Raw genomic sequence first — 67,749 nt, 5'->3', positions numbered from 1 at the left:
GCACACAAACGTAAAATGTAGTAGAAAAGTGACCTGCCTGACATAACTTGACGGAAAAAAAAACAGGTGTTATGCTTATATGCATTCTTCCTGTTTTTACTGGGCATTGATCCTTTGGTATAACAGATTGTCAAAAGTTTGACTAAAGCTAGTAAGATGAAATGTAGAAGACATTTCATTACCACTGTAAATCAGCGTTTTCAAACCCAGAATGGTTTTAGGACTTGAACATGCGTAGATGGAACTTTATGATAAGTTCACCTATGAACTCCAGTGAAAGAAAACAACAACAAAAACACTCTGTTTAAATTATCTATATAAACACAAAGATTTACCTTTCCTAGCTTAAAGCTAAAAGTCAGAAGGTTAGTCTAATTTAGCATCTTGAATATCTGTAAGAATGGAGAGTTTCTCCAAAAGGTGGTTTGTTTCACATAGTTAGACAAATAATCACTTTCTTCCAGCCTGGGAATCATTCCCCTGATGTCATCATAAGACCTCTCTCAATTTTTTTTTTCTATGGTCTTGGGAATCTGAAGAGGTCCCCGTTGACTGGAAGCTGGCAAATATTGTACCAGTTTTCAAGAAAGACAAGAAAGAAGACCCTGGTAATTACAGGTGTGCCAGTCTCCCTTCAGTGCCTGGTAAAGTTATAGAGCAAATTGTTCTGGGAGTTTTTGAAATACACCTGAAGGATAATAAGGTCATTAGTCATAGCCAAAATGGGTTCACAAGGGAAAGGTCCTGTTTAACAAACCAAATTTCTTTTTATGAAAAGGTCACTCATCTAAGTGACAAAGGTAAGCTGATGTAATATTTTTGGATTTTTGTAAAGCTTTACATACTGTTTATCACAGTATCCTTCTGGACAAAATGTCCAGCATACAGCTAGAAAAATACATAATATGATGGAGAACAGTTGGCAGATGGTTTGGGCTCAAAGTGTTCTAGCAAATGGAGTTACATCTGGCTGGTGGCCAGTCACTAGTGGTGTTCCCCAAGGCTCCATTTTAGGGTCAGTTCTGTTCAATGTTTTCATAAATTACTTGGATATATGTCTGAAAGCTGTTTTGAGTAAGTTTGTGGATGACACTAAACTAGGGGGAGCTGCTGACTCCATCAAGGGTAGAGAAGCCTTCCTGAGAGACCTTGACATATTAGAGGGCTGGGCAATCACCAACAATATGAAGTTTAACAAGATCAAGTGCCTGATTCTGCACCTGGGAAGGTGCAACGCTGGGTATATGTACAGACCAAGGGATGAGAGGCTGGAGAGCATCCCCACAGAAAGGGATCTGGGTGTTCTGGTTGACATCAAGTTGAATCTGAGTCAATAGCATGCCCTGGCAGCCAAAAGTGACAACCATATTCTGGGGTGCATCAAGCATGGCACTGTTATCTGATCAAAGGAAATGATTGTCCCACTCCGCTCTGTGCTGGTGCAGTCTCACCTTGAATACTGTGTGCAGTTTTGGGCACCACAGTATAAAAGACATAAAACTATTACAGTGTGTCTAAAGGAGGGCTACAAACATGGTGAAGGGTCTGGAGGGCAAGATGTATGAGGAACAGCTGAGGTCACTTGGTTTGTTCAGCCTAGAGAAGAGGAGACTAGAGGAGTGGAGACCTCATTGTGGCCTACAGCTTCCTCATGATGGGGAACGGAGGGACAGGAATTATCTCTTCTCTCCAGTGATCAATAGGACCTGAGGGAATGGCATGAAGCTGTGACAAGGGAAGTTCAGGTTGGATATCAGGAAAAGATTCTAAACCCACCATTTCAGCCCCCAAATACTCAGTTATCTGCTGTTTCATAAACAGCTTTTTCGGTCAATTTACCCTTATTTTATTTAATCCACGTTGCCTATTTATCTTGTCACTTTTGCTATCCCAATCCATTCCTTGAGAATCAGCCCCTCTTCTCTATCAATAACTACACAATGCTATATTTACAGTTTCTTCCACTATCCATCAGCTTCACATTCTTCTTTATATCAGGAGTTCAGCTGAAGTGTCTTTAGCTTAAAAGTACAGATGCAGAGGTATCTCATCCAGAACATAAAAGGTTCTTTTATGCCCACAAGAGAACCTGTCAGAAATATGGGCACCTGTTGCATTGCTGGCTAGCAAGGACACTAAAAAGGTGCATATATATTTACATAAATATATATATAATATCTAAAATGTATAAAGGCTCAGAAAAATAAATAAAGAAAAAAGCTGTTCATTAATGTTGGCTTGCTTTGAAGAAAATTATTACAGTAACAATTTATTAACACCACCAGGAAAATTCCAAAGTGGTCCAGTTACAGTAGATCGATGAATTACCACAAGTAAATGCCTCTTAGTTTCCTGCCCCTTCTTTTCCAAATATGAAGAAAATTAACATAGTGTAAATAATCCCAAATCCTTATTATAAAAAAGGTAATCATGAGCATGGTTTATATTTAATATGTTTTAATTTACAGCTGGGAGATGATCCTGTTTGTCCCCAGTCAGTTGCCTATGGCTCAGCTGAAAAATAATGATTTGATAAACCATAATCACTCAATGTTATTCTGGTTTGTGATCCTATCTGTAATGTTCAAAACACACAGGCTTAGACAAGAAAATACTATAACATTAGCTTTACATCAATTGGTTTTCAACTAAACCATCAGACTATGACCAGGTCTTCTACCCTTCCTCTGAAACAATCAAGGCTTAGATCTTACTTTTCTGAGGAAAGCTGTGATATATTTATAATGATATTTGTCTTTCAGGAGAAAATATCTGACATTGTGGGAGTCACAATAAAAGCATTACAATTGAGAGCAAATGTATGGTCATTTGAGTCAATAATCAGCTCAGAGTTTTTTCAGTACTAAATGCTTTGATAGAAATTCATGATGGGACCTGACTCACAGGATATGCTGTCTTGCGGTGTACCACTATGATACAGCATCCTCCTAAGCACTAGAAAGTCTTCTTTAAGAACCCAGTTCAAATGTCTTTAACAAAAGTTATTGATACCTATGTCCTTGTCCCTCAATGTTGCCATTCTGGAGGTCAATAAAAATGGTCAGAGTGCACTCTGTGGTGGTCCTGAGGCCAACTTATCAACTGTGATTGCCAACTTGCCTATCCCCAAAGAGCATGGCCATTTCTGAGTTGCTCACAGGAAACAGTTTCTGGGCTCTGTGACTTCTGCAACCATTGTCAGACATGGACATAGTCTAGGACCATTGTATCTGTGCCAGAATTAAGCCTGTTACTGAGTATTACAATCACATACTGGGGCGTGAGCACTCAGAATCGTAGAATCATAGAATGGTTTGGATTGGAAGGGACCTTAAATATCATCTAGTTCCAACCACCTGACATGGACAGGGACACCTACCACTAGACCAGGTTGCTCAAAGCCCCATCCAACCTAGCCTTGAACGCTTCCAGGAGTGGGGTATCCACGACTTCTCTGGGCAGTTAGTTTTTAGTCCTACTAATGAATTAAATATAATGAAAGTAACAGTAAATATCTACTATTGTTTTGCACTACAAGTTTCATTGCAGTGCTGAACATTGTAATACTGCAGAATTTAAGATACAATGCAATTGATCAGACAATACAGTGTTTCTACAAACCTTTATTTCAGTTTCCTTTGTAAACTCAGATATAAGGTATGAGAGCTCAGAACAGAAATGGGAAGACAAAATCCATGCTCAATGGATTTCTACCTTAGTTAACTAAGCAGATGTATTATAGAACTTTCATCATGTCTAGTTATTTTGGAAGTTATACAAAGCCCACTAAAACAAATGAAAAGATTTTCCACTGTTTAAATGTTTTCTAGGTAAGATATTTGGGCCTTGGTTCAAAAAACAATTAAGCAGATACATTCCTTTATGCATTGATGTACTTAAGTTTAATGACACTTTGGCATCAAAGAAAATAAGGTATGTTTTATTATTTTGTGGTGTGCTCTTGAACAACTGAAAGGTTGCCTTTCATATTTACTGCAGAAATGCAAATGACTGCATTGGTTTCAAAATAGTGGAGAAAAATCTTCCTGATGAAAATGATAAGAAAAAAGCTTACTTCATACAGTTAGAAAAATGGCTACAATTTTAGGGGTGGGAAAGGTGGGAAGAATGACATAGTTTAAGTGCCTAGGTACTTATGTTCAGCATCTTGTAGATACTAGAATTCACAAAATAGAACTATCCACAAGCTATCAATAAGCCTCCTATTTCCACCATTTGGTATTTAATTAATTGCCTAAATCCTCATACTCCACAGTAACTTGAAAACATAGATACTTGAAATGAAACACATCTAACTCTGCTTAAGGATCAGAAGAAAATACCTGATCCCACAATAAAGGTGGTAGTATTCCTTCTTTCATTCGTTGACATGCTGATGATAGCACTGAGATGCTGTTTTGGCAGTAGGAATTGAGTAACAGTAGGGGAACCTCCCTGCCTGCAGAACCATGATGCAAGTTCTTGACAGAATGTGTACACTGGCATATTTTTTGACACATCAGAAGCTCTAGGACTTTTTGTGATTGAATAGATGTAAAATGGAGTTTTCTGCTCAGTTTGAAAAGCAACTTCTCACAACTCTGATTATCAATTACGCATTTGCTTCTCATGCATCTATCACTTCAGAAGCTCAATATCAGACAGAGCAAACTTCTTTCTGAGAGTGATCATTGGTGTTTTGTTTTTTTTTTTAAATTAAATTCCATTGTACTCCATAGTTGTCTTAGCCATCAACACACACACACACACACACAAACAAAACAAAACAAAACAAAACAAAACAAAACAAAACAAAACAAAACAAAACACTTGTTCAAGGGTTTCAGACCTTTCAGGTCATTTAGAATCCTTTCTCATTGGCTTGACAGATATTATCTAAATAAAGAATTACCCAGAGTTTGAGGCAGTCTGGCAATAGCATCTATACAAACATTGAAAAGAAAATGTTCTCGACATTTCAGAGACATGCAGACTATCATCTTTTTGCTTGCCTCAAAATTAAATCAGTTATTCTGAGGAAAAAATGTATACAGTTGGTATTTACATTTTGTTCTTTAAATATACTTGTTCCTGAAGTGGGGAGAGAGGTGGGATATTTTATTAATGTTATAGTGAAACTTTAGCATCTCCTGAACAAACTTTTCTAATATGCAAAAGCTTGCCTATGAACTATGATGTCAATTTTGTCCCCTGCAAATAAAGAAAACAATGAAACCTTCTAGGTCACTGTTACATATTGAACAGTCCTTTCACAGAAGTATATTAGAACAAATTATATCTGTACATTTATAACCCACAAAGAAACATAATGTAACAGTCGCTACAGTATTCTGTATGATCTCTGAAGGTTCATTTTATAATGTGTAATGCAGAGACATCTGAGTGATGAGTATGATAGTATGCCTGGTTACAAGTATCATATCCAATGACAGCTAAATCAAATGGGCTGTAACTTCAGTTTATAATCCTTTCCTACAGTTATGTGACAGCCTCAGAAATAAGTTGTGCACTTTCAAATAGAATATTTTTTTCCTTTTTTTTCTCTTTTTTTCTTTTTTTTTCTTCTTGTAGGTGGTTTTGAACCATCATTAGTACTTCTCGTTATCAAATACTAAAACGGCTGTAAATTGTCAATTCCTTTCTTTTCATCTGTTTAATTTTAATAACTGATAGACTACAGCAAGATGAATTATAAGCATGCCGCAAACCTTTTATTCACGTCACCCATAGACAGTGATGGTAGCTGCACTGATGCAAGGAATGCATCAGATTATCAGGTGTTGAAAGCTCCTAAACTTCCATTGATTTAATCAAAGTGATTATATTTTCTGGTTTATGTTAATGATCCAGTAATCTTCTTTCAGTGACACCAAATCTTCTTTTCCCCTAAAAAAAATATTCATAAAATGAATTAAATTTCACCAGAGAAATGTGGTTTCAACAGTTTCTGTATTGCCTTCTCTTGCTGTTGTGGATTTTATATTGGTTCTCTCCACTGCAAACAGGAAGCATATAGTAGGCAGAATCAAAGCTAATACGTCATGTTCTTTTTTTTTTTTTTTTTTTTCTAAAGGAAAGTTTAACATTGTCAGGACTTTAGAGTATAGCTAAATGATACAGAAACCATCACATTTAAAAGGAGTTTCAAAAATAGTTAAGTGCAGGACACATAGAATAGAGCCAGTAGAGTCAGAAAAAAGTATGCTGATATACATCTTCAGTGAGAAATCATAGAATCAGTGTTGCCTGTAGATGATCTACAAGACCTGGGAACCTGAGAAGATTTACAGGATATAACTGTAACAGGAGTTATTAATTTGTCTGTTTTCTTCTGAAATGTTCATGAATTTGTCAGTTTTCTTATAAAATGTCTGTTTTCTTCTGAATTCATGTATTCTAGGAACAGACACCAATGATGCCGTCCGAGTGATGTGTATATTTGATGGGAAGGGAGGAATGCAGCAATTTTGCCCAGCTACCTAGAACAGCTGCTGGGCTGTGCCTGTGATTCAACTGAACAGGCAGATTTCCAAGGGTCTAGCAATGGGCCCCAATTATAAATTTTGTGCTACGATTACTAGAAGATCAACGTAAAGGCCAAAGCTCTCATATATTTTGCTCTGTACTTTCCAACTTCACATATAGCATGTTGCTGCTCTCAAGGGCTTAGTGTTTCTAAGGCTAAAGATTTAGGGATAATGCTTAAGGTCATATCACTGCACACTAGAAAGCAGATCAGGCCAAAGAAAGCTGTGGGATTTTGAAGTCCTCCAGGCAGAAGCTAAGCCCTTTCATCTGATTATTTACTCTTCTGGGATGCACAAGTCCAGTTCCATCTGTGAAGTACATGATGAAAAATGTTACCAATGCAACAGTTTTCCTCACACCAGTAATTTGCATAAATGTAATGCATATGTAAATGACTAAGGATATTCCTTTTTTTTTTTTTTTTTAGAGTTGGGGATGATTGACTGGTAGGAATTTTAAATCAAATCATGTAAACCTACCTTGTACTGTCTTCCAGTGGGCTGTCCCTAGGTTTCCCTTCAATAATCCATTTATTCCAGATTTTTTGGCTGAAGAACTGCTTTTGTGTCCTACATATTTGATTGGATTGAATAAATCATTGCTTCCACGCTGTCTGAGAGTTGGCAAAGACTGTCTAGTACACAGAAAGGATACAGATTTTTATTTATTTATTTATTTATTTGGTATAGCTCATTACAGCAGTCCTGCCACACTCTGAGTGCACAGATTTAACAATATTAAAAATGGCAAGTAATTTAAGAGCTTAAGCCTCTTACACCAACTCACATGATATCCAAATTTGTCTGAATAATGAAAGATTTAAGAGATAAAATGAATAAAAGGTGTTAATTAAATTAATCCACCCCTTTCAAGCAGACCTGTTCGAGTTTTTCTCTTCCTTTTAATTCAAAGAAATTACCACTCTTTGGATATGTTCTAATGTTTCTGGTGTTGCATTATTCTGTGAATTTATGCTTTCTTACTTTCAGTTTTCCATGATCAAGACTCTTTTCTGACAATAAACAGGCTATCACCTAAGATGAGAAGACAGATTTTGATTTGAAAATGTTAGTCTTTTTCTATTTGCAGTGTGTATGGTAAGATCTTAAATTGCGTAAGAAGTGGTCAGGAAAATTTTGTCCTTCTCTGTCTATATTGGGTTTATGTGGCAAGGTTTTGGTAGCAGGGGGCTGCAGGGGGTGGCCTCTCAGAAGAGTCCAGAAGCTGCCCCATGTTAGGTAAGAGGCAGTTGCAGCTGGTTCCAAAAGGGACCTGCCGCTGTCCAGAGCCAAGCCAGTAAGAGATGTCGTTTACACCTCTGTGAAAGCAGATTTAAGAAAGGGAAAAACAAACAAACAAACAACAACAACAACAACAAAAACTGCTTTTCAACAGCAGCTGAGAGAGAGGAGTGAGAACCAGCCCTGCAGACACCAAGGTCAGTGCAGAAGGAGGGCAGGAGGTGCTCCAGGCACAAAGCAGAAGTTCCCCTGCGGCCTGTGGAGAGGCCCCTGGTGGAGCAGGCTGTCCCCCTGCAGTCCATGGGTCCCACATGGAGCAGATCTCCACGCTGCAGCCCGTGGAGGAGCCCCCGGTGGAGCAGGTGGATGTGGCCTGGAGGAGGCTGCGGCCCATGGAGAGCCCCCGCAGGAGCAGGCCCCGGGCCGGAGCTGCAGCCCGTGGAGAGGAGCCCACACAGGAGCAGGGGGTCTGGGGGGGGAAGCTGCCACCCGTGGGGGACCCATGTTGGAGCAGTTTGCTCCTGAGGGATGGACCCCGTGGTACGGAGCCATGTTGAAGCAGTTCTTGAAGAGCTGCTGCCTGTGGGCAGCCCCCACAGGATCAGTTCTGTAAGGACGGCATCCCATGGGAGGGACCCCACGGGGAGCAGGGGCAGAAAGTGAAGGTGCAGAGGAGACAAAGTGTTAGGGACTGATCACAGCCCCCATACTCCATTTGCCTGTACTGCTCGAGGAGAGGATGTAGAAGTGGGTGGATGGGGGGAAAGTGTTTTTAGATTTCTTTTAGTTTCTCATTTCCTTAGTTCGTTAGTAATAGTAAGTAAATCTCATTAATCTTCCTGTACTGACTCTGTTTTACCTCTGACAATAACTGTTGAGTGATGTCCCTGTCCTTATCTCAACCCTTGAGCCCTTTCCATCTTATTTTCTTCCCCTTATCCTTTGAGGAGGGGGAATGAGAGACCATTGTAGTGGCGTTCAGCTGAATAACAGGGTAAAACTACTACATTTTCCATGGTTCTAACCCAGCATTTCCTTAGTTCGTTAGTAATAGTAAGTAAATCTCATTAATCAACCTGTACTGACTCTGTTTTACCTCTGACAATAATTGTTGAGTGATGTCCCTGTCCTTATCTCAACCCTTGAGCCCTTTCCATCTTATTTTCTTCCCCTTATCCTTTGAGGAGGGGGAATGAGAGACCATTGTGGTGGCGTTCAGCTGAATAACAGGGTAAAACCGCTACATTTTCCATGGTTCTAACCCAGCAGTTTACAGTGAAGAGTTTGCAAGGCATATACTTTAGTATACTTTAGTACTCCAAAGTGTTAGAAAGATGCATAGGAAAAAAAAATAATAAAATATATACTCAAAAAGAAACCAAAAAACTGAAATCTACTAGATAAGAGTATGTTATTAAAACTTTTTCCCTCACGGTAGCCATGCTAGAGGAGTTTCGTAGATGCTTCTGAATTTCATTCAACCTGAATGTTGATGATTCATTTTTTTTAACATATAATAATATTCTTAATTTAAGTCATATCCATTGAGCATCATAGTGTTGGAATTTAGTCTTGTGTGAATAAATTCTTGGGATTGGATAAACTCAAGTGATAAATCCAAAGTTTTCAAAAAATAGTAAGTTAATTGTAGGAGGCCAGCCTCCCCCTAGGCTTACCACTGTGAAAACATTAACCAAAAGAGAGTTTCAGCTTTTTTGACAGAGTTTTCACATCTTGTTTGCCTGTTCATATTCAAATTAAACAACTTTCAAGAGGTATTCTTTTAAGAAGAGTATTGGTGCTTGATAGACAAGTAACATATTGTATTATTGCAAAACTGAAAATACCTCTAAACAGATCTTTATATACAGGTAGACATCGAAGTATCAGATCTTTGAATTTTTATAGATTTTTATAAAATTTGTTTTCACAACAAATTGTAAAGAAGTGTTGTGACCTTTCAAAGAGCAGACTTTCACTTTGAAGAAAACATTTGATTGTAGCCTGTTATATCCTGTTATATATATAAAAAAGAACGACGGCAACAAAAAATCACAGATACAAAATCAGGTGCCAGAAGTTTGATTTAATGGATGAGAGTGAACGTCATATGAAGTCATGTGAAGGGATGGAAATGTGTAACAAGGTCATTTCATAATAATCTCGAGAAGTAACATACATACTGGGAATAAAAAAAAAAAAATCAGAGCAACAAAACTCCTACAAGAAACCCAGCAAGAACATTTGAAATAAATGCACATGAACATTTACAAAAAAGAATATGTTTCCAATTTCCCCATTAGTCAATGGACCAGGAAAACCTAGGTATATTTTTTTGGCCTTTTTTGGCTTTAACCTAATCTTGTCAGGTAAACTGATAAATGTATCATTCAAAATTGACATCTATAAGTTGGTAAACATCTGGAAAGCACTTTCAAATACTTTACTGCATTAACAGGAATATTTCTTTCTTCCACTTTTAAGTATTATGGCAGTGCATTAGCTACTCACTTCTCTTTAAAAACAGGAACAATAAAGGAACAAACTCCACTTGGCTCTGTTCTCTTCCCATGGGATACCCTGTCATCATGGGCTTATTTGCAAGTTCCTCTTTCTTTACAGATTTAATAGATTTCCCTGGTTCGATCCCCTTTGAAAAAAAAAAAAAAAAAAAAAAGCAGGAAGGAGCAAATCCATAATTTCTTCTTATGACAGAAAGAGCAAAGTATCAGTACAGGAGCTGCTTAAGCTCAGAAGAGACTCTCAAAAGAAAATAGGAGTTTCAATCTCTCAGCTTTTTGCACATTTCACTAAAGGCTTGTAGCTGGTAGCTCAGGGACTGTGATGTAGAATGAATTACTTTGACAGAAAGGTGTAACCTTGTGAAAAATTTATGTGAATGTTGGTACATGCTCTATATTGTATTCTACTGGTAAGGATATGGATATATTATTTCCACCTTCCTAGAAAGGTGGGAGTTCAAATAGTTAATGTCGAGGCCATCAGTGGCCAATTTGTCATAGGATTTTATGAACTGGATAGGGGTAGAAGAAGTCATCTCTCTACAGCCTAGTTTAATCTGACACCATCTATATTCTTCTAGTAGAGAGTTTTGGTGAGATAGTGATAGGGATGAGACATCTTTTCCATTATTTGGACGATCTGAAGAAATGTACTAGAGAGGATCACAGTGTCAGATAAATTGATTTGTGTATAAGAGATTTTTTGAGTGATATGGTTTGAGGAAGGCAGGCAAGAGAATAATAAAGAAAAGGAGAAGGGAAACATTTTATTTTAAAAGAGGGCTTATTTTGGTTTTCTCAAATTCTCTGAAACTATCAGCAGTTATAAAGTACAGCAAGTTAGATGAGCAGTCTCAGAGGAGTCATTAAATTATCACAATGGTAAAACCTGTAGAAATCTTTAGGTTGAGTAGCTTGATCCATTTCTTTAAAATTGTATTTTCTGCAGTTAGAAGAAATTCTAAGTCTTCAGGGAACTTCCTGATTATATTTGGATCTCAGAAACATTGTCTTGGAGGCAGGTAACTTCTAGTCCATTTTCTTGTTTTACTTAGCATGCCTCTTTTTTCTCTATTTCTAGTGACCTCAAGCACTTTTTTTTTTTTTAAGCACTCTTTTTTTTTTTTTTCTTAATAGCTTACATGTAGTTTCTGGAAACCAGTAACACAGTTTAGAATTGCCTTCTATTCACCACTGTATGCACTACTATCCATTCAGGTGTTTAGAAAGCTATGATAACTTTATGCTGTGAAAAAATCTATAATTTATAATTTATTTAGTATCTTTTTGATTAAAGTAGGTAGTGTCTCAATTTAATGAATTTCATATTTTGAAATTAAAAGAAAATTTCTCTTACTTGTAACAGAGCAGCAAACAATGAATATGAACATTTTAAATTTTGGTAGCTATTCTTGAGAAACTATTGATAGTTTTATTTACTATTTTTAGGGTTATTTTCCCATCCAACCATTGCTTCTTTGCAGTTAAAGAGAAACTTATTTAAATGTTTGTAATTAGGACACATGTAACTCTTTATATGTGATATTACAAAGTGCTTTCCAAAGAGTTATTTACAATTTCCATAACTTTTCCCCTTCATTTTATATACATTTAAAACAAAATTAGACAAAAATTCCAAACACGTTTCTAAAAATAAATCACGGAGGAACAGAGTGGTTGAGGTTGGAAGGGACCTCTGGAGATGATCTGGTCCAACCCTCCTGCTCAAGCACCAGAGCACACTGCACAGAATCACCTGCAGGGGGGTTTTGAGTATCTCCAGAGAAGGAGACTCCACAACTCCTCTGAGCAATGTTTTCCAGAGCTCTGTCACTCTCACAGTAAAAGATTTTTTTCCCCTCATATTCAGATGCAACTTCCTATGTCTCAGTTTGTGCCCATTGACTCTTATCCTGTCACTGTGCACCACTGAAAAGGATCAGTTCCCATCCTCTTTAAGAGGATGACACTGTCCTTAAGATATTTGAATACATTGAAAAGATCCCCTCTCAGCCTTCTTTTCTCCAAGCTAAACAGGCTGATCACTCCCAGCCTTTCCTTATAAGAGAGATGCTCCAGTCCCATAATCATCTTCATAGCCCTCTGCTAAACTCTCTCTAGGAGCTCCATGTCTCCCTTTGACTAGGGAACCCAGAACAGGACACAGTACTTCTGATAAGGCCACACCAGGGCTGAGTAGAGAGGGAGGATATCATCTCTCAACCTGCTGGAATCACTCTTCCAAATGCACCTCAGGTTAACACTGGCCACAAAGACAACATTGCTAGCTCATGGTTAACTTGTTGTCCACCAAGACTCCTAGGCCCTTCTCTGTAGAACTGCTTTCCAGCAGTTTTTTTGGTAGTATTTTGATATGAAAAGATGCAGATAGTTTCTGTTAAGAAACACTTAGACTCATATCCTGCAGTTACCAGTGAGAAATCAGCCAGCTGTGTCTAGATCCTCAAAGAAATTTAAGGATCCGCATAAGCATTGTCTTCTTAGTGACTTTAGAAAACATGTCCAATCATCTACTATATCTTTAGGCACTTAAATACCTGCAAATATCTGCCCCAACCTAGATTTTAAAAGTGGTTTGAAGTATTCAGTATCCTAATCAGATTAAGTTATTTGAATACCTCGCTGATCTTCAGCCTCTGGAATCACTCACATCTTTGAAACTCAGAAACAAACATGGTGTAGGAAATTGTTTCACAGTGAGATTTGATACCAAAAAAAACCAAACACCACAACAACAACAAACAAACAAACAAAAAACAACACAAAATCAGTTGCAAAACGAGAAATAGTTCTTTTTCATTAGGTCTTGAAAATGTCTCAGTTTAAACACGATTTCCTACTCTGTGTTGCACTCAATTTAAAGATGTAGAATAACTGATGATAGTCTGCTGAAGAATAATATGAATGATGAAAAGTCCAGCAAACATGAAAGAAAAAGGATTTTCAGTTTGAGAAGAGAAGGAGAGAAAGGAAAATTGAACATAATGACAATTTTCAAATACATAAATGCTACTACTTTCCATCCTTGTGAAAGACAAGGCAAGTAGTACTGCTTTAAATTGCAACAGGACAGATTTATATTAGATGGTGGGTAAAAACCCTAATGCTATTAATGATAACGAAGTGCTGAAATGTATTGCCTGTACAGCTGTGGGTCTCAAGACATGACAAGAAGCACTTCTCTGAAAAATGACCTAGCTGGAGACACTCCTGCCTTAAGGCACAAGGTGAACTAAGTGATCTTCTGAGGTATGTCCCAGTCCTACAGGTAGGAAACTTGACAACTCCTTTTCCCTGTAAGGGTATACATCTTGCTTATGGTTGAAAATCAGCAGAGAATTAACAAAACAGATTTCATACATCTTGGAGGTGTAACTCAAATTCTTTAGCAATCTCACTAGAAGACCACATATATCCTTATACAAATAAACAACAATTATTTCCTTAAACTGGCCTAAGAGAAAAGTAGAGTCTGCTAGGTCTGAGGCTGACTGTTCCTCCCGGACTCAGGGAAACATCTATGATATGTGTTTGCATCCTGCAGTGTGTGAATGAAGAGCAGATTAAAAACAAATTTCTGTAAGAGGTGCAAATCCCAGCAGAAACAATAGATCTAGCATAGATAAATCTCAACACAAAATAAATGTCATTCAAAAAATACAATTTGCATGAGGAAAAGAGCAATTATAATCCAAGATAAAATGTTTGTTTATGCTCAAGTTGAATAGAGTATCTGTGGTAAATTAAAGCCTAGTACTCTTAACAAAATTGTAATTAGTGAAAACAACAGCATACAGTTCTATCCTGGAGGAATCTTCATTTAATTACTGAAAGTAATGATCCTTCATGCTTGAAAATATATATATATATATTATTTTTTTTTGAGGGGGATGTAACTGCTGAACACATTCCATGTACGTTTGAATATTGCTTTCCTGGCTTTTTAAAATCTCATTGCTCAACTAGCCTGTTTTGATAAGAATCCCAGCAGTGAGAGAGTTTTCTAAAAATATGAATAGCTACCAAGCATGAGACTGGAAAAGTCAGACGATAGGTTCACCACGCAGGCAGTTAATTTCTCTTGGTTTGTTATACAATTGCTTTTCTTTCTTTCTGTCATTTATTCATTCGTTCATTCATTCATTCGTGCTAGCTTTGTTATTAAGACTATCAGAACCATCTGGAAGTTCATTGATTGATGCAGTTAATGTTTGTTACTTGTTCACTTTCTCTTTCAGAGTGGCCAGAATGTCTCCAGAACTTTGCATGAGGTATCTTATTTATCCAGAGTTTTATTTCAGCCTTTTTTAAGAGTATGCACTACAGTCTGCATTAGAGATAGTTAGTTAAAGAAAATAAAGTGATTTGTTAAGGACAAGAAAGTTATAAAACAGTTGTTAATGTTTCTCAATGAATGTAAAAATGAGATCCATGTTTGAGAAAACACCTCGCATAAGTGCCATGTCATCTTACCACTCAAATTAAGAAGCAAGCTATATATATTTTTGCATCATTGCACCAGAAATAATAATGTTTATGGGGTCATAAACCTATTAGTTTGGCCTCAGCACCATGTGAATGAAATCAAATAGCTGCAAGCTGAAGTAAGCAAGCTGAACAGATGCTTCCAGATCATCTACCTCATCACTGATTCTACGTTCCTCAAGGTTTTTTAACTTTGAAGACTGCCTACACAAATAGGTTGCAATTAAAGGTGTAAGCAACTCATTGCTGTTTGCATATCATAGTGAAAACATCTATGTCCTGAAAAGTGAATTTTGTATTTCCAAAAGAAAGTTTGTTTGTAATGAAATTGCAAGTTTATCAGCCACATGCTGAGCTCTGAGGTGTTAGATGATTTTTGGAAAGTATCAGTATATGCTATGGAAGGTAAGAATAGAGATTTTTATCTGGTCTCAACATTCTTCTCGAATGTGAAAAATAGAGAATGGCTTTGTTGTGCTTCTCATAGTTCTTGTTGATGAGACAGGTTGTAGATAAGTTTTCTAGAGGTTGCCAGCTCCATGATTAGTTCTATTGGATTGCTGTAGTTTAGACAGAATATGATGAAAAAATGAGTAACTAATACCAGCTCCCTGACCATCAGGATTTCACAGGCCTGCTAATCACTATAGCTTGCCTGGCACAATCAAAATCATACTGGCTCAATGTAGTTTTGTGAAGATTTTGAACAGTTCTACTCTGCAAGGTAGCCTTTTGGGAATTTAAATAACAGGAAATTGCTGTGCATCTGTTTTGGTAAAGTAAAGAGGAAGAATGACTATAGGAATGGAAGGAATAATTTAAGCAAAGATGATTCCCCACTGTAGTTAGAGACTCATATAATGAAGAATAATAAATTGCAAGTAGTTTAAGTAGAAAATGAAGGTGTTTTTTTTTTTTCTCACCAATTATGATTTCTATAAAATATGCTTCAAAGACAACTTTGTCTGCTCATTATTCTACATTTCTTGGTTCCGATATATTGTCTAAGTCCTTTCTACATTTCTTTGCAGATTGAATAACTCAATGTCTTGTAAACAAGAGCGTTGGAACAAAACTCAGGATAATATTTTTTGCTCAATACTACTCACAAACATTAACATGAAAAAACTTTTTTTTTTGATGTTTGAATCCCACAGCTCTCGGAAAAATAAAAATACAGCATTTCTATTATATTTACATTAACAAAAAAGCAAAAGTTTTCAAGTAGCTAACAGAAAAGTTAGTGAATTCCAGTACAAAAGTAGAATTTTCTCATTAAAATTTTAACAATAACAGAAAAATAAAAGAACATGTTAAGTCATCTGTCAGACAATTTTATATTATGACATTCACTATTTATAGCACGGTGTATTGGATACTATGCATATCCTGCTGTCCACAGTAAAGACAGTTTCTCCAAACAGTCAAACTGTAGATGGTACCAGGACTGAATAATTGTCCCATCTCTAGGAGTGCTTGGAGTTCATCTTACAAACCACTGACGTTAGGCACAATGTCAGAAAACAATTTTCTTGAGGGTAGTGAAAGTGAAGATGTAGGAGAAAATTGTTTGACTCCTGCATGTTTCTGTTGCACCCTCAAACTCTCTACCTTCATACAGAAGAACCAGATAACAGATGATTTTTTTTTTTTTAATTTCCACTGTAATTTTTTAATATAAAAATGTTTCTAAACCAACATTGCATTTTTTCTAGGAGTGAAAGGCACCAAGGCTATCTTTAGTTTAGTGAGTCCAGTATCCCTGGATGTCATGAGGGTAAATAGAGAAAGGATCATTGTAAGAATCACTCTGAATGGTGATTAAGCTTCTGCTCTCAATAACTCCCTGGAAGGCTTAGGTCAAGTGTTACAGGCACCTTTGTAGCATACACACTCCTCAGTCTTATCTAGGAGTCAGAATATTTCAGTGTAGAAAAAAAATTCCCTACATGAGATTTACTACTGGATTTTATTTATGTAGTTTTTTTGTCACAAAGTTAAATAGTAAGTAAAAGTTGGTAATATGAATTTCCAAAAACCCTGTGTGGATTAGAGGAAAGCTAATATGGGGGCTTTTTGAATTGGAGACTATTTCTTTGGGTTTCATTTTTAACACTTTTTTTTGTTGTTTTTTAAATCTTCAAAAAAAGAACTTTTTCTCCCCAACTTTCTGTTGTGGGCTAGTGCTATCTTTGATATGAGAATAAAACATGTCATTTATTTCATATAGAATACAAATTTAAATGGAAACAAGTCAGCAAACAAGTGCTTATAAAGCGTAGGTACCCTCCAAATCACCTAATGTAAGAGCTAAACAATTCATTGAACTACAAAAATACTTCCAAAAGTAATGTGCCAAGAAATCGCAGGTCAGATGCAAATCAGAAATTCAGAACATGGAGCAGAACTGTAGGTATAAAAGGGCACTGAACACTTAGAAATCTAATTTATTATATAATTTTTAATCCAGAACAATTATACTTTTAAAATGAAACATTCTGGAGTCACCTTTCAGTTTAGGAGCAGAAAACATTGATAGTACTTGATTTTTTCCTGAAGACTAATTGCTGTCTGAAATATGATGGAGAAAATGGAGGTATACGACTACTCCTTGCTGGAAAACAACGAATCCTCTTTATCACATCCTGTGCCCTATCTAAACTTCTAAAATACCATATGGCAGAAAATTCATACAGTACACCTCAGTTCCAAGACTAGGGGCTGAGCAAAAATTTAGGAATGTATAGGTGTATAGTGTATATATTAGGTGTATAATATAACTGCTTTTTAAAAATGTAATCACATTAAAATTTACACAAAAAAGTCTATACAAATAGAACATGCAGAGAGATATAACCAATTTCTAATAAGTTGTGACTTAGGGACTACTTGAATGATAGTTTGTTTCTAATTTTTGCGTTTAATACTTGATATTTATCTTTTTTTTTTTTTTAATGTATATTTAGGTATGTACAACACATTGAGCAATAAGGTCCATAAACTGAGCATTCATCATGTGGAAAAAGTTTAAAACTTATATTCTGTTCTTGTTATTGGTTTCTTTTCCGTTCAGTTTTACACTGTAACAAATGTTTACTTCTAAGCAAGACACTTTTCCCATCATTCATGTTTTTTTATATTTGTCATGACTCTGCTTAGTAACAACTCTTCCAGGAGTCCTGCCTATATGATTGCTCATATATTCAAAACTCTTCCATACTTTTTGTTATCCTTGATGCCTTTTTCAGCACCTTCATAGCACTGTTATATCTTTGCTGAAGTGGAAAGGGAGGACTGTGTTCACTATTCAAACGGTTCTTGGCTAAGGATTTATACAGTGGCAGAGTGTTGTCTTCTGTTTTATCTTTTGTTCCTCTCCTACCATTCCTTATGCTCTTGAACACTGACCTCCCTGAGAACTGACTTCTCTGAGTGAAAATCTGTTCCCTGAGTTGTTCATAGCTGATTTAGAGCACATGACTCTACATATATATGTAGCGTGTTTTATTTCCTTGTCTGTGTGCTTTCATTTTTCAACACTGAGTTTTGTCTTCTGTTGCTCAGTGAGATCCCTTTGAACATTCACAACCAGCTTCAGTTTTACTCCCCTTACTAATTATTCTTTTGTGTAATCAATTACTGTATTGAAGTAATTTTGTGTACAAATTACCTCAGTCTACTTTGCAGAAAATATTGCTCTGTGTAAGTGGGCACTCAGCAGTCTCTACTCAAACAGGGCTCCTATTAAACTAAAGTATTGTTTCGTTGAGGACTGTGGGGTAAAAATTATAACAAATATCTTGAAAATAAAAGTATTATTCTAAACAGATTCACAAAATAATTAGCAGACTTGAGGAATGTATTTCAAATTACCTGTTGTTTATTCTTATTTTCTTTACTAAAAACTTTCAAAATTTTTTATCTCTGTGTCAGAATGAACTTCAGATCTTAAGTGAATTTGAATCTGCTAAACTAAAATGATGACAGGGTATTGTTAAATACATTTTTAAATTATAAACCTTTGCTTTTAGGAAACATATATATGTATTTGGAAACATATACATACACTTATTACAAAATAAGCAGAAGTGTTTTAACAGAGGAAACAAAAGCTTAGTTTGAAAATAAAAAAGTAGGGATGGGTGGAAGGAAAATGTTAACTAAGTTAGAAAACTCTTAATTTCATAAGGAGTACAGAGAGAAAAAAAAAAGCAAGACTTTTCTGCTGTCTCTGGGTTTACTGGGATGATTTACATTTGGCATTTTCCCTTGGAAATTCACATTTTGTTCAAGTCAAGTGTACAAAATTAGAATCCCATTTTAATAAGCAAAAGACACCAAAATGACTAGGAGGTAAGTGCTCTCAAATGAGGAAGGATTTTTGGAGAGTTATGCCATCAAGATACAGTATTTATGTATAAAAATCAGAAAACTTTCACAAACACAGAAGACATCTTCCAAAAAAAACACATGTACTACTGACTTTGAAAAAAAGATGAGAAGAAAATGAGCTAGTAACTTTGCAATTAGAATAATTACTGCTATTTATTTTTTAAAGTGCTTAGCAAAAACAACTGTGTAGGAGATGGTGGTTCCTTGCACCAATAAAAAACAAACCATAAATGTTCTCCCAATAGCTACCAAGGAGTTTAGTGGATTTTTTTCCTAATCACTGCCTGTGCTTCCTCTGTCCTGCCTTAACAAAGCTGAGTTTGATTATGTTTGTGGAAATCATGTTTAAAAATCATTGCCAGCTGTGGGGTAGGGAACAGACAATACCTCAGTCATTTAGTGTTTTTATGATTCATCTTCATGGTGAAGCTAATCAATTAATTTGATCTAAGCAGTATAAGTTTGGAGTACAGACATACTGAATTCTGTCCACTAAACAGGGACTTTACTGTGTATATAATAAAAATTAAATCCATTATATATGTATTATTGACTGAAAATTCAAACTGGCTCCTCTACCGTGTAGTATTTTTATGGTATTTATTTATTTTTTAAAAAAATCTTGTTACACATGGTCTACATGGAAATTGTATTGATAGTTCATTGTATGTGTGCCCAGTTCATTACACAGGAAACTATTCTAACTCCTTTTGCCATTATTATTCAGTGTCTGCTTTAACAGGATATTATTATTATTATTATGTTTTTTTCTGGATAGATATTTCCAAGAAGCTTATGTCTCCCTTTTAACTCTTTAGTTAGATCTTATTAATGGCTAAATGTTGACTGAGACATATGGAAAGTAGCTATTACATTCTATGTGGAAACATTTCATGTGCCTCCAATGAAAATCTTTCAATCTTACAGGCATTTTATTGACTAGACTCCTTACTATTTTCAGATTTTTTTACAATACTTTTTAATAAAAAGATCTGAAGGAATGACAAGTCAGGTACATTTTTAGCTAAAAAGACTCTAGAAGTCATTTTTTGCTCTGAAATTTGATAGCTTTCTAAAAGTGTAGTCAAAATTGTAGCATCTGATCTCCCAACCATCATTCCCTTGAAAGTTAAATGTTGTAGAGCTTGGATATTATTATAAGAAAAATGTTAAAACAATTGTTGTTGCCATCCAATCCTATTAGAAACATAAACACTAATTATACTGGGACATGGATGTATAAGAATTATATTAATAATTTTAGTAAAAGCATTCCAAAGTGTTAAAATGTGTAGACTGATGAGCAAAAGTCATTAAAAAAAAAGTTGTTAAAGTGTGTCAGCTGATAATCAGATGTAACAGATGATAAATAAAACATGAACAAATCCAAGTCTACCATCTAACAGTGATAATCTATGAGCTGCTTACTGACAAAAGTTTTTTACTGTGCTAGCAAAATTATAGGCTAAAGTGACATGATAGACAATTTCTCTGTTATGAAAGCCCCACACACTTTCCTATATAATTTAAATGTATAGGCATCATAGATCAAATAATCTCATGTTGCCTGATACAGTACTATTTTAAACTGGCATTGGGAACTGCCTATGGAATACACAATGCCTTTTTATTGAGCAAGTTTCAAGGAAGGTGGAATAACTTTTGCTGTTCACTATTTATTATTGTTACTTGTCTTGCAAACAAAGTAAATGTATACATTCTTTGATAAATGAACTTAATGGATGTCTTGTTTCACCATTGCTTCCGTATCTATCAGCATGTCATGTTCTAAGTTATGTTGTGTCATAGGTTACTATAGCAGTAAATCTTGACAAATTTTAACAGACATAGCTACATCTCTCATAACAATAACATGCTAGCAAAAAAAAACACCACATCATTTGTTGCTCTTTGGGAAAGTCCAGTGATACTTTAGAATCCCTGAAATCTTTGTCAACAAATATGAACCAAAATAGAAAATTTAATCACCTTTCTGCTTTTCAGGACTCCAAGAATGTTGGGAAAGATTGAATTGTGTGCTGGTCCACTTTGCAGAATACAATCAAGTTAGGGGAATTTAAAATAAGTCCTGATTAGTATTTTTCTGTTAAGTAGAAAAATTCAATGTTATGAAATTGTGAAAATGTCTTGATATCTGACCTGAAGACCATGGAAGACTCTGGAAGCCATTTATTGAATTAAGTAGTGTGAATTAATTGTGAATTAATTGTGAATTAATTACACTGAACTTTTGCATTTAAAATATATATATTTAGCTTATTTTTTTTTCCAGTTTTCTCTTTATACTCTGTCTTTAAAGGTCATGTCTTTTATTTTTATTTTTTTTTTTAATCCATGTTTTCTCCACATACCTCAGACAGGACTGAAATTTGTGTATTTTAATTGCCAAGCTGGCAATATATTTTTCACTGTTATGTTTAAATGTAAAACCCAAATCTGTTGCTGCATTTTCATAAGTATTGAGAATGAAACATTTGGTCAACTGAAATTTAGATATTAAAGCATATACAATCTCACTTCTGTAAGATGCAAAAATGGAGAGATGAATTTGACATGAAAGATCAGTTGAGAATTTACATGCATGAATGGCTGAATCCACTCAGTACATGCCTTCGTCACTAATATAGTTGGATTTCACTATCAGAGTTCAGAAGAGGGACTTTTTTTAAAAAAAATATAATATATAATAGTGTTGTATGTGCATTATCTACTAATGAAAATGGAGTTTGTTGAGTTTTCCTAAATATACCTGCTTTTTTAATCATGAAGTATTGAAGAGCTTGTATTTACACAATGTTTCACAATGTTAAGATTTAGTATTGTTTTGTCTTTACCAACACAAACCTCTTTCCTGTACCATATTCCCCAGAACTCTTACAACTTCTTTACAAGAACACAGGAAGAAGGAGATGAACAGGCTGAGTGAACAATTGGCTGTGAGTCTGGTGCCATGCCCAAGGTTTTGGGTTTTAGAGCTTGGACACACTTTTGAGGACTGAGCATGCTGATGCCGGATGGGGCACAGCTGACCAGGTGGGGCAAGTGTGTTCTGGGTGGTTAGCTGGCTATGCTTATCAGGAGGGCTTTAAACTACATGCAGTGGGGGAAGGGGATGCATCTCTGAGTGAAGAAAGCATAACTGAGAACATTATCACTCTAAGTAACAGCAGGGAAATACTTGTGAACTGTCCCAATGCAATCAGAAAGGGTTCTGGAAATGTGATACGACCAATTGCCCAGCTGAAGTGCCTCTACACCAATGCACGCAGCATGGCAAACAAGCAATTGGAAACCATGGTGCAATTAGACAAATATGTCCTGATTGCTATCACGGAAACATGGTGGGATGGATCACATAACTAGAACACTGGAATAGAGGGCTACAAACTCTTCAGAAGGGATAGACAGGGAAGGAAGGGAGGGGATGTTGCCCTCTACATTAGGGAAGGGATTGATTGTGAAGAGTTGTCTCTCAGAAACAGCCACAGACAGGTTGCGACCTTGTGGATGACAGTTAAAGACTACACCAATAAAGGACAGCTTGTGCTTGGGGTCTACTACAGGCCACCCAATCAAGTGAATGAGGCATTCTTGCTTCAACTACAAGAAGCATCGTGCTCGCATGCTCTCATCCTGATGGGGGACTTCAGCCACACGGATGTCTTCTGGGAAAACTACACAGCAGGCTCTAAGCAATCCAGAAGTTTCCTAGAGTACATTGAGGATAACTTTCTCTTTCAGATGTTAGACAAACCAACCAGAGGAGAAGTATTACTTGACCTGGTGCTCACCAGTGTGGAAGAGCTCATTAAAGAGGCTAAGAGCAGAGGCAGTCTGGGCTGCAGTGACCATGCCCTGGTTGAGTTTGTGATCTTGAGGAATACGTGCCTGGCAAAGAGCAAAGTCAGGACTCTGAACTTCCAAAGAGTGAACTTCAAGCTATTTAAAAACCTAGTAGATGAGATCTCCTGGAACACTGTAGGGACAAAGGAGCTGAGCAAAGCTGGAGACTCTTTATGAATGTTTTCCTTAGAGTGCAAGAACTTGCCATCGCCCTGGGTAAAAAAGCGGGCAGGGAGGGCAGAGAACCAGGCTGGCTGAGAGCAAGGACCTGCTGGTTGAACTGAGGCACAAGAAAGAAATGCACAGTCAGTGGAAGCAAGGACATGTGGCCTGGGAAGAATATAGGAATGCTGTTTGGATGTGCAGGAATGGGACAAGGAAAGCCAAGGCATGGATGGAACTGAGCTTGGCAAGGGATGCAAAGAATAACAGGAAGGGATTCTGTAGGTACATTGCTCAGAAAAGAAAGGCCAAGGAGAGCGTACCCCCTCTGATGGTTGAGAAGGGTGAACTGGTAATGACAGACGTGGAGAAGGCTGAGGTACTCAACAACTTCTTTTCCTCATCTTCACTGACAACCAGGCTTCCCAAGTCTTTCGTTTCCCTGAACCCATAGATGGAGGCGAGGGGAGGTCCTTCTTACCTACAAAGAGATGGCATTTAAAAGACAGCTTACCTCAGTTCTAATGATTCTTGCATAATAATCTTCTTGCATAATAACAACAAAGCAAAAGTAACCCCCCTAATAACAACACCAGCCCCATCAAAAAAAAAAAAGTAAAAAAAAAAAGTGCTTTCGTTCATCCAAATCAGTGTGAGCAGTGGTAGGTTTCTAACTAAGCTTTATGTAGCCAGTAAATATAAATATCTTTATAAATGTTTATGTCTTTGTTTTAAAACTTTCTGATCCTATGCCAAAAATAAAATAAATAAATAAATAAATAAATGTTACATATCCTGTTCTGCTCATCACTTTAAAATTGAACTGGTGGACACAGTGACACATTACATCAAATCTTTATAAAATTTGGATTTTTAAATTTACTGATCATCAAATATATATGTATAATATATATATACATTTATAGGTATACATACACCCAATAGCTAGCATCAGGGGAGTAATTAAGGAAGTACATCTGGCAATAACAGCATTCTGCTGGTCAGTCAGACTGCCTACTTTGTAAATGTAAAGCAGTTGTACAGGTTGTCACTAACAGATCTGAATGTGTCCTCTTAATTGTTTACAGAGAATTCAGACTTCTAAATTGGTGTAAACCCCAGCTGCCTAGTATATCTAATTCAGTTTCATTCCCTGATTCCCACTTCACTACAGATAAGCTGCATGACTAGTTATCCTCTCCCTTTACTAGTTTTATGGCATTTAAACTTCTGTGAATGGTGTTTTGCGTCTAGAATAGATTTCCTTTGTCAATCTGATATACCTGTTCTTGTTCCTCAAGTCCTTTACTAAATCACTTTTCTAAGAAAAGGTTCCTTTCAGATTTATTGCAGCCTCCCTTACTATAGCATCAACCACCGAGATGACTCGAATTCATTAATGGTAGACATAATATCAAATTTGTAGTGAATGGCATCTAGTGTAATTTTCTTTAAAACAATTTAGTAAGTTTCCCTTTCAATGGAACAGTGTGATGGGTATGAATCCTCACATAAGAAATTCAGTGGAGCAGACTGCAGTGAATGTTTGTCCCCAATATCCAAGTCTCTGACCCACCCATACGATGGGATATTCTTGAGTTTTACTTCTTATCCAAAGAATGCCTATGTTGTTGCTGCCAGATTATGCTTTTATTTATTTATTTATTTATTGCCCCTAGATTATGATGATCTTTAGGACCTAGTACCAAAGAGATTATACACAGAAACAGTTACCGGTATGTATGCAGAAGCTTCTTGAATTCTAAAAACTTCTTGACCGAAGGGAACTTACCACATAGGGTCTAAGTTTATGTCTTAGGGATCACCATGATTGTCTTCTAATATCTGTAGAGGAGGAAACACATTCTGCTAAACTGGTGCATATAAAATATAAGTTTTTTCTTTTTTGGGGGGGGCTGGGGGTGGGAGTTGTGTTACTCAAATGCAAATCAAATCAATTCTGTTTCCATAATATACCTAGGCAGATATTTAATTATACTGTTATAGAATACAAAAGTTTTATATTTAATGTAATAGTATACTGTACCATTTCAATCAATCAGATATGAGATCAAATTAAGAATTTAGTCAAGTATTTAGATCAATGATACAGACATGCTGAAGTGTTTTTGTGATCTGGACCTACAGACATACCTTCCTTTATTCATGCTATTCTGCTGTTTGACATCTTTAATATATATATATATACATATATTTAGTTATTTTATATAAGTAGTATATGATACTCATGATACTATCCAAGATTTTTTTTTTTATTTTTATTTTTTGTAGAACAAGAAACATAATTTAAGTAGTTCTCCATTACAGAAATGAAACATCTTACAGGTATGCATTTACTAGAAATTCCTATTGTGTTTTCCTACTGAAATAAAATAACTACATAGATCGGAAATTTGTCTTTAAGAACATGAATTATTCACTGTGTTTTTCGAGGGATTATTTATGTGTGTAGAGTAAACCACATGAATGAGAAATTGTTGAATGTGGGATAATACAATTCATATGAGTTAAAGGTGCTGTGTTATTTTCACTACAAGAACGAAAAATAAGAAGCCAATTGTTTATCCTGTAGCTGAAATGCTGAGATGCAGACTATTTTTGTATTCACATGTCCAAATTAATGCAAGCAGTATCACTAGTTTGGAAAAGTAACTCTGTCTCACTTTCTGGATCTTCTTTACAGTATTTTCTAAATAGCTTTTTTCAAAGCCTAAGAGAACCAGATGTTGTTCATCTTTATTCCAAATGAAATTGCTTGTATGTACTTAACATTTTTATTTGTACCTGGATCTTTTTCATAATGTCATACTGACAAGGATTTTTCTTTGCTTATGATTATTAAAGATTTCAAAGCAACTATGTTTTTCTTTTCCTTTTATCTTTGAAAAAAAAATAAGTCTTTATTTCATCAAGTTCAAATATCTTTGAGTACCATAAGCAGAGTACAAGAATTTTTGATCTTATGAAAGTCAATTCTTTGTTCAAAATAACATTTTAATGTATTTGGGTTTTGATCTCAGAAATTCTTTAAATGCAGCAGAATACAGTTAAACTGCTTATGACAACTTTATAAACTGCATGTATTTCAAGTCTCAAATAATGCATTACAGTATATTTATGAATTAATGGAATGTTATGCAGAAAAGGCAAAAAGGGGAAGAAAAAACAGAAGACAGCCTATGCTACGTTCCTGAGATCATGACAGGCATTTGGAAATAAAATAAAATAAAATAAAAGTAAAAATCTGTCTAGATGAAAAATGGAATCCTAATGATTCCTTTAAATAATTTTGTTGGAATTTTAAGGTCATGTCTATAATGAAATATTACTTTGGAGATGACAGAGTGACAGTATAGTCTGTTTTGAAGGATTTTTATTTTGAATCCCAACAATATCTGTAATTGGGAATCTTAATTATTATTCTGCTAAAGCAATTCCAAGGTCCAAATATCGCACTATGTGATAGTAATTCTTCCTAGGACTAGGGAGCGAATTTTGTTCCCGATGAGCAAAGTCAAAATGGATCTAGGAATTCAACATCCTTTGGGATTGTGATGGTTTTACCCTGCTGGGCAGTTGAACTCACTCCCCCTCTACAAAGGAAAACAGGGAGAAAATATGGACAATATGATGGAAGGAGTGTATTGGGTTTATGTGGAAAGAGCTTGGTAGCACAGGGTGTTGCTGGGGTGGCCTCTCTGTGAAGAGTCTAGAAGCTGCCCCATGTCAGATAAGGGCCAGTTCCAGCCAGCTCAAAAAGGGACCTGCTGCTGGCCAGAACCCAGCCAATAAGAGATGTTGTTTACATCTCTGTGAAAGCAGATTTAAGGAAGGCGGGAAAAACAAAACAAAACAACAACAACAACAACAACAACAACTGCTGCGCTACAGCAGCTGGGAGAGTTAGGAGCGAGAACCAGCCCTGCAGACACCAAGGTCAGTGCAGAAGGGCTGGTGCTCCACGCACGCAGCAGAAGCTCCCCTGCAGCCTGTGGAGAGGCCCCTGGTGGAGCAGGCTGTCCCCCTGCAGCCCATGGGTCCCACATGGAGCAGATCTCCACGCTGCAGCCCGTGGAGGAGCCCCCGGTGGAGCAGGTGGATGTGGCCTGGAGGAGGCTGCGGCCCATGGAGAACCCCCGCAGGAGCAGGCCCCGGGCCGGAGCTGCAGCCCATGGAGAGGAGCCCACGCAGGAGCAGGAGCAAGACACATATTTAATGTCATATGATATAAATGCCTAATGACACTATATAGTTCTGATACATTTGACACTTTTACTTTTTTTTGTTTGTTTGTCTCCAGACTCTCTATAGCTATTTAAGGGGATTTTTATTTATTTATTTTTTATTTTTTGAAGAACCTTTGATAAAGGTGTGTTGAGATATGGGTCTCTTGATCTCAGTGTTTTTATCTCCCTCGGTGTTTTTATCATTTTCCAGAATTACTGCCTGTTCCTAAAATGAACATCTTTGAGAGAATAGATCAAGAGAGGGCAATTCTTCAATACTGTACACATTAGTGATTAGAGCATCTCACAAAGGACTGGGTGATCTGTGATCAAATCCTGCTTTTCTTTCGGCAGAGGAGTAATTTTGTCTCAGCTCTGAAATTCTTATCTGCCTTGCAAAATAATTGCCTTGGATTAGGGTAAACTTCAAGGAAGATTCATGACTGTGAACTCTGAATGGAAGGATGTTCACTTTTCTGGACCACAGTTGGAAATTTAGATCCATTAGAAGATTAAGGAACGGGACTCATCCTTATGTCATTTCCAAGTATGTATTTTAGGGAGAATTCTGTTCTAGGTGTGGAACTGTGATATGCAAAGTCCTTCTTTAGGTGTCTTGTTCACGATGCACCTTTCAGGTGTTAGAGGTGGTGCTTGCTGCCTAGCTGTGCATTCCCTGAGGCATTCTGTCTGCCAAACATTGGGATGCCCAAGGTGAAGTTAGAGTGTCACTGGAAAAAAACTACTGTATTTGTTTAACCCAGTTGTTTTCTTCATGTCATATTAAGTGACTTGAGACAGTAACTTTCAGCCTATTAGGGAGAGGGAAAGGATAGGATCTATGTACTTTTAGAGCTAAATTTATTCCTGATGGTAGTTCCATTTTGCTGTCTCTACACCAAAGGTAAAATGGTTCTGGTCTCAAGCACAGTGCAATTAGTTGCTTTTTCTGCCAGAGCATCATGCAAAATTTCTTATTTAATAAAACTGGAGATAATACACAATTAAATTCAGGGAACCACTGCCCTCACTTTAACTAATAACTCAAAGAAGTTAGCAACTTTATGTCTTTCACCTAAGATGCATTGAGCTCCTGAAAGTGGCTTTTGAAAGAAAATTGCATATCCATTATTTCACCACAGTGAATACTAAGTGATACTTAAAAGACACAGACAGTTTCATTATCACAGATGTGCAATTAGCCCAAAAGAAACATACAATTAAGATACAATTTAATTTCTATATGAGTTCATACATGTGAATAAGTTAATAAAGAAAGCAGATTTAATAAAACTTCTTAGTAAGTACATTTTTTTCCCCTTTGATATGGCAGATGGGTTTCGGAGTGGGATATGACTATGTTCTGGTCATTGTAACTCAGTTGATTTATGTAATGCCTCGTTGTCTGTATCTTAATCATTTTATATTTTTCTTTTAGGATTCGGACAAACCTTTAACAGTTTTGAGTACAAATTTCCCAAATGACTTTTCAAATTATAAATTCTACATCATCATCAGAGAGAGATTTTTTTCCTTTTCTTGATATGTCACAAAATGTAAGGAAATGTTGAAATCTTCCCAGCGTTTCTGTACTTCTCTTTGAATAAATATAAAATATAAAAACAAAATCCTCATTTCCATGTTCCTAATTTATATCCAAATTGAAGTTTTTTTGTTTGTTTCTTTTTGTTTTTCTTTTTTTTTTGTCTTTAAATCTGTTTAAATCAACTAGCAAAAAGTCAATATTCTCTGGTATTTACCTACTCCGCTTCATTCTCTTGCCAAAAGTTCTGCAGGTAGTTTTCAAATATAATTAAAATGTTACACATAATGTATCGATATGGTGCAACTGCTATAAGTTCAGTTTAGGCTATGGGTTAATAAGTTTATGCTTTAGTTTAGGCAAAGGGTAATGAGCCAGAATGAATTCTGCAGCATTTTTGACTCAGTATTGACCATTTTCCTCTTATTTTCTCTCACTATTTGCAGCTAATGCTTGCTGAAATAAAAATTCAGTCCTGGGTCATAATCTGTGTTATCCAGCTGGGTTGCATTTCTTTGGAGCTGTCACGTTGCACAAGCTCTCACTTTCCATTGCTCAAGGTGACAGTTTGATGCTGTGTCCTTCATCCAGATTTATGAAATACTCATCACATTTTTCTGTGATTAACTTATTCTGCTTAATAAGATTGTTTTAACAGCACTCAGCATGTAAAATATAGGGAATAGGATGTTTCATACTAGTAGAAAACTTGGAGCAAAACAAGTGAGTAAAATTTGCTGAATAGTTTCAACCAGTTGAAAAATATGTAAGAATTGTGAAAGATCATGACATTTTATTTTTACAGTCTATAAACTAAAAGTTTTTATTTTTGTTTGAAACAAGCAAAGAAATATGATAGTTTTTATTTCAGAAAAATCACTTTTTTTTGTAATTTAAAGTAACTTAAAGTGTAACATTTTCACCTTTTAATAAATCTGAGAGCTGTGGTAGATGCATAAATCTTTCAGGATATATGAAGTTTTTCTTTTTCCACAATGTAAGCTATTCTTGTTTCTTAGATAAAGATTAGATAGAAAATGTGTTTCCCCTTTTTGCCATCCATGAAGGAAAAAAAAAAAAAAAAAGCTGTCCAAACAAGGAATGTGAAAAATGTAGATTCCTGTCCGCTTGTAATGTGAAAATTGATGTACATTTATGGAAGTGCATAAAGGGAAACTGTGAAACTGTGAGCTCTTTGATTATTTCAGTATTTTATAGCAATGTTAAAATAGGTTGCCACTCACTGTAAAAAATGAATCATCATTTTGCCTCAGACAGAATAGATTTCTATGACCTTTTTGTCTGCTAGAAAATATAAATACTAATTCATTATAGATGTCATCTTGTCCTTATTTCTCTTAAACAGATTTTATATGATGGGTTAAACTTTCACACAGAAGTCTCTTATTTTCATGGATGACCTACTCTGTAGCTACATTTGCCACAGATTATTGAATTTTTCATGTGGCAAGGGCAATATGAGACACTACTATGTAGTTAGAGTAATACGTCTAATCCTCTGGGACTTACTAACATGGTGAGTGTATATCAGTGTTACATTTAATATTGTGGAGTTTCTGCTGTGTTTCACTCCTGTATTTTGAAGAGCTACATGTTTCTCAGGGTCTTTCCTGCTCTAAAAATAAGTAAATAAATAAATTCCACAGAACAAAACAACAACAACAAAACACAATTCACTTGTAACTCATGTAAAGAAGTGAAAAATTGTTCCCATTATTTGCAGTTGAATCAATATTTTTAAATGCATGCATTAGAAAGAGGCAGTCTGTGGATAAATATTTTGACTCTGTGTGTGTGTGTGTGTTTGTTAGAATGATTGTACTTCCTCTTTGTAAGTGGCAATCACATACCCAGAAGCAAAGAGGCATTTTCTTTTTCTTTTTCTTCGTCAGACTGCAGGTTTGCTTTGACTTAGTGTGTGAATTAGTGTGTGGAAATGACAGAGTTGCTCCCATGTTTACCGTACTTTGGTATCATCCACATCAAAACTGTATCTTTAAAATTAAAATGATATTTCTCTCCACTATTGCCTATTCCAGTAATTGAGGTATGGTTTGATGGTGAAAACAAGACAGTTCCTATTTCTATATCATTGACAACACTGCTCAAATTATGCTTGTAGTGTCACCTATGTAATTTCATAACTTTCATATTTTGCCTTTAGTGACACGAAGCACCTTTTCACCTAGGCTAAATAAACAATTCTGTTGTAATAAGAAATAGAAATGCTTGGTCTCAGCCATTTGTTCTGAAGTAATGACAGAAATATTAATGTCCTGGGATGTCCTGGAGATAAAAGCTACTGAAAAAAAAAAAAAAGGTAGTTCATATTTTACAGATTCTGGGTAAGAATGACAACAGGAATGAATGTAATTTAAAATAAGTCAGATGAACTTTTACCATTAACACCAGCAGTTATGAGGCTAAATACAAGTTATAAATATAGATGTGCTGGTTTTATAAAACTGAATGTAAGAACAAAAATGCATTCTATACTATGAAATGCTCCAGGATTGTTTACAAGTGAAGAAAGTATAGGCACAGAACACATGCATAGGTTCCTTGGAAGTCAAGCTGAGGGAGTAACCTGCAATTATTATTATTATTATTATTATTATTATTATTATTATTATTATTATTATTTTATTTTTATTCAGATTAGAAGCTGAGGAATAATGGCTTCTGTAACTGACTGCCTCTCCAAGTTCACAGACTTGACATTTGAATTTCATATTGGCAGTTAGTTATAGAACAATACAAATCATTATACAGTGTGATACTTATCAAATGGCTTATGAGGTTTTGGTTCAATAAACCAGTTCTGAGAAAGCAAATAAACATGGGACATATTAATCTATATTTTCAAACCACACACAACAGACTCTTTTTTTTTTTGACAATTTAAAAGTCAAAATAATTTACACATTTTTTGTCATATAAAATAAAAATCTAATAGTTTACAATAAAAAAATCTAATATTACAAATATTAGACTGAAAATTTGTCTTATAAATGATGTGATTCATAAGTAAGTTTGCATAATGCAGGTCCAATTTACTAACATTTGTTATTTATGAATGTAGGTACCAGAAAACATGTACCTCATGGAGGCAATTTGTGAATCAGTTAGTGGAAGAAGTAGTAAAAATTTGTTGCTTTTTGCATGCCACACATGTTGTGCAATTATTAAACAATTATTTTGTTATGCAGATTATTGTGGTATTAGAAAGTTATTTGGTTAGGTTGCCCCAGATTTTAAAAGTGGGGATGAAACAGTCACTGTCAAGAAACTTTTCAGCTGTGGTATGAAGATGCTATGGAGTTAATTGGCAATGGAAACAAATCTTACAAAATCCAAATATCATTTTATCATTGAAACCAAAATGACTTCATCACGACCCCATAAAGCAGTATATTGATTTTCAACTTCTATTATTACTGTGCTTTACCTGTCTATGATTCCAGGTCAGCTCAATTTTCAGAAAGGTCTGAGGTCAAATACAGATTTACTGTCCTCACAAAAGCAAAAAAGAAGGTTTAGATGTGTACACAAAAAGACTAAATGCATAAAAGAAATGATTGTCACAATTTTTGCTTTTTTTTTATTTTTATGAGATAATTTTATTGGCAAGTTTTGAAGTAGTCTAAAGGTAGAAGAGTGAAAACAGGGAAAAACATAATGCATGGATCTGTACATCATTGTAGCTTTGTATGGCATCCTTCAATCACCGTGTGTGCTTGAGGGTACAGAGAGAAGGAGAGGTGCTGTGCTAGGCTAGAAAGATGTGAGTTCCAAGATTTGCAACTGGAGTGCAAGAAATGGGATTTAATAAGTCAGAAACATAAAATAGAGATGTTACCAATTCCCAGAATTCTATGATTGCATGATAATTTTTGTGTTTGGTTCTGTATTTAATTTATATCAAAGAAATAGTACCTTGTGTGTTATATTACAACCTAAATGTCTCAATTAAGGCCAGGTTTCCATTAGGCTAGATACAAATAAACTCAAATATACACAAAAAGAGTATTACCACCAGGGAGATTATGGAGGATAGTACAAATTACGTATCAATATCCACAGTTTATAAAGTAGAAGTTAGTGGAAATTTCCAATAATCCCTTGAAAGTTAGCCTTTGAATAACATGAATAACAGTGAACAATGAAACGATGAACAAGCAGAAGAAGAAGAGGTTCTGCACATCATTTCTTCATAAATACCATGCAAAATCTTATTTTTTTATTTATTTTGGTATGAGCATGGCCAGGTGAGTTTATCCTGTTAGAAAATTATAAATATTTTCTTCACTGTCTTCCAAATTCAAAATATCCAAATTCATTTTTCTTGTATCCAGAAATACAGGATCGTGCTGGGACTAAAAGCAAATCTGATCAGTTTTAACACTACATGTAAACAATTTACAAAGTTAGAAGATATGAAAAACACATCACTTTTAAAGTTCATGTTTTATCATAGTAACAGCACAGAAAATCTGAGCAACCTGTTGTTGTCATAAGTGAACATGTGTGAACGATTATTAGTAATATCACATATGATATAGTTCTATATCTCTCAGGTAATAAATTAGTATTTCCTTAGTATTTCCTTAGTATTAGTATAGCCTTGTAGCATATGAGTAAAGGTGGCAAGAAGAGTCCCTTATGGAGTAATCCCAAAGTCTGTCTTCTCATGTCCATGAATGAGGGACTTTATACACATGCTATATTCTCCTACCCCTGCCAAAATGGCACCTAACCTAAAAGGAAGTTATATGACCAGCTAGTCAGCATACTAGTTCTTTTAAGGTTAACATATAGGTAATCTTAAAAGTTACATGTTCCTTTTGAGGTGCTGCCTTTAAAGAAATGGCAGCTCTAAAGGAATACATTTTACATCCTGGATATTCCTGTAGAACAAAGTAAGCACATGCTGATCTACATTTTCCCTGTTCTACCACCCCATTAAAATACTTACAGAAAGTGTACAGAAATACTTACAGAAATGGTGTTTCATGTAAACTAGTTTAATTTAGGAGTGTTTTGGGATCTGGTTCAGAGCTGAGTCACGTCCAATGTCAGCTGCTGAATCACTCATACCACTGCTTATGGAGGTGAAACACCCACTGGCACTGACCTTTCTTTAGTTTGTGAGATATAACAGCCAGAGCTGGCAGGACTGCCATACGTATTAGAAAATGTCAATAGATATCTTGCTGTTAGGTTCAGAGTCTATTTGTACAACCTTTAATCAGTATTAGACATGACATAGGTCAATGCAGTATCTTTGCCACCCAGATTCAAAAGCTTTATTTCGAAAACATTACAACACAAATCATATATCCAAATGTTTATCATTCCAAACATGAGGTGACCATGCTTTGAAAATGTCAAAAGGATCTATATCTTGTTTTCTGTCTCTCGGTTTCTTTGATGTTCTAGCCACAATGATTTTTTTTTTTTTTTTGGGGGGGGGGTATATGTCTTACACACATACAAACACAGCTTTTATGATTTTGGAAAGAATCTCAATTCTGTGTTGCTTTGTTACTTCTTATAAAAATCGTAGAATAAAAATACAATAATTCCTTAAAGGAATGACTGTTCCTTATGGGTCTATTTTTTCAATCATTTGGAGCATCAGCCAGATACTTTAGGTTTTACAGACATTACTTTTAAGAAATCATACCACTGCCTGTAGCATCCTTCCAAAAATACACTATGTGTTGAAATTCAGGTACTCATATTTCAGATATACTCATATTCATATGCAGGTTTAGGTCAAGTGTTTAGAAAATGATACATCAAAAAATATTGAATAAATAGCAACATCTATTAAAAATGATTTAATATAATCATTATTAAAAAAAAAAAAAGAAAACAAAAAGAGAGAGAGAGAATATTATCATGGAATCACAGAATCATTAAGGTTGGAAAAGAACTCCAAGATTGTTTAGTCCAACTGTCCCCCTACCACCAGTATCACCCACTAAACCATGTCCCTAAGCACCACGTCCAACCTTTCCTTTAACACCCCCAGGGATGGTGGTGACACTGTCACTTCCCTGGGCAACCTGTTCCAATGCCTGACTACTCTTTCTAATAAGAAATGTCTCCTAATTTCTAACCTGAATCTCCCCTGGTGCAACTTGAGGTTGTTCCCTCGTTCTACCATGTTCTGCAAGAAGAGGCCGACCCCCAGCTCCCCACATCTTCCTTTCAGATAGCTGAAGAGAGCAATAAGGTCTCCCCCGAGCCTCCTCTTCTCCAGACTAAACAATCCCAGTTCCCTTAGCTGCTCCTCATAAGACTTTTGTCACCTTTCCTGGCACCAAGGTCAGGCTGACAGGCCTGTAGTTCCCCGGGTCCTCCTTATGACCCTTCTTATACATGGGCGACACATTATCAAGTCTCCAGTCAACTGGGTCCTCTCTGGATCACCATGACTGCTGATGTGTTCTGGAAATTGTGTTGGCAATCACATCTGACAGCTCCCTTAGCACCCTTGGGTGGATCCCATCTGGCCCCATGGACTTGCGACAGTCCAGGTGGGGCAGCAGGTCTCTAACTGTTTCCACCTGAACTGGGGGGGTTTCTTCTGCTCCCTGTCTCAGACTTCTAGGTTGGGAGGCTGAGTACCCCAAGATAAGTGGTCTGGCTAGTAAAGACAGATGTAAAGAAGGCATTGAGAACCTCAGCCTTTTCCTTATCCTCAGTAGCCTTGTTCCCCCATGTCCCGTAAAGGATGGAGATTCTCCTTAGCCCTCTTCTTACCATTGATATATTTGTAAAAACATTTTTTGTTATCCTTAACCACAGTGGCCAGGTTGAACTCATGATGGGCTTTAGCCTTCCTGATTTTTTCTCTGCATAAACTGGCAACTTCCTTGTAATCTCCCCAAGTTGCCTGTCCTTTCTGCCACTGGACATAAACTCTCTTTTTCTCCTCGATACTCCCTGTTCAGCCATGCCAGTCTTCTTCCCTGACAGCTCACCTTACAGCACATGGGAACAGCCTTCTCCTGTGCCTTTAAGGCTTCCTTCTTAAGGAGTGTCCAGCCTTCCTGGACAACTCTGCCTTTCAGGACTGACTCCCAAGAGACCCTCCCTACCAGTGGCCTGAACAGTTCTGTCTGTCCTCTGGAAGTTCCAGGTAGCAATTTTACTGACGCCCCTCCTGACTTCACCAAGAATGGAGAACTCTACCATTTTGTGGTCACTTTGCCCAAGACAACTCCCAACCACCACATCTCCCACCAGTCTTTCTCTGTTTGTGAACAGCAGGTCTGATAGGCTCACTAACCAGCTGGGTCAGGAAGCTATCAAGTTTCCATGCCTCTGCCTAAACTTCACAATTTATTTATTATTGCTTTGCTTACTAATCTCAGTCTATATAATGAAGGGTGCTTGTGAGGGATGCATGTGTGTATGATTTTCTCTAGAGCTCTTGCAAATCTGTTCATGTAGGGATGTTCACTATTTCTTTTTGAATGGCAGTAAACAACATTAACACCTATGTCTGTTTATTAAATAGGAAAGGCTCCTTCTCTGCTTAGAATAATAGGAGCATAAATTGTGCTGCCGGGAAGCTAAGGACACTGATAAAAGAAAGAGAGAAACAAACAAAACCCCTTCTTTTGCAAGAATCTAACATTATAACTCAGATGTAGTTATTGCAGCAGTCAGAAATGGAAGTGGAATTTGTAGGCCAAATGTTGCTCTCTGATCATTCACTGAGATCTATGTAGTGTTGATGTAATACAATCAGAACCAAATTCACTGTGAAGATTATAGTATTAAACCAAGAATTTCAAATGTTTGCTTAGAATACTTTCCTGATCAACTGAAATTATATATATATATATAAAATATATATGCATGTATATGTATGTAACTATTTAATTGTGTTTGTCATTCTTGTTTCTTACTGGATCACACTGCCACAGTAAGGAGAAGTGCAGTAGTCCTTTGAAGAAGGAAGACCAGCAGAAAAAAAGACATCGGATAGTTGCAGACAGAAAGGGTTTGATAGTCTCTTCTAACTAGGTGTCTGTAATGTAGATGTCTTCTTTGGAACTTCTAGTCAATGGAGAGGAAGAAGTACTTGTAGGATGCCATTAATCTGACTTATTTTAGATGCTTGTTTTAGGATATGATAAATTGCTTCTCAGAAGTGCCTGTTTCTCCCTATTTCTAGCTAGGAAAGCTAGACAGTTATTTCAGAAGCAGAAATCTACATTATAGATACCTATGTTTTGTCAGAAGAATCCTTCTGATTGTCTATAATGGAACAGAAAGAACCAGAACAGTATTTTATTCTAATAAAACCCTGTGTTCAGTGTTAGAACAATACAACTCTGAAACTGATTATGGTAATTTAGAATGATTTTTTTTTTTCTCTGCTAAACATAATGGAAGGCAAATGAAAATCCAAACACCAGTGTACCATTAAGCATGCGAGTCATCCTACACAAATCAAGATTGTAATCGAGTGCATTGGTGGATTTTTTTCTTGTGCCATCTCCACAGGGGTTTTCACAGTGGTACAAATGAGATGGTCTGAAAATGGATGAAAAGGGAGTGGGGACTCTGTAAAGGATGACAGCCCAGAGCATATCAAAAGGCTTACACAATATGGCAGTAGAGAAGGAGTCAAGGACATTGTTTCAGTATGCAATGGAGCACAATGCAGAGATTCCTGAGACAATTGTGTTCAGTGCAAGTCAGGTGGCAAGGTATCACAGTATCACAGATTTCTAGGTTGGAAGAGACCTCAAGATCATCGAGTCCAACCTCCGACCTAACACTAAGTACTCCACTAAACCATATCGCTAAGCTCTACATCTAAACGTCTTTTAAAGACCTCCAGGGATGGTGACTCCACCACCTCCCTGGGCAGCCTGTTCCAATGCTTAATAACCCTTTCGGTAAAGAAGTACTTCCTAACATCCAACCTAAAACTCCCCTGTCGCAACTTTCGCCCATTCCCCCTCGTCCTGTCACCAGGCACGTAGGAGAACAGACCAACCCCCACCTCTTTACAGCCTCCTTTAAGGTAACTGTAGAGAGCGATAAGGTCGCCCCTGAGCCTCCTCTTCTCCAGGCTGAACAAGCCCAGCTCCCTCAGCCGCTCCTCGTAAGACTTGTTCTTCAGACCCCTCACCAGCTTGGTCGCCCTTCTCTGGACTCGCTCGAGCACGTCCATGTCCTTCCTGTAGCGAGGGGCCCAAAACTGAACACAGTACTCGAGGTGCGGCCTCACCAGAGCCGAGTACAGGGGCACAATCACTTCCCTAGACCTGCTGGCCACACTGCTTCTTATGCAGGCCAGGATGCTGTTGGCCTTCTTGGCCACCTGGGCACACTGCTGGCTCATATTCAGCCGACTATCAACCAATACTCCCAGGTCCCTCTCGGCCAGGCAGCTTTCCAGCCACTCATCTCCCAGCCTGTAGCTCTGCTTGGGGTTGTTGCGCCCCAGGTGCAGGACCCGGCACTTGGCCTTGTTGAACTTCATACAGTTGACCTCAGCCCATCGCTCCAGCCTATCCAGATCCTCCTGCAGAGCCTTCCTGCCCTCGAGCAGATCGACACACGCACTTAGCTTGGTGTCATCTGCAAACTTACTGAGGGTGCACTGGACGCCCTCATCCAGCTCATCGATAAAGATATTAAAGAGGACCGGCCCCAGTACCGAGCCCTGGGGGACACCACTAGTGACCGGCCTCCAACCAGATTTGACTCCATTCACCACAACTCTCTGGGCCTGGCTATCCAGCCAGTTTCTAACCCAGCGAAGCGTACGCCAGTCCAAGCCCCGAGCAGCCAGTTTCTTGAGGAGAATGTTGTGGGGAACTGTGTCAAAAGCCTTACTGAGGTCAAGGTAAACCACATCCACAGCCTTTCCCTCATCCACCAAGCGCGTCACTTGGTCATAGAAGGAGATCAGGTTCGTCAAGCAGGACCTGCCTTTCATAAACCCATGCTGACTGGGCCTGATGGCCTGCTTGCCCTGCAAGTGCCGCGTGATGACCCTCAAGATAATCTGCTCCATGAGCTTTCCTGGCACTGAGGTCAAACTGACAGGCCTATAGTTCCCCGGGTCTGCCCTGTGGCCCTTCTTGTAGATGGGCGTCACATTGGCTAGCCGCCAGTCAACTGGGACCTCCCCCGATAGCCAGGACTGCCGATAAATGATGGAAAGCGGCTCGGCCAGCTCCTCCGCCAGTTCTTTCAGTACCCTCGGGTGCATCCCATCCGGCCCCATTGACTTGCGCACATCCAAGCTCCGTAGCAGGTCGCCAACCATTTCCTCATGGATAGCGAAGGCCACGTCCTGCTCCCCATCCCCTTCCACCAGCTCAAGGCACTGGGTATCCAGAGAACAACCGGTATTGCCGCTAAAGACTGAGGCAAAGGCGGCATTAAGCACCTCAGCCTTTTCCTCATCCTTAGTAACTAGGTTTCCCCTCGCATCCAGTAAAGGATGGTGGTAGTAGCATATCACATAAGGTAGTAGCATGTTTACATGGCTCTGCCTTTTTAGGAAGCTGAGACAGCACTTCTTAGCACTGCACCACTTGCATAAGTCAGACTCAGTATGGTTAGCTCAGGAATCTCTATGTTCTTCATCTCCATGTCATATAAATATAGCCACAGAGCAGCAACAAATGTCAGTAATGCCCTATCAGCAATGCTACAGGTTGGATTTCAATTTGTAATGAAGGCCCAAATGACATGAATGAATTATCCAGACATGAAAGTTAAAAACCCTGGTTCTTATAAAACTCTATATATGCAGCTTCATATATATATAAATAAAATATAATTTCTAATATAAATGCATTCCAGCACTTTGTGCACTGGAAAACTTTCAACAGTCAAATTGTATGACTCCTCTCAAAAACAAATATGTCTGAAAAATGATTTAAAGGACAGTAGTTATGCATTTCTGATTTGTGAATGAAACTTAATAAGTCAGGGAAATTCACAATTCAGTGCACAAAAGTAAGAATAGAAGGCAGAATATCTTATGCATAACTATATAGGGGTTCTTATTAATGGATATATTATATAGAGATACACATGATGTATAATAATATATATGCAGATACATAAGGGTATAGACATATAGGGTATGCATATATGTCCGGATATACCTCTCCTAGATATTCAAAACCCAATTGGATCCAGCACAATGTGCTCTACCCAGCCCTGCTTGATTAGGGAAGTTGGACTAGATGATCTTGGGAGGTCCCTTACAGCCTAAATGATTCTCTGATTATATGATATTAATTAGTTTAAATAGGTTTTAGACAAAGAAGAATAGAAAAAAAATGTTCTAAATCTTCACTGTTTTTCCTTTATATATATATATATATTTAAAGAATTATATGGTAGAAGCAAAGACATGCATAAAAATCTGCACAAAAAACTTCAATGAAAAATATAGATTTCATCATAAAGCATAGATTTCAAATGTAAGACTTTTGGTCATGTTTACACTTACATTTCATTTTAGCAGTAAACATGAGTCAAAACTTTGTTTTATGTTACAGCCAAGATGCATTCTTTGCATCTTCATGATCATTCTCTACCTTGTCAGTATCCAGCAATCATGTTGTAATTTTGATTTTTTATTATTTTATTTTATTTTATTTTATTTTATTTTATTTTATTTTATTTTATTTTATTTTATTTTATTTTATTTTATTTTATTTTATTATTTTATTTTATTTTATTTTATTGCTACATCAAGGGAAAATATATACAAGGATTTTTGTGAAAACAAAAGCCTAAAATACAGTCACAGAGGGAATGAAATCATGAATAAAATTCAACGAGGTCTAAAAAGCCATCTGTGATTAGTGCTCAATTGCCCTGGAAGTTCTTTTGTGAAATTTACTGATGATAGCTGATGACCCTATAAGGCCTTACTCTTTTGATGAAACCATCCCCTCATCACTTCTCTGCTGGAGTTGTGTGTCAGTCTGCTGTGAGACTGTGTGACCCCCTGGAAGTTACTGCTCTTTCTTGCTTATGAATTCTATTAAGGAAGGAAATCAGACAAGTGAGTTATGCTTCATTGTGGACGCTACAGAAGATAGGAACCGTAAAATTTCACAGTTTATAAGTATGCAAGATCAGACTGTGGGTGAGCAGAGATAAGAGGGCAGCAGAATTGTCTCCTTCTGAACACACATAGTTAGTCCTTGCTAAAACTCCTATCAGGTCTGTGGCTGATGTAAATCAACATAGTAATTCTAATTCATCAGTTTCACTTGGTGATGTCAGATAAGAATGGATTTCAAGGGACCACAGGAGACCAGAAGTTAGCACCACTAGTAGTTTTCAACTATGCAAAATATAACAAAGCCTAATTCCAGACCAAGACATAATATTGCAACAGTTTATTGAGTGCTGGCTATTGCTTTTAAAGGCAATAGCCATCTTATCCCATGAAACATTTTCCTTAAGTACTTTTCATATGCAATTTATAATGTAAAAGAAGATATGCCCACTACTCTTACTGTTACTATCTGTAATCACTTTCCTAATTATCACGGTTCCAATTTATTTCAGGTCTCAACATCAAGTTATTTTTCAGCAGCTGAAGCTGTGAAATTTATTGAAATATGTATGTGAGATCCACAGGTGCAAATCTCATGTTTGTTGTAAGTCACTAATGGTTTAATATTATTATTGAGTAGTATCTAAGACATTATAGATCTGAAGGGGAAACAAGATGCTGGTATGTAAGGAACTCAGGTAGCTACTGTTTGACATTTAAAGAGTAAATTTGTTGAAGACTTAGGCTGTAGCATGAATTCCTTGTAACTGGAACCTGTTATGTAGTTGTGACTTAGCAACATTGAAGGGCATTGTGTTGGGCTCTGGTTGGTTGGGATTGAGGAAGAGATGTGCTGATCAAGGAAGGCACAGGATGAGAGCCATACCCAGGAAATAACAGAAGCCATCCTGCCCTTCAGTAAAAGAACCAGAAATCTGAAGGAACACAACCTATACTTGTCAAGAACAGACTGGACTATAGTTGGCAAAATGAAGATTGTACAGCTACAAGAACCCAGGAAAAGCCTTAAGTGGGGTACCTTCTTGGAGGCACCCAGCTTGAGCTGATATATGGGTGCCATTAAATTCCTGCTGCTTTAATTAAGAGTGAAATTTTGAGTGAATTCTGATTGCCTGGAGAGACCCGCGCTGCTAGTGGAAACAACAGAATCCCCTAACAGATTTTTCTCTTTGTGTACAGGGAATAACCATTTTATAGCACATAAATAAGTTTTTTTAGAAGTCATTGGTGTACAGCATTGCTTGTTCCAACATTAATCTAAAGAGGAGAGGTACCTTAAACATAATCCATGAAGAACTGATATGTTTAAATGAAATGTTCCAACATTAATCTAAAGAGGAAAGGTACCTTAAAATAACCCAAGAAGAAATGATATGTTTAAACGAGATGTCCTAATTCAGTTCCCATCATAAAAAGCATATAAATTTATCAAACAGAAAAACAGACAAACTAAAAAACCCATAAATCACAAACACACAAAACAACAAAAGTGAAGAACAAACAAACAACAACAACAAAAAGGCCTCATTGGCTTGAAAAGTTTCCAAGTCCTTTCAGCATTTTCTCTGAACAGTCCAAAATTGTCAGGTGTGATCATTCAGGGGCTAACAGTGGTGGAGCAGGCCCTGGGCCAGAGCTGCAGGCCCTGGACTGGAGCTGCAGCCCGTGGAGAGGAGCCCATGCTGGAGCAGGGGGTCTGGGGGGAGCTGCCGCCCATGGGGGACCAGTGTTGGAGCAGTTTGCTCCTGAGGGATGGACCCCATGGTATGGAGCCATGTTGGAACAGTTCTTGAAGAGCAGCTGCCTGTGGGCAGCCCCTGCAGGATCAGTTCAGGAAGGACAGCATCCCGTGGGTGGGACCCCAAGTGGAGTAGGGGCAGAGAGTGACCATGAAGGAGCAGCGGAGATGAAGCATTAGGGACTGAGAGCAGCCCCCATTCCCTGTTCCCCAATGCCACTTGGGGGGAGGATATAGAAGAGGGTGGATGGGGGTAGGTGTTTTTAGTTTGCTTTTAATTTCTCACTGCTCTAGCCTGTTAGTAATAGGCAATAATTACATTAGTTTCCCTATGCTGAGTCTGTTTTGCCTGTGATGATAATTGCTGATCGATCCCCTTATCCTTATCTCAACCCCTGAGCCCTTTCATTGTATTTTTTCCCCCTTCCCCTTTGAGGAAGGGGAATGAGAGAGCAGTTGTGGCAGAGCTCAGCTGTCCACCTGAGTAAAACCACCACAGCATTTTACAGTAACTTCTATATTCCTCCATAATTAAGTTTGAAGGAGTGTTATCATTCCTCTGCTCTCATGAGACCCAACCTGGAGTACTTTGTTCAGCACTGGGACCCTCAAGGACATAGACAGTGATTCAAGAGGAGGGCCACAAAGATGATCAAAGGGCTGCAGCACCTTTCTTATGAAGACAGGCTGATGGAGTTGGGGTTGTTCAGCCTGGGGAAGGGAAGGCTCCAGGGAGACCTCATTGCAGCCTTTCAGTACCTGAAGGGGGCCTACAAGAAAGCAAGAGAGGAACACTATCAGGCAGTGTAGTGATAGGACAACGAGTAATGGCTTTAAAGTAAAAGAGGGTAGGTTTAGATTAAATATTTGGAAGAAATTCTTTACCGTGGTGGTGGTGAGGCACTGGAACAGGTTGCCCAGAGAAGCTTTGGATGCCCCATCCCTGGAGGTGTTCAATGCCAGGTTGGATGGGACTTTGAGCAACCTGTTCTTCTGGAATGTGTTCCAGCCCATAGCGGGGGGGGGGGGGGGGGGGGGGGGGGAGATGGTGGAGATTAAATGATTCTTAAGGCCCCTTCCAACCCAACCCAACCCAAGCCATTCTATGATTCTATGTTTTTTTCCAAAGTTTTGTATTTTAAAAATGAATATGATGTGCTACTAATTGAATGTGCTTTATTATTCACACACTGCTTTGTTGTCAAAACTAATACTTTATGCCAAACTCAAAATATATTAAATGTTTAAATTAATGTGTTAATTTTGACAGCTGCCTATTAATAAGTGAAATGGAGAAGAAGACCCTGAACTCTGATTTATATGTCTTGGGGATTTTCATTCTACCTACTGGCAAAGAACAGAAATATTGTACTAAATCAATGGTACATTTTGGTGATGGGAAGAAAAATGCTGTAGGTGACATAAAAGAAATACATTAGTTGAGTACCAGCATTTCTGGGGAAAGTCCTTGTGTAAACCCTAAAGCATAATATTTTTTATATTTTCTAAACTGTAATTACTGTTAAAAATTTTAAATATATCCTCCAGAAAACTAGTATTCTTAGTGTAATATTTAGCTCCCAGCGTTTCTTTACTGTGCCTCTGAAAGCTTCTAGGATTGCTGGCCCTCATGTTAGCACCTGACTGAGTTCGGACAAAAATATATGTCACACACATGATTACTGGATGATATAAACCCTCAACTCTCATTAGACATCCAGAATAAGTAACAGGGGAAGAGCTTCACCGATCAAATGTCTTCTGGGAGAAAGAAAATGTTTTTGTGATAATGTCAGAGGACCTTATTCTGTGTTTCTGAAGTAGGCACGTAATGTGGGCACACGGAAGTGTGGTTTAGGTACTTTGCACAGGGACGAGATCTAGTCTTTCTAAGATGAACACCTATAGTCAAAGCCAAAGATGTGAAAGAAATAGGTCTTTCTGAAAATGTTTTAGGATAGTGCTCCAGCAGGAACCTGGGGTTGCACAGAGATCCAAGTAGGCAATCCAGGAAGAAAGGTGCCTTTCTTCTCAAGACATGAAACATAAGCATGCATGGAAAGGCAGTGGCACAGAGAGTGTGCAAGGACTGTAGAGAAGTGTGGTGGTTTTACCGTGCTAGGCAGCTGAACACCACAACCGCTCTCTCACTCCCCCTCCTTAGATGAGGAGGGGAAGAAGTAAAGGAAAGAACAACTCACGGGTTGAGATAAGGATGATTTAATTAAAGGGAAAAAAAATTATTAAGGAAAGATTATTATTAATTAAACAATTTAACTAAACAATTTAACTAAACAATTAACAATTTAACTAAAGGGGAAAAAAAAAGGAAAGGGGAAAAGGGAGGAGGGAAAGGGAAAACTAAACAAAACAAGTGAAGGCTATGTGGAAGTGTAGAGGAAAGAAATTACTCTCTACTTCCCACAAATGAGCGATGCTTGACCACATCCTTGAAGCAGGGCCTCAACGCAAGCCGGTGTTCAGGAGGAGGACAGAAGTTTTCACAATGAGAGCCCACCCTTCCCCTCTTCCTCCTTTTTCCACCTTTTATTGCTGAGTGTGACATCATATGGTAGGGAATATCCCTTTGGTTGGTTTAGGTCAGCTGCCCTGGTGATGTTTCTTTTCTCACATCTTTGCCCACCCCTAGGGGGGTTAGAGAGAGTCCTGATGCTGTGCCAGCACTGCTCAGCAGCAGACACAACACTGGTGTGATACCATTGCTGTTTTAGCTACGAGTGCAGAGCACAGCACTGTATGGGCTGCTGCAGGGAAAGTTAACATCCCAGCCCAACCCAGTACAAGAAGCACCAGGGAGAGCCTCTGGAGCACTTATATAATCATAGAACCATAGAATGGCTTGCGTTGGAAGGGACCCTAAAGATCATCTAGTTCCAACTCCTCTGCCATAGTCAGGGATGCCACCCACTAGATCAGGTTGGCCAAGGCCCCATCCGACCTGGACTTTAACACCTCCAAGTTCAAGGTCATTGTGGGGCATCCACGATTTCTCTGGGCAACCTGTTCCAGTGCCTTGATACCCTTACAGTGAAGAATTTCTTCCTAATGTCTAGTCTAAATCTACCCTCTTTTAGTTTAAGACCATTCACCTTGTCCTATCATTATCTACCCGAGTAAAGAGTCCTTCTCCACCCTTCTTATGACTTCTTTAAGTAGTGAAAGGCCACATGAGGTCTCCCCAGAGCCTTCTCTTCTCCAGGCTGAACAGCCCCAGCTCTCTCAGCCTTTTTTTCATAGGAGAGGCATTCCAGCCCTCTGATCATCTTTGTAACCCTTCTCTGGACTCACTCTAACAGGTCCGTGTCTTTCTTGTGCAGGGGGACCCAAACCTGGATACGGTACTTCAGATGGGACCTCATGAGGGCAGAGTAGAGGGGGACAATCACCTCCCTTGACCATCTGGTCATGTCTCTTTTGATGCAGCCCAGGACAGATGGCCTTCTTGGATGCAAGCACTCACTGTTAGCTTATGTTGAGCCTTTTGTCCACCAGAACCCCAAATTTAGTCAGATTTTGGCATCTCCAAAATTACTATCTATAGAGTAATTCAGACTAGCAAGCCTCTCAAAATGGGCTCAAAATGTTGTTAGAAAAGCACTCCTGAAAAGAGATTCAGGTGAGTTACCATCACTGATAACAAGGCTTTCAGGGATGAGAAGCTTTGGAATCTGATTATGACCTTCCCTATGCCTGTACATTAGCATATATCCAGAACACTTTTCCTGATTTACTGAGCGGTATATGAGATAAGCGAACAGTATTAGTTTTAAAAGGACAAAAATATGGCTGAAACCCATTCAAAAAAGGAGTGTGTAGGAGAATGAGGGACACTGCTGTCTTTCCACATATATCTTTTCTTTACTCCGCTTTCTTTCACCAAACAAGGCTCTGCCAAATTCTTAATTTTCCTGAATATTGTCATCAGCCTGGGACATGCAAAAATATACACAGAACAGGCATACAGTTATAGCAGGCCATTTAGAAAACATTAAAAAATATATGTATATATATTATTTCCTTTGTATAAGTGTAAGTTTATACAGTCAAAAACAAGAAAAAAAAAAACAAGATTTCAGCACAGAATATCATTGATGCAATTTTTCTTTACTTACATTTCATATTCCTTATGTTGTTCTACTTAAGGTATTTTCACAAACAACCATATTTTTTTTTTCTCATCCAATCCTTATATATTTCTCTTCTCCTGTGACTTACTAAAAAACATTGGAAAGTAAGCAGAATTTTTTAGCACATATACTGCTACAGAATACAAGAGTACATGGAAAGCAAACAATAGAAAAATACTTATTTCTGTTGAAATAAAGTTCAAGACCTTATGCAGCTAATGGAAATGTGCCACCAACCCCCTCACCTTACTTAGGTACCCCTCAAAGTCAACAAGATGTTGCTTGTGAATGGGTTTGTCAACACAGTTCCAAAAGTAGCATTAGGGAATTGAAGAAAAACCAAACCAAAAGCAAGGAAAATAGAGAAGCAAATATGAAGAGTGAGAGGTGAAGGAAAATACATGGTCTTAAGTTCAGAATGCTATAAATGTTATCTATATAGGCTTCCTGAGGTAGATGTGAATCAGCAGTAAGAGCATAAGGAAATGCTCTGAATCAGAAAAGCATCAAAGTGCCACTCCCATTGCCATTCTCATTGCAGGGTGTTTTGCATAATCCTGTTTTACCAGGGAGGAGTGAGAACTCTGTGTCTGTGCTTCAAACCATGAAGACAAAAAAGCAGCAATATGTTCAGACTATCCTGAATAAGCCTTATCGAGAATAAGGTCATCCCAGCTTTGATTCAACCAATAAAAACATAAAAATTCTAAGCAGCTTGGGTTACAGTTAGGACTTCACTTGTCTCACAAAAACAAATGTCTATGGGGATGATTTAATTTACAATTAATGTTATAGAATATGTTTAAGGAGATCTGGAGTCAGCTATCTCTGTTATAGATTTCCTTGAGACTCTCAATCTGTCTTTACTTACTCAAAAGGCAGGGACGATAGGTCTCTTTTGTGATACTTTGCAGATTATGTTTGGCAGGTCACTGTTATGGGAGATTCTCTCACTGTACATTCCGTATTAATTATTTATGCAGGATGTGAGGCCAAATATTATATATATATGTGTATATATATATACACACTACACACACATATTTATAAATCACTCTGTGTGGATCAAGAAACACTTCATTAGTTATTGGTAACTATCTTTCAGACTACATATGATATGACTAAATATCTTACTGTAGTACAAAATTTTATTTACAATTTTGTTTTTCTAGTTGCAGGAAACGCTGCATTGTAAAGAAGATAGATTTTTACAGCAAGATGATTTTTCTCTAAGATGTTTTGATGCTGCACATAGCTTTAAAATGTTAGAAATTGTTTCTGGAATGATAAAATTAATGGACAATGTGTAACTGAAAAAGGTCACGGATCTATTATGTGCAGATAGAAATATCAACATCATTTTTGCTTAGACTTGCAAAGATAAGTCGTTGTATTGACACAAAAGTGTGAATGTCAAACCAATGTTTAGTCTGTCAAAATAAAAAGTAAAACCAAACCACATTGTTATAATAGAATGCCATAAGGGAAAACTACTTACAGACATGTTTATTAATTAACCAATAATAACACAGTTCAGATGGAACTGGAGAACTCTGGAAGTTCCAGAAAAACTCTGACTGAGGTACCTATAATTAAATTGGGTCTTATTAAAACATATAAATTAAACAAAAACAAAAACAAAATAAATAATAATAAAAAAAAACAACAACAAGGCTCAGATGAAGGAGAGAGAAATCAGCATGTACATACAGTTGCACTCATGCAATGAGCAAAAGTAACAAATGTGGACTTTGTTCTAATCAAAAGACTTGTTGCATTTAAACATAAAAAGTACTAATGTACAAAAAACTGTACTGGGTTTGGCTGGGACGGAATTAACTTTCCCCACAGTAACCCATATAGTGCACTATTACCCCTGCACTATTACCTAGGACAGAATTGATATCACACCATTGACATAAGGAATGGCAAACCTATCTCAACTCTAGAAGCTTGTGTGCATGAACTGAAAGGAAAAATAGCAACTGAAAGGAGTACTCCTAGAAAAAATTACTGCTCCAGTTTCTGTTGGGAAGTCCCCCAGAGGGATTAGAGAGGCTGATGGTACTTCTGATCCTAATGAAGGGACTTCTGTTTTGCATCTGCAAGACTTACTGATGGATACTCCGATCAGGACTAGAGGCACCCTGGCTCTACCCAGGCAAGGGACAGCTGGACTATCTGGATCTGATGGCCTGGCACATCAGACCTGTAGGAGTACAAAGCTCTAGTGGATACTGGCGTACAGTGTATTCTGATGTCATCAACCTATAAAAGGTCAGAACCCACCCTAGGACAGGCAGGGAAGGTGAGGAGAGGGTGTCGCCTTCTATGTCAATGAGTAGCTGAAGTGCATGGAGCTCTGCCTGGGGCTGGATGAGGAGACGACAGACAGCTAAGGGGTCAAGATTAAAGGGCGGGCATGGACAGGTGACATTGTAGTGGACGTCTCCTACGGACCACCCAATCAAGAAGACTGAGCAGATAAGGCATGTATACAGATAGAAGCAGCCTCACTTTCACAAGCCCTCATGGGGAACTCCGAGCACTCTGAGCCTTCTGTGATGGGGTTACAGCATTGCTGAATAGGGGAAGAGCAACTGACATCATCAGCCTAGACCCATGCAAAGCATTTGATACTGTCCCACACAATATCCTTGTCTCTAAATTGGAGAGACTTTGATTTGATGTATGGACCACTTGGTAGGTAAGGAATTGGCTGAATGGTCACACTCAAAGAGCTGTAGTCAATGGCTCGGTGTCTAGGTGGAGATCAGTGATGAGTGGTGTTCCTCAGGGGGTATATGGGGACCAGTGCTGTTTAAAACCTTTGTTGATGATATGGAGAGTGGGATCGAGTGCACTCTCAGCAAGTTTGCCGATAACACCAAACTGGTGTGGTCAACATGCTGGAGCGAAGGGATGCCATCCAGAGGGACCTGGACTGGCTTGAGAGGTGGGCCTGGGCAAAACTCAGGAAGTTCAACAAGGTTCAAGAGCAAGGTCCCACACCTGGGTTGGGGCAATCCAGTAAGGTCTCTTTCAACCCAAACCATTCTATGATTCTATGATAGTATCTCAGAAAGCACAGAGTCAGACAATGGGAATCACTTCTGAAATAGCCTTGTAAGCTCCTGGGCTAAGAGAGACAATATTGACTGGGTGTGTCATGTCCCCTATAACCTGCAAGCACCTGGAAAGTTTGAAAGGTATAATGGACTGTTAAAGACTATCCTACAGGCTTTGGGTGGTGGAGTATGGAACTGGGATGCAAATTTAGCAGAAGCCAATTGTCTAGTTAACATCAGAGGATCTGTCAACCATCCTGGTCCTGCTCAAACAAAGCCCCTTATGCTCTATGGGAGGAGGTAAAGTCACAATAGTGAGTATGGGAAAATGGCTGTGGAGGGCAGTGTGTGTTACTCCTACCTTGGGAAAAGGTAAACTCATTCATTGTATTGTCTTCTCCCAAGGACCTGGGTGCACTTGGTGGGTGATGAGAAAGGATGGGGATATCAGCTGTGTACCTCAAAAAGATTTAACCCTGGGGAAACTATAATCTGAATAATATGTTGTAGAAAGACACTGCAGAGCCAACAACAGGTCAGCCTCCCAAGGAACTGGGTAAGTACAATAATGACTCAAGCTAAGTTGGTGTTGGTGTCCAGAAGTCCGGCTTCTCCTGTCATGAGGGACTGCCTTGGTAGATGAGTCTCACATCATCACTGGTTCTTATGGACATCTGGGGAGAGGCCCATAGAATGGAAAAAATAGTATCCGTATATCCATCAAGGGACAGGGGATACTGGTGATGAGAATGTAGACATATGTGCTTTGGATGTGACAGAAATGGTATGGAATAAGAGGTGGAGTCTCTACTGGTTCGTGCTGGGATGGAATTAACTTTCCCCACAGCAGCCCACAGAGTGTTGTGTTCTGCACTTGTACCTACAACAGCACTGATACCACATCAATGTTTTCTCTATTGTTGAGCAATGCTGGCACAGCATCAAGACTCTCTCCGATCCCCCCGAAGCCAGTAGGCTGGGGGTGGGCAAAAGGTGGGGAAGGGATCATTGCCAGGGCAGCTGACCTAAACCAACCAAAGGGACATTACTTAGCATATGATGTCACACTCAGCAATAAAAGGTGGGAAGGGGGAAGGAGAGTTGGGACTCTTGTTATGAAAATGTCTGTCCTCCCAGACAACTGCTATGCATATTGAGGCTCTGCTTCTCTGGACGTGGCTGAACATTGATCATTGATGGGAAATTGAAAATAATTGTTTTGTCTCCCTCTTTGCTTCCATGTGGCCCTTTTGTAATTGTTGTTTGTTTGTTTTGTTTTTCTCTTTCTTTTCCCTTTATTAAATCATCCTTATCTCAACCATGAGACTTTTTCATACTTTCTCCCTACCTTTCCTTTTAGGAGGGGGAATAAGAGAGTGGTTGGTGGAGTTTAGCTGTCATCTTGGTGAAACCACCACAAGAACTCTTGAGGCAAACTATTTTAGAGTGCACTTCCCTTCAGTAAATCCATGGTTGCACATATAAATTACTTAGTTATCTCTGTGTTTTGATACAATTTTTAATATCAAGAAAATTAACCTGTAAATCTGAAACTTTTCCCCTTTATCATATTCTTTCTATTTTAGAGAATACTAGATCAAATAAAACAAAAAGACAAAAATTACCTCAGCCATGGATAAATATAAAATAATTATAGCGCAAAGAAGAGACATTCCAGGACATGATGGAAGCAATATGATATTTCATCCTGGTGTCCTGAAAACACTGTACAGCCTATCAAGTTAAAAATGTGGCTTATCATACTGAAATTGGAAGTGAAGAGATATGGATACGGAGGTTGCAATAAAGCAAATATTGTCCACACTTTTCTAACATGAACAGCATTTTTAATGTTCTGATAGTACTTTCTCGACATTGTGTTTTCCCTAAGGTCAATAAGATGCAGCAGTGCAGTTACATTCACCAGATATGACCTTTTACAGCTTTAATTTTTTTCTCCTATAATGTGATGTAAACATTTGAGAAAAAACATTATATTTTTATTGTTTTGTTTGAATCGGCCCATTTTGTCTAAGACAGGGCATCATACTCATTAAATGGTATATTTAAGAGGTTCATATGTGGTTCAGTTCCCTTTCAGGCTAATGATTGTGGGATTATAATGTTCTGATGGATTTACAACACAGATTTACTGTGCTTCCTGGTTATGAAGATAGGAATGAAGCTGAGTGTGCAGATGTACTTCCTGCTACACAGAGCAGAAGTGAGCGATGGAGATGGAGGAACCTCAAAGTTTGGGACAGTAAATTGTTTCACCTGTTTGATTAAGTGTAGTCAAAAGAAAAGACATAGAAATATCACTGTCTGTGGTTCTCCTCAGAAGTTCCTAGCACAACCTTAATTCTTTTTGCATTGTCGATATTAATAGCCCAGGCAGCTGACCTATAAGGAAGCAGCTACGCTGTTAGGACTTATTTTTCTTCTGGAATGAAGTTTAGAACATATCAGTAATTGTGTTTTAGTCAATTAAATACTTGATAATGGGGACCTGCAGAACTATCATTTTTACTCTTTTTTTCTCCTCATTCATGGTCCTTGTTCAACCCACCAGGACTGCTGATATTGAGGTCTAGAATCACTGACATGAGGCTGTGAGCTTAAGCATCACTATTAAGAACAAGTTCATAGCTTTAACTCAGTGAAACTAGTTTATATTTGTTTAACAAAGAAAGTAGGCTTGCATATGTGTATATGCATTTATATGTTCAATATGTATTGAATATTGCAATATAAATTCAAACACAGCAAAAAAATAATACCATTTAAGGAAAAGAATAGACCTAGGTTGAATTAGCCTAAGATTTTAGCCTTAGACTTTAGCTTATTGGTGAGAAAGAGAGAGACAGAGAGAAAGAGAGAGAGAGAGGCGGGTGTTACTTGTTTTGCTTCTGACAATTTCATTGTATTGATAATGCTGATTTTCAGTTTGGAATCAGGTTATTATTCAGTTCATATTCTTTTCTTCCTTCAATCTTGTCTTCTTTTGAAGAAGAAATGAGGACATTCAAAACTCAACATTTTCGTTCTTCTGTTCAAGAGAAAATGAATGATATTTCACATGAGAATACTGATGTGATCTGAAAAACTCATCTTTAAGCTGAAATATGCCTAAACACTCTTCATGAGTGTTCATTCACTCAGAGTCAGAAGGAAAACTAGGGAAAAATGTTCAGTAAGGATGTGGAACTTGAAAGACAAGAGTCAAAGAAAGTGACAAAAATGACAGTCTTATCTGCCTAGATCAAACTAAATGTGCATGGTATTTATGAGCATGAATTTCCTCAAATCCATTTGGGAACAACTTCTGCTTCCCATTGTTTGCTTACTTGGCAGTTTTCATCTGTTTCAATGACAGAAAAAAAATGGCTGGATTTTGGGATTTGGTCTAGCTGTTGGCTTCACTTACAAGGAAATAATTTATTGTTCAGTGATTATGCTTGTTCCTAGACTCACACAGTGCAAGAGTCTTATGAGTGAAGAAAATCATCTCATTTTTTCCATCTCATTTTTTCTCATAAGAATGTTTAGCTTCTATGTGGTGAAGCAGACATGAAGCAGACATTTGTTTTTTATGTTGAGTAGCCTTCAGAAGTGTCAGTTAGTGATCAGATATTGTTTTTGTTTGCCTTTTTTTTTTTTTTAATTTTTCATTGATGTAGAACCTCTAATTCAAATTTGAAAGTACATCCATTAGCTCTTTCTGTATTTGGATTTTTCTGCTTATCAGTTTTAGGAATCCAAACATAACATTTTCCAGTATCTGTCTCTCTCCTTATTCATCTTCTTGCAGGATGGCATAACAGGTTTTTAATCCTGTTAGCCTCTGTAAAAATAAAAATAAAACCAGAAGCAATAACTTCATGGGCTATTTGCTGTGGTTCTTGGCTATTCAGTCAGGGTCCTGGCTTCACTGACTTGAATTAACTCTATTGACTTGTATTAACTCTAATTTTGTCCTGAAGGATATCAGTCTTTCATTCCTGCTGCTGCTGAGTTTGTAGTATGTACACTTTGAACACTGTAATTATTGATTGACATTAAAAATCTCGAAGTCCACATATCTTTGTCCAGTTTTTGGTCTTGACCATAGTAATAGTGTTTATGTTGGCCTACTGCTCTGTGCCTGGTTTGCTCTGGGGTGCAGGTCTTCCAGAATCAATGGCAGGCTCTAGCTAATCCCTTGCCAACGAATGAATGAATATTCCTCAAAACTGAATTTTCTGGCACTTAGTATAAATAAAGATTAGCTGTGAGATACTGAGAACCAGGTCTCTTAATATTTTAAGCCTCTAAATTTGAAACACTGATGTTTGAAAATATTGGCTGTTATTGACCCAGATTAGTTAAGTATCAGCCTTCTCTTACAAACATGGAATACAGCATATTTTTCTTCCAGATGGGTATACAGGCACAGTTGTGGTTACTTGCTGAAAGGCATACAGAACTGGTGGAAGAGCCCAAAGCACAACCCGTGTATTAAAACAGTGAGTTCTCCAAGCTTTAGGACTCCTTGTAATACGCTCAGAAACTCCATTCAAAATTAGCCAATGGCAAAAATATTTGCAGATGTGGAAATTACATTTTAATTAGTTTGTATGAGTACATAAGGTAGGTTTGTTGCAGTAGTTACCATAATTACTAGCAGCAAAATTGATATAATAATGGCCATATGGGTATTTTTCTGTAATTATCTTTATTATCTAATCAGCTTCTAAACACTGTCCTGGCTTCTGAACGGTCAGAGATGACTTCTGGGGCTGGATTATTCTCTCATTGTCAGATAAATGAATGGAAACACACACTGATGGTATTCTTCCCTAGACCATTAGGAGTAACAGCAGACACTGATTTCATTAGTGCTTTAAGCAATTGATATTTGGGTAAAAAACAAAACAAAACAAAACAAAACCCTATGTTGATCAACTTCTTTCATCGCCAGTGCTCCTTTTTTTCAGTAAAACAGGAACAGCTGCTTATTTCAGACATGGGTCAGCTTCAGTGAACCATGCTACATGGAGCCCAAGGCAGTGTGGACTTCGGGTCACTCCTTTGGAATCTGGGCTCCCAGGTGACCTGAGAAATCAGCTGAGCCCTCGACACCGGCCAGGAAGACAAAGGATGCTGCAGAGGGAGCTCAGTGCATGTAGTATCACCTCTCTAAATATACCTCCTGGAGATGATTCAGGCCCATGAAATTACCTGACAGCTGCTGATACAGTTAGGATGATCCTTTAAGGCTCTGCTTCACTCTCTCCACCTGTCAGCTTTCTCTGCACATGATACGCCTGTAAGAAGAAATGTACCATCTCCCCAGAAACCAAATTAATACACAGCTTCTTTTGCCTTTGATGTAAAGATGTCACCATTACTTCAGAAAGTGCTGTTTTCTAAAAGTAATTTCAAATGCATATTAATTTTTTATGCAGGAAGACACCCTTTTGAAATAAGAGAAGTAAAAAAGAAAAATCCTATTTCTTTTCCCCTGATACTTGCCTATGCTTAAAAACCATTGCACAATAAACACTCCTTTCCAAGTTCAGTTTTATTCATTATTCCTTAATGAAATAAACTCAGGCTGTTGGAACAAAGTATCTTCTTCAATAAAAATCCACATATGGACATGAGATTTTCTTTGCTTCAGTGAGATATGTTACTTAGTTTTCCTCACAATCTTTGCAGGTTTTGGATTAGTATTTGGATTTGTTTGGATATAGAAACATATACAAACTGTTGTCCTATGAACCTACAAAGAAATGTAACCTTCTGTGGTTTATAGGACAAGAGATCGATTTCTTTTTTCCTACTTTCGACATATATTCATCACTGAACCTCTGATTATTTTTATTTTTTCAGATTTGTTTTCTTCCTAGGTATATGCCAGGGAAATCAAGCAGAATTCACAGCTGTTTTATTTTATTTATTTATTTATGGTAGTGTACTTGCCTGAGAAATCAAGTGGAAATACGCATGTGGGATTTTTTCTAACTAGTCTTAATATGTCTGCAAATGTTTCCAACAAAGAAATCCAAAAGAGTAATTAAAAGGATTCTACTGTTTTCTTTTTTTTTTCCATTTTTTTTTAAAGAAAAATAGGTTGCTTTATAATCTTTGTGTTAAGAGTTTTTTTTTTTTAATTCCTTTCACATGCAATTCTTCTGTTTACTTTCATCCTTATTAGTGATGACCATTATTTTTCTTCATTCCTTTTGTCAAAAACAACTCTTTACACACATTTCCTTCTAATTCTTAATTATTATACAAGTTTTAAACGTTGCTTTTCTTGAAACAGAGATATTTTCAGTAAGATTATTGCAAAATTGTAATTAAAATTAAAATTTAAATAGTAAATTAGTCTCCTTAACTACAAAGGGCTGAGAGGGTAAGTAAATTTTCACATTCTGATTTAGTGATCTCATGTGAAGAATCAAAGCTAAGAGCCTTATGTTAATAACCTCTATGATACCAGTAATGGAGAGATAGATCCTCCAAAGTTATGGTCATCTGGATGGCTCTATTCCTGTTTAAAAGATAAGTTTTTTGTTTTGTTTTTTAATTTCTGATGTGCCATGCCTGATTTTTCAGTAATAACCTGAGTTTATCAATTCATTTACTTATCTATGAAATCAGTTTGTAATACCTGAAATAGAACCCAATTTCTCTGAGTTTATCTTTTGAAGAAAACATCCTTGTAAAATTACATTCTTTGTCTGATGCAACACCAAGTGTTTGCCTCTACACTTACTATAAGCAAGTCACAGAAAACATATTCTCCCAACATTATGTGTTTTTCATGACAATAGCTTATGTAATTGTGAAACAAAAGCACATTTTTTTCTATGACTTCAGGGAAATTAAGCTGATGTTTCCGTAACTGTGATGGTTTCACATTGATAGGCAGCTCCATCATACCATTCTCTCACTCGCCCTTCTCAAAAGAACAGGACAAGAAAATATGATGAAAAAAAAAGTCTTATGGGTTAATATTATGACAGGTAGATTGCTTACCAATTACTGTCCTGGGCAAAACAGACTCAGCATAAGAGAGGTTAATATAATTTTTTAGCTATTGTTAACAAACTAGAACAGTGAGAAACTAAAAGCAAACTAAAACCACCTCTCCCCCACCCACCTTCTTCTACGTCCTCCCCGTGGGTAGCGCAGGGGAATGGGGGTTGCAGTCAGTCCATAACTATTTGTCTCTGTCACTCCTTCCTCACCCTCTTCCCCTGCTCCATCATGGGGTCCCTCTCACAGGATTCAGTCCTTTACAAATAAATTCTACACAGGCTTCCCACAGGCTGCAGTTCTTCAAGAACTGCTCTGATATGGGTCCATACCATGGAGTAGAGTCCTTTAGGAGCAAACTGCTCCAGCATAGGTGTCCTATGGGCAGCAGCTCCTGCCAGATCACCTGTGTGGTCTCTTCTCCACAGGCTGTGTTTTCTGCCTGGAGTTTTCTCATGTGTGGTCTCTCCATGGGTTGCAGGCTACATCCACCTGCTCCACTGTGGGTTCTTCCACAGGCTGCAGGGAAACCTCTGCTTCAGCACCTGGAACACCTCCTCCCCCTCCTTCTTCCTCTCTCCCAGCTACTGTTGCACAGCATTGGTTTTTTTTCCGTTCTTAAATATGATATCACAGGGGTGCAACCAGTATCACTCATTGACCTAGCATTGGCCAGCAGAAGGTTCCTTTTAGAGACAGCTGGAACTGGCTTTTATGTAACGTGGGGCAGTTTCTGGACTTTCCTCACAAAAGCCACACCTGTAGCCAGCTTGCTACCAGAACCTTGCCACATAAGCCCAATACACCATGTTATAAAGGAAGAAAATAATTTTAAAATATATTTTAAAAAAATCAACAGAAGAGCTTCCAGTTCACTACAGAATATATACACATATACACATATTAAAACAAATAAACTGAAAAAATGTATAGAAATTAATATTTTCAGGGAAAATACAAGTTTGGGTTGAAGAAAAGTATTTCATATCTTGATGGACCTCTGGTGCTTGCTGTATGTATCTGCTAGCTGCATAAGTTTGGCATCAAGGCAGACTAAATAGTGGGAAAGAACTAAGTAATAAGAGAAGAGACATTAAATGCTGTAAAAATATAATGGAAATGGATATAGAATAGATCATCATAGGGTAGATATGAGTTCACAAGAGGACTGAAGAGAAACCAGAGAGCTGTGAGACACATATCAGTGGATGATCAAAAAATGAGACAGAATCACAGAATTGTAGGGGTTGGAAGGGACCTCAAGAGATCATCAGGTCTAACCCCCCTGCCAAAGCAGGTTCCTTAGGGCAGGCTCCTTAGAGAAGACTGCCCAGGTAGGCGTCCAGACAGGCCTTGAATATCTCCAGAGAAGGAGACTCCACAACCTCCCTGGGCAGCCTGTCCCAGTGCTCTGTCACCCTCACCATGAAGAAGTTATTTTGCATGTTGGTGTGGAACTTCCTGTGCTCCATTTTGTGGCCATTGCCCCTTGTCCTGTCCCCACAAACCACTGAAAAGAGGTTGGCCAAATCCCTCTGCCTCCCACACCTCAGGTATTTGTACACATTGATGAGATCCCCTCTCAGTCCTCTCTTCTCCAGGCTGAACAGACCCAGGTCTCGCAGCCTTTCTTCATAGGGAAGATGCTCCGTATCATCTCTGTGGCCCTCCACTGGACTCTTTCCAGAAGATCCCTGTCTTTTTTGTACTGGGGAGCCCAGAACTGGACACAGTACTCCAGGTGAGGCCTGACCAGGGCGGAGTAGTGGGGAAGGATCACCTCCCTTGACCTGTTGGCCACGCTCCTTTTAATGCATGACAGGATCCCATTGGCCCTCCTGGCCACCAGGGCACACTGCTGGCTCATGGTCTACCTGTCATCCACCAAGACCCCCAGGTCCTTCTCCTCAGAGCTCCACTCCAGCAGGTCGTCCCCCAGACTGTACTGATACATCCGGTTTTTCCTTCCCAGGTGCAGGACTCTACACTTGCTCTTATTAAACCTCATTTGGTTTCTTCCTGCCCATCTCTCCAGCCAGTCCAGGTCTCGCTGAATGGCAGCACAGCCTTCTGGTGTGTCAGCCACTTCTCCCAGCTTTGTGTCATCGGTGTACTTGCTAAGGGCAGACACTATTCCCTCATCAAGGTCGTCGCTGAAGATGTTGAACAAGACCGGACCCAGCACCGACCCCTGGGGAACACCGCTAGTCACAAGTCTCCAGCCAGACTCTGCGCTGCCAGTCACCACCCTCTGAGCTCGGCCAGTCAGCCAGTTCTCAACGCACCAAACTGTCCACTCCTCCATCCCACACTTTCTCAACTTTGCTTACAGGATATCATGGGAGACAGTATCGAAAGCCTTGATAAAGTCAAGGTAGATAACATCCACTGCTCTCCCCCCATCTACCTAGCTGGTGATGCCATTATAGAAGGCAACGAGGCTGGTCGAGCACGACTTCCCCTTGGTGAATCCATGCTGACTACTCATAACATTCTTCTCTTCCAATTGCTTGGAGATGACATCCAGAACAAGCTGTTCCAACACCTTTCCAGGGACAGGTGAGACTGACTGGCCTGTAGTTTCCCGGATCCTCCTTCTTGCCCTTCTTGAAGACTGGAGTGACACTGGCTATCCTCCAATCTTCAGGCACCTCTCCTGTTCTCCAGGACCTTTCAAAGATGATAGAGAGCAGTTCGGCAGTCACCTCTGCCAACTCCCTTAGCACATGTGGATGCATCTCATCGGGACCAATGAATTTGTGTGCGTTGAGCCCACTCAGACGCTGCCGAACCACTCCCTCGTCAGCCAGGGTGGAGCCCTCCATTTCCCAGCCCCTTTCTCCCCCCACCAGGGTTGAGGAGTCCCGGGGGGGAGGGGGTGGGGGTGGGGGGGAGTCCTTGAAACAAAGACTGAAGCAAAGAAAGCAATCAGTATCTCCACCTTCTCGGCATCTCCCATTACCAGGACACCCCCCTCGTTCAGCAAGGGACCCACATTATCCCTAGTCTTCCTTTTACTGTTTACATGCTTAAAAAAACCCTTCTTATTATCCTTTATCTCTTTTGCAAGCTTCATCTCTAGGTGGGCTTTAGCCTTCCTCGTCGCGTCTCTGCAGGCTCTGACAACACTTCTGTACTCCTCCCAAGAGGACAGGCCCTTTTTCCACATTTTGTAGACCTTCCTCTTCCTTTTGATCTTATCGATTAGCTCCTTGCTCATCCATGCAGGTTTCCTGCCCCCCTTCCCCGATTTCCTACTCTTAGGGATGCACCGATCCTGATCTTGGAAGAAGTGCTGTTTAAATGTAGCCCAGCTCTCACAAGCACTCTTGCCTTCTAGCAACCGAGCCCAGGAGATACTTCCAAGCAGGTCCCAGAAGAGGTCAAAGTTGGCTCTCTGAAAGTCCAGGGTAGCAATCCTGCTTTTAGCCTTACTTCTTCCACCAAGTTCCATCTTGAACTCCACCATCTCGAACTCCACCATCTCGTGGTTGCTGCATCCCAAGCTGCCCCCAACCTCCACATGCCTAACAAGCCCATTCCTGTTGGTAAGGACAAGGTCCAGAAGCACCCCCTGCCTCATCGACTCCTCCACCGTCTGCATCAGAAAATTATCTTCAATGCATTGTAGGAACTGTTTGGACTGCTCGTGCCTGGCCGAGTTGCTTACCCAACAGATGTCTGGATAATTGAAGTCCCCCACAAGAACCAGTGCCCCGGATCATGAGGCTACTACTAGCTGCTTGTAGAAGGCCTCATGGACCTCCTCCTCCTGATCTGGTGACCTGTAGTACACCCCCACAACAGTGTCCCCCATACCAGCCCACCCCTTAATTCTCGCCCACAAGCTCTCCACTTGTCCTTCACCCTCCCCCAGGTGGAGCTGGGTACACTCTAATTGCTCCCTCACATAAAGGGCAACCCCACCCCCTTGCTTCCCCAGCCTGTCTTTCCTAAAGAGGACATAGCCCTCCATGACAGCATTCCAGTCATGCGAGCTAGTACACCATGTCTCTGTGATCGCAACGAGATCATGGCCCTGCAACCGAACGCAGATCTTGAGCTCATCCTGTTTATTTCCCATGCTCCACGCATTGGTATACAGGCACTTTAGGGAAGCAGCAGGCGCAGTTACCCCTAGAGGGATGCAAGAAGAAGATTCCGGATGGGGTACTGGGATCATTACCTTCTCTGAGGAGCCCTCGGACAACCCTATGGGACAACTCAGAGGTTTTTCCCTACTATCTTCAACAGTGACAGCAGTGACAACTTCCCCCAGCCCTTTGTCACTTGTAGGTCCCCTCCCTTCCCCCATCAAACCTAATTTAAAGCCCTGGTAATCAGCCCAGAAAGCTTACTCCCCAACACACTTGTGCCCCACTTGCTCAGTTGGAGTCGGTCAGCAGCCCACATACCCAGCTTCTCAAAGGACTGCCCAAGATCAAAATACCCATAGCCTTGGTCCAGACACCACCCCCTCAGCCAGTCGTTCACCTGTCCCATTCTCCTCCTTCTTTCTGGGTCCTGGTCACCCAGCGGGAGGACAGAGGAGAACACTACCCTAAGACAAGGTTTTAAGGCTGATTTAAGCAATGTCCAAAAAATAAAAGAACATTTTGTCTTAGTATTCACTAGCCATCATAAGACTGATGTGTATGGAAGAGAAAATGGTATGAAAATATGAAGTGGAAGGAAAACTCACCTCTGGAGAAAGACATTTTCAAAGAGCTTCATATTCTTATGGGATACAGGAGAGGGAAAAGACGAGAAAGAGATTTCAGTCTAACTCAGACTTATGAGACAAGTAGTACATGGAATCTCAGACCCAGGAATGTGCTCTTAATGAATCAAGCACATCAGAGGTTATATCATTTAAAAATATTATCTAGCAATTATAATACAATATATCAAATTAATAATAGGGAATATATCCACCCACTATAGACTTGTTAGTCTGACCCCAGGCATGTGAAAGATTTTAAAACTAATTGTGAGAAAAAAAAAATCATTAAGCTTTCTAAATGAATAAGGATATGTGCTGAAATTGAAAACAAAAAGATCAAGGCTTTACGCAAGTTCTGGTATATCATATAGGAAAATCATGATCATTCTGAGTGCTACAGAAGTGAGATGGTTTGAGTAACATGAGGTTAAGAATTTTGGATACTGATTAGTTGCATTAGATTGCATTCTGACCCAACTGTCTGAAAAGACCTATTGAGAAAATCTTAATAAAATAGTTTATAGTCTAAATATGGGGTTCTGAAGTGTTAATCTGAAAAAAAAAATAAAAAAAAATCCTAGTAGTTCAGGAAAGATTCATATATAATCAATTTGGATTTGCTTGAATAAATTCCAACTGCTATTTGCATGAAAATTCCCAAACAACAGTTTTTCTGGAACAGCCTTTTAAAAGAGAGGGTGAGTTCATGACATACTAATTCAAGATGGAAGTTGTTAGATTTGTAACACAGATTGTGTAATAAAGTCACTTCACAAGAAAAATATATGATTGGAAAGATCATATATTTTGGCCTTATATTCCACTACAAATGTTCTTCTGAAGGAACTGGAATGCACTCAGGATTTTTGAGTCTCCTAATTTCTCTGCAGGGCCCATGCTGAGTAATGGAATTCTGCCTATTATCTGTTGGGTTGAGTGGTTTAGATGAGCATTTTGGATTTGAACAATCCCTTGTTCAGGCCTCTTGATGGCAGAAATGAGGTGTTGAACTTGATATAAAAGTTAAGAAAAATAGATGTCATTCCTATTTTCAGTTAGACCAAGAAAAATAATCCAGGGTACTACAGGCCAGGTAACCTCAAATCAATCCCTGGGATGGCGACAGAGCAACAGATCCTGGAAAATGTTTCCAAGCACAAGAAAAGCAAGAAGGAAAATGGTGTAGTCAGCATGGATTTACAAAGAGGGAACCCTGCTTAATCAACCTGATAGACTTCTACAATGAGATGACAGGCTTGGTAAATGAGTGAATGTTGTTTACCTCAACTTTAACAAAGCTTTTTGACACTATTTCCCATAGTACAGAATCATAGAATACCCTGAGTTGGAAGGGACCCTATAAAGATCATCAGGTCCAGCTCCTGGCTTCATGATAGACCACACAAAAATCAGACAGTATGTCTCAGAGCACTGTACAAATGCTTCCTGAACTCTGACAGGCTTGCTGCCATTAACACTTCCCTAGGGAGCCTATTGCAGTGCCCAGCCACCCTCTCAGTGGAGAAGCTTTACCTGATATCCAGCCTGAACCTCCCCTGATGCAGCTTCATGCAATTCCTCTGAGTCCCATCGTTGATCACCAGAGAGAAGAGATCGGAGTCAGAATTAGATACCCAGAGCCTGGAGAAAGATCATGAGAAAGGTCCTGGAGAAAGGTCAGCAGGAGAGCACCTGAAGAGCAGCACAAAGCACATAATTTGTATTCAATGTATCACTCAGAGTTTGTGCTGTAATGACTCAAGAGTTTAATTAAGAGGATATAAAAGGACATTGATTAGTTGTGACCCATAAAGAATCCATCATCCATCCTACATATTGAAGAAAAATTCTAATGCTAAAACAAAAAAAAAAAAACACAAAAATACCTCAACCAACCAACCCCCCCCCAAAAAAAAAAACAACAAACAAACAAAAAAACCAACTCTCTATAGCCTTCAGCCATCTAATTAAAGATTGTACCATCATACATATACACAAATGCCTAAGTGAGGGCTTTTTATTATTATTTTTTGAATAAAACCTTCCTTCCAAACTTAACATTAAAAACATTAATTGTCTGATTCTCAGGGAACTTGTTGCTTTTCTCACCTGGACTTTCACTCCTCAAGCGTATACCGAAGGTGATGTTTCCTTTGTTAAAATATTACTGTGGTAGAAAGAGGGATTATTATGATCCTTAGCTTTTATTCACTCACTTTCACAGGCCTGGCATGGAAGGGAGCTGTTGAGATGAGTAAGAACAAATCCTATTCATCTGCTGCTTGTAAGTAGCAGAGTAATATGGATTCCTGTGCCAAAAGAGGATTAAAATAGAAATTAGATATGAAAATTAGACATAGCATTTTTGACCTTTGTTTCCAAGGGAACTGAAGAGTCAGATGAGGGCTCCACATAACATTATGAAATTACTTGCAATTAAACATGGAGCAGGAAAGATAAATAAGATTAGGTTAAATGGTATGAATAGTATAAATGACTAACAAGGTACATAATAATAATGGTTAAGTGTCATATTCACACTATTTAACTTGGCAGTCATCGCATTTATGTTCAAGAGAACTGTAAGCAAATCAGACCACCTACTCTTGAGATTTTCTAAATATCAGTTCCCACATAGCCAAGAGAGTAGTTGCAATAACAGCTATTCACACAGTAAAAATATTATTTCAGTAATTTTAAGCTTAAAAGGGGAAAAAAAATAATAAAAAAAGACAAAATGAAAACCAAAAAGATGACTTCTGGAAGGAAGGCAAAGTAGTTGTCTCTTTAGTTATGGAATTGCCCAGGGTTATTTTAAATGCAAGAGATTTGTGTGTGACAGGAAACCTGTTAGTAGGACTGTAGAGGAAGGGTCAACACAAGCTAATGCATTTTAGTGATGTTATATTTGTATCTACAAGACTAGTTTTTTTTGAAGAATCATAATAAGGGAAAGCAGGAAAGGAAAATCTATGTCAACTGAATTGCACTTATTGATTCTAGGCCAACAGATGAATAGGAGAAGTCTAGAAGAATGGAAGGAAATAAATAGAATAAGTAGGTTACAGACATGTTTCTTGTCCTAAGAAGTTTTGTTTGGTTGTTTGTTTTAAATTTGAAATAAGCTTGTTTTCTTGAGTGCTTTTTCAACCATGTTTGTCCAGAGCCAGTTTAACAAACTAATTGCAGTGGTGCATTGTGTCACAAGAAACCTGGCTTCAAACAGCTCTCCCATCATCTAGTTCTAAGGATTTCAGGGAAATATAGAAGCAGCACAGTCAGGCTCATTTATAGGCAGGCAAGTAATACATCTTGCATTTCCTTCTACATCTTACTGATATGCTGAATTTATTATCTTATTCTATTCCTTGTTTGATTCCTTCACTTGAAAATTAAGCTCTAAGAAGAAAACCAACTTACGTTAGTAGCACAAAACATTATGATTTTGATTATGATGTTAGACAGAAGACAAATAATAAAACAATATTCTTACCTTACTCAGGTTTCTACAGAGATAATAAAATACAGCATTATTATTATTTCATAGGTAGCAGCTTTAGGTTCACATATATCTCATATATTCATGCATCAAACTAAACTAAAAAAAAAAAAACACAACTAACAACAACAACAAAAAACACACAGCACAAACAATGAAAAGAAGCCCTCTTTTCTTTAGTCTGAAATGAACATTTGAATGTAACATTTTTATGTAATTTCCCTTTATGGTGATTAATCTGATTATTTGTGTCTTATAACAAATCTATCTTCTGCAGAAATTCTTACATAAAAGGCATTGCCTGGAAAACTTCCATAAGAAGATCCCTTACATACTTAATTTTAAAATAATTATTTAAGGGAAAAATATTTTATAAGAAAAAATGGGGAAAAGATAAACAACATGCAATACAAATCACTAGTACAGTTAAAGGAATTTGAAGAGCATACTAACAACCAAAATTGTATTTCGGTTTATTTCATTTGGAATAGTCACCTACCTTATTTAGGAATTCTTGCTTAAAGTACTAGTCACTGATCTGTTTCTTTAGGCGGCTGTATATAACTCTGGAAATCTGTTCCAAAATCTTGAGATATTTACTTATTGCTAGTGGTCTTTCACAACTGCTGATACCTTTGACTACAGAAGTATTGACCAACACTGAAGGGTAGAAGAGTTATTATTCTGGTTAAACATTTATTGTTCTTACATGTATGTTTCTATAATTTCTGATAAAGGGTATATTTCAAGTAAACTTTGAAAATAAAAAAATCAAAACCATCTAATGCTTTTTTTTGGGGGGGGAGGTTGGAGGAGGCAGGAATTGGGAGTTAACTGACAGAAGAGTATGAATAGACCTAATGATGCTTAGTAGGAGTGATATCTACTGCACTACAAAAGACATCTAAGTCCTTCTATTCAATGCACATGGAAAGCTTAACATCATAATATAATGCTGACTGTTGTCGTCTTCTTAAATGGCAAGCTGGCTAAATCCTATATTAGATTGTACACAGATATCTTAGATGATCACAGATATCTAGAGTAATTGCCATCAGTTTAGCATTCTAAATTTCCATCTAAAAGATTTAGATGAGCACTTTTTATGTGTGTATGGTTACACATGACTTGTTAACACTTTTCAATCATAATTACTGTTAATGATTTGTATATTTCATACACTACTCTAATTAGACTATCTTCCAGCAAGACCTTGGTTCAAGTCTCCTTTAAGCCTTGGAAAATTCAAACACACCTCATAGAAGTGTACCTGTGCAGGCAGAGCTGAGCAGCTCATCTTCTTTACATAAATTTTCCATTCATCCTTGTAAATCACCTGGTTGACAGTCATGACTTACCTGCAGTACACACAAAATCTGAAGTGTTTAAAATGTCAGGAGATGCTGGTAATAGGCAATCTCAGTACTTCTAAATGATATTGCATGAACAGTATCTGTTTTTGCAAATGTTTTATTTGTGAAGTATTTATCCATCTTAGTCAGCAATCCACATGCTGGGTCGCTGCCTCAGGTAACTGATGAGAACACTACTGTATTTCCAGAATAAGAAAAGGCTAGATTTTATTCCTTTGCAGCATAGGCATCTGCATTGTGTCTGCCAGCTGGTGCAGTGATCTAATGCATTTCTTTTCAGCAGTGAAAACAAAAATTCAGAATCTACTTATACTCTGGATGAAATGGTGATCACTGTTTTCTAAAAGCTATTTATTCATATATTCCATCTATTCTCTAGTTTGTCACATACAGAAATATCTGTTGTATAAAACAATGAACAAGCTGCTAGGAGTCCTATAGATTAGAAAGTTAGGAAACAAGGAGATTGTGAACAACTTCCTATCTTTATGCATTTATCTATCCAACATATTAAAACATTTTAAAATTATATTAAAAAAAAGCTTTAATCAGACTAACTGAAGTTATAAATACGTAAAAACAGGTGCATAGAAATCTCAAACTATAACAAAGTTCTGCTTTACAGAGCTTTTCACTGGGACATGACAGATAAATATAGTAAGTTTGAGAACTTTTAAAACATGGCTTTCTATCTGCAGGTTTCACAGAAGCAAGACATCCAGATGGTAGCAGAACAACACAATGATGTATCAAGCCTTTAGAATGCAATATTCATCACATTATCAGATACAGCATGTATTGCCAACCCCTGGTAATCAACAAATTATTCTTGCAGTAGAGCCATTAAATGGACTAAATAGAATCTGTGGGATACCTGTTAACAAGGTCTTCAACTGAGGAGAACGTCTGGTTTTCTTTTCTTCCAAGGTTTAGAAATTACAGCACACGAAAACACCAGTACTTTAATTTTGAAAGAAATTCAATAATTTGCTGAAGAAAAAATAACATTTTATAGGAAAAGAAAAGAAAGAAAGAAAAA

General features: G+C 38.0%; 1 long non-coding RNA gene across 7 annotated transcripts; it reads left to right on the top strand.

Annotated features, from left to right (window-relative positions):
- The first annotated feature begins 7,339 nt into the window (after nt 1–7,339).
- On the top strand, nt 7,340–23,799 carry LOC106040504 (uncharacterized). 7 transcript variants are annotated; one of them, XR_010828560.1, is made up of 5 exons: nt 7,340–7,987; nt 11,262–11,334; nt 13,482–13,582; nt 14,572–14,604; nt 22,101–23,799. It is a non-coding gene; the product is annotated as an uncharacterized lncRNA (long non-coding RNA). The 7 variants fall into 7 exon arrangements; XR_010828553.1 differs by lacking the exon at nt 11,262–11,334; XR_010828559.1 differs by lacking the exon at nt 11,262–11,334 and having other exon boundaries at nt 13,482–14,604; nt 22,101–22,264; nt 22,973–23,799.
- Nucleotides 23,800–67,749: the final 43,950 nt, after the last annotated feature.

The sequence above is a fragment of the Anser cygnoides genome, chromosome 1, assembly GCF_040182565.1.
Source record: "Anser cygnoides isolate HZ-2024a breed goose chromosome 1, Taihu_goose_T2T_genome, whole genome shotgun sequence".
Taxonomy (NCBI): domain Eukaryota; kingdom Metazoa; phylum Chordata; class Aves; order Anseriformes; family Anatidae; genus Anser; species Anser cygnoides.
The sequence above is the reverse complement of the archived record's forward strand: the minus strand, read 5'-3'. Positions and strand labels throughout refer to the sequence as shown.